The sequence below is a fragment of the Ammospiza nelsoni genome, chromosome 9 (genome assembly GCF_027579445.1).
Source record: "Ammospiza nelsoni isolate bAmmNel1 chromosome 9, bAmmNel1.pri, whole genome shotgun sequence".
Taxonomy (NCBI): domain Eukaryota; kingdom Metazoa; phylum Chordata; class Aves; order Passeriformes; family Passerellidae; genus Ammospiza; species Ammospiza nelsoni.
The window spans coordinates 6,733,143-6,799,671 of NC_080641.1; the positions used below are offsets into that span (position 1 = coordinate 6,733,143).

General features: G+C 45.5%; 2 protein-coding genes across 3 annotated transcripts; both read right to left on the reverse strand.

Annotated features, from left to right (window-relative positions):
• Window positions 1-10,969: 10,969 nt before the first annotated feature.
• Window positions 10,970-14,290, reverse strand: FASLG (Fas ligand). Its single transcript, XM_059478714.1, has 4 exons — window positions 13,952-14,290; window positions 13,630-13,678; window positions 12,705-12,743; window positions 10,970-11,367 (listed from the first exon to the last, which is right to left on the reverse strand). The coding sequence occupies exons 1-4, from the start codon at window positions 14,288-14,290 to the stop codon at window positions 10,970-10,972; spliced, it is 825 nt and encodes a 274-aa protein (XP_059334697.1).
• Window positions 14,291-21,086: 6,796 nt separating this feature from the next.
• Window positions 21,087-60,247, reverse strand: SUCO (SUN domain containing ossification factor). 2 transcript variants are annotated; one of them, XM_059478064.1, is made up of 24 exons: window positions 60,034-60,247; window positions 49,031-49,139; window positions 46,377-46,472; window positions 44,907-45,052; window positions 41,210-41,350; window positions 40,887-41,037; window positions 39,804-39,924; window positions 39,456-39,580; window positions 38,931-38,998; window positions 38,184-38,291; window positions 37,712-37,817; window positions 35,785-35,805; window positions 35,497-35,552; window positions 34,478-34,569; window positions 33,952-34,017; window positions 31,682-31,756; window positions 31,069-31,165; window positions 28,989-30,143; window positions 27,376-27,463; window positions 26,091-26,195; window positions 25,066-25,220; window positions 24,638-24,729; window positions 23,482-23,537; window positions 21,087-22,949 (listed from the first exon to the last, which is right to left on the reverse strand). In XM_059478064.1, exons 1-24 carry the CDS (start codon window positions 60,096-60,098, stop codon window positions 22,503-22,505), a joined length of 3,741 nt encoding a protein of 1,246 aa, XP_059334047.1. In that variant the 5' UTR covers window positions 60,099-60,247; the 3' UTR covers window positions 21,087-22,502. The 2 variants fall into 2 exon arrangements, with proteins under 2 accessions (XP_059334047.1, XP_059334048.1); XM_059478065.1 differs by lacking the exons at window positions 33,952-34,017; window positions 34,478-34,569; window positions 35,497-35,552; ... (10 more) ...; window positions 49,031-49,139; window positions 60,034-60,247 and adding an exon at window positions 32,213-32,548.
• Between the last annotated feature and the right edge of the window lie 6,282 nt (window positions 60,248-66,529).

A 66,529-nucleotide genomic window follows, 5' to 3' on the forward strand; every position in this document is an offset into this window, starting at 1 on the left:
TTCTTTTTCTACTAAATTGCCCAGGCAGAACTTTTTGGCTTTTGTGTAATTAACTATCATTAAGTTTGAGGAGGAGGAGAGAAACTTCTGAGCTTCTTCCCTTTTTGAGGGGACAAAAGACAGTTTTGTCACTCTGTTAAGAGAGGGCCACATTCCCACACCCAGTGCCTGCAATCCCAGAGCTCCCAGGCAGGCAACTGAGACCAAAGTGCTGCTGCCAAGTGCCATTTTTAGTGTTTGGGGGTTTTTCAAAGAGTTCAGTGGTTGTATGGCTGCTGGCAGCTCTGCGTTCAGCCCCAGTGCCCCTACCAGCACTCTTGAGCATGGCAGCCTTGGTGGCTGCCACCATGCCCCCAGGTTCTCTTTGTCCCCTCTGTGCATCCTCCCGCTTCCTTCAAGCACCAGGGTAGTGAAAAGAGTCTAGAGACTTGTAGTGCAGAGAGCACACAGGCCTGGCTGATGGAGAAAGGGCACTGTGAAAAATGCCAATCACTTGTTTTTAAGATTTTAAAAGTTTAATAGTAATAAAATGGTTAGAAAAATAGCAATACAATTAGAGTAATAATATTTGGACAATTTGAATTAGGACAATATGAGACAATAGAAAAAAAGTGTTATGGATGTCCGGGTACCTTTTACTGGGCAGCACAAGCCCAAAAAAGGATCCACGTTAACAGAGGATCAACCCTTAAAAACAACAGCCTGTTGCATATTCATACACCTCATCCATGATGCATAAATTCCATTCAAACACAGGATTCTGTCTGGTCAGTGTCAGCTTCTTCCTCCAAATCCTAATAGCACCTTTGAGATGGGAAGAAGTTCATTTCTCCTGATAATGGAGCAATAAATTCTCTTTCTCTGAAAGATTCAGGTGTCCTGTGGCTGCTATCTCGCTGCGAGTCCTTTCTTTAAAAAAAAAAGTATCCTACATAGCATCGTTTCTATTTTAACAATTTTTATAACCTAAAACTATATTTAACACAGTACTTAAGAGAATTAATACAGCATTACTTCCTAACACAACGCATATAATGTTAAATAGAATATTTGCGAAAAACCTATCATAAAATACACGCATTTTTCACAGCACATCTGTAAGGAGTGCATCACCAGGCCTGAGGGCGGCAGACACTCCTTGAGATGCCCTTGGCCAGGCCATAAAGAGAAGTTGGTCAGTCACACAAAGCCTCCATGCCCGCAAGGCAGAACCATTGCAGAAGCAAGCAGGAGCATGAACACTGGCTGGCACCAATCATAGCATCAGTAAAACTGCATGAACAGATATTTATAACCAATACAATGTAAACTAAAGCTGCGTGGACAGCTAACAATAGTATAAAAGAACCTATCAAGCAGTAACAAATCAAACAAGATGCACACCTCATATTGAGTCGCTTCTTGATTCCAGATCCCTTCTAGATCCCTTATCTCTACATCTGGCGCCCGAACAGGGACCTAGCATTGTGCCCAGTTTTAGAAAGCCTCTGATTCTTGGTTGGACGGCCAAGAGGGAAGCTGTGACAGGAAGAAGGGTAACAGGTGAGTGGCATCTGCTCTGTGGGTAGCTGGACCAGCTACCTTCAAACACCAGGGTAAAGCGAGTCTAGAGACTTGTAATGCAGAGAGCATACAGGCTTGGCTGATGGAGAAAGGGCACGGTTATCTGCAAGGAGTGCATCACCAGGCCTGAAGGCAGCAGACACTCCTTGAAATGCCCTTGGCCAGGCCATAAAGAGAAGTTGGTCAGTCACACAAAGCCTCCATGCCCGCTAGCAGACTGTCAGCAAACCACAAGGCAGAACCATTGCAGAAGCAAGCAGGAGCATGAACACTGGCTGGCACCAATCATAGCATCAGTAAAACTGCATGAACAGATATTTGTAACCAATATGAACAGATATTTGTAACCAATAACATGTAAGCTAAAGCTGCGTAGACAGCTAACAATAGTATAAAATAACCTATCAAGCAGTAATAAATCGAACAAGATCCACACCTGATATTGAGTTGCTTCTTGATTCCACACCACTTCTAGATCCCTTATCTCTACACCACGGCCGGGGTTTTGCTGACTTTTGTCTGCAGGGAGATAAAGGATCACAGTGAGTGGAACAATTTTGGCTGAAATGCTGGTCAGGACTTTCAGGGAGTGTCCTGCAGGAGAGAGGAATCAGCACTTGGATGCATGTTGGAGTCCTGGCTGCTGAGAATTTGAGACTTTCTGTGCTGACAGGCACTGACCCCCAAGAGAACACTGCATTGACCTGAGGCTGTGGAGAAGGCTTCCAAAATGGAATGACAGAACTGGGATTGTGGCTGTGGAGTTTGAGTAGAAGTGTTCAATTATCACAGGTGGAAAACTTAAGAGTTTAAGGTTTCAGAATACAGTAATATATGTAAAGCAAGATGGAGGTTTTAGGGCAGAGGCTGGTCCTTCTTCTTCACCTTCTTCTCCTTCTTCTTCACCTTCTTCTCCCTGGATTTGGGTGGTTTTGTGTAATTGGATAAAAAAGTCCCCATTGCAGGCCATGGGTGGTTGGTTATTGGGTTAAAAGTAAAAATAATCCATGTGTCATTTCTTAATTGGACAGTTTGTCCTTAAAAGGCCTTGTAGAGAGAGAGAGAGATGGGGCTCCATTTTTAGTGTGTTAGAGTGAAGCGCTGTAGAGCTCAGGGTTTGTGAGACTGTAACAGAGATAAGAACTAATAAACACCTGAGTCCCAACAAGAAATACCATCTACATGCATTTAATTCCTACCCTGGCAAAAAAGAAGCAAAAAACTCAACAGAGGCAGAAGCTCCCAGTGCCAGTCATGGCCACCAGCAGCCCACAGCAAAGACCCTGATGGCAGCAGTGACCTGTGCAGGTGCTGCTCTGCTCCTTGCAGGGATCCTGTGCACAGCCCTGGCACTTGTCCTGTGCCACTGCAACCCCACAGCTCTGGAACGTTGTTGGATTTTCTGTGACCCCTGTCCTTGGAAGGAAATGATGAATCTGACTCCATGTTCTTAGAGGGCTGATTATATTATATTATATTATATTATATTATATTATATTATATTATATTATATTATATTATATTATATTATATTATATTATATTATATTATATTATATTATATTATATTATATTATATTATATTATATTATATTATATTATATTATATTATGTTTATTATATATTATGCAGAAAGGATACTTATAGAAGGCTAGAAGATACTAAAGAAAAACTCATGACTCTCTCCTCCAGAATCTGGCACAGCTTGGCCCCTGATTGGCCAATAAGTCCAAACAATTCACATGAAACCAATCAAACAACCACCTGTTGGATAAACAATGTCCAAACCACATTCCAAAGCAGCAAAACACAGGAGAAGCAAATGAGATAATATTGTTTTTCCTTTTTCTCTGAGGCTTCTCAGATTCTCAGGAGAAGAATCCTGGGCAAAGGGATTTTTCAGGAAATGTGATGGTGACAGAATGTGTTTAATCTCTGCCTTGGAGTGCTCTGGAGATATGGATGCTTCAGCTGGCAGATGGATCTCAGCCTGTCCCGTCACTAACATCCCCCTGTGCAGAATAAAATGCATGTGGTGACAAAATAAACCCTTCAAGGAGACAGGACCTCATGATGGTTCAGACTGGAATTGGAAATTATCATCCTATTCTTTCCATCTGAGCCTTACCTGAGTCACCTCCCCAGCACAGCATCAGGGTCTGCACAGGATGTGAGAGGGGATTTCAAACAAAATGATAATTTATTTCTGTTGCTTAAGGAAACAGAACAGTCAGCCAAGGCACCCTGGTTCAAACCAAGTGCAGCAATGGGATTTAACTGCTGAATGTGCTGGAATCCTCCTGGTTCAGGATTTCCTCCTGAAATCCTCCTGCTCCTTCACTGCTGGTATCAAGCAGGCAACCTGAGAAAATGGCATTCTCCTTTGTGCATTCTTGGTCTTCTGTGGTTTGGATTTTGCAGCCATGATATTTTATGAAAAATCCTTTTGCTAGGATTATTTCTCCTGAGAAGCCTCAGAGGAAAAGAAACACAATAATTATCTGCTGCTGTGGAATGCAACAGGTGCATCTTTGATTGGTCTCATGTGGTTGTTTTTAATTAATGGCCGATCACAGTCTGGCTGTCTCAGACTCTCTGGTCAGTCACAAGATTTTATTATCATTCCATTCCTTTCCTTTCTAGCTTTCTGATGAAATCCTTTCTTCTTTTAGTATAGTTTTAGTATATAATTTTCTTTTAATATAATATGTATCATAAAATAATAAATCAGCCTTCTGAAACATGGAGTCAGATTCTCATCTCTTCCCTCGTCCTGGGACCCCTGCGAACACCACCACAGGATTTCTCCTTCAGGACTGTAATGAAAGTTAAATCTCAGATACCTGTTCTTCATGCAGGAATCCCATCAGGAGGCACAGGTGCTCCCCTCTGCTGCCTTTTCCTCTGACATATTTTGCCTCTGTGTTGACATAAACCTCACAGGAGTGAGGAGAGAGAAGCACCAGGGGAAATGGATGTGCCCAGCCCAGAGCTGAGGAGAACATGCAGCCCAGTCCTGGGAGCCATTCAGGTGGCCCAAAAGCCCAGCAGCTGCCCAAGGTGAATTATATAAATAAATTCTATACATATTATTATTATATAAATAAATTATATAAATATAAATAAATTCCCCAGGGAATTAGGTGACCAGCTTTCAGCTCCCTGGAATGACCTGACCAAGGGGAACCAGAGGAATCCCCAACAACAAAGGAAATCTGGACAGGGAGAGTTTTTCAGCTGTTGTTGAAGGAAGCTGGTTGTGGAATGTGGGGAGAAGAGAGAGGGAGAGTTAAAATAAAATATATGTGGTGGTTTGTAAGGGGGTAGAGAAGGTGATTCTCTCACAGCCCATGGGGAATGGGGAGGCAGCTGAGGGAGAGGAAAGCATGTTGTGATTTGGAGTTCCACCTGCAGCTTTGAGTCTCTTTGCTGCCCAGAGGAATGAGCAGCTCATTTCCAATCAAACCTGGGAGTTCCCAGAGCAGAAAGCCTTTGTGCTGTTCCCCAGCTGCTGGGACAGGCCATGTGCAGGAAGAGAGCACCAGGCTCTTCTCATCACCCCCAGAGATCAATCAGCAGCAAGCTGTCAAGTTTTCTTCTTCCTCATTTCCTTTTTTTTTCCCAGTCATTATAATCAACCAGAAATTCACATGCAACGTGTCTCACCTAGCAGCAGAATTACTCTGTCTTTACTCATCTCCTCCTCTCTGCTGTGCTGAACCTCAGCCACTTAGTCATGCCTAAAATTCCACTTCTGTAACCATGATGTAATAAATGTGTCAGAGCACTGGGAGAATGAAAGCAATATCTGAATGTGCCCCTCTTTCCGTTCCCCTGTCTCTAACCACCAGACAAACTCCTTCCCAACCTGGTAAAAATGTGCCAAAGTCTGTGCAGCTCCTGGCGCTGGAAGTGACCCCACACAGGACATTGTGACAGAAACTCAGAGAGCCCAGGGCTGGCTTCAGGGGGAAAAAAAGGAGGTAAAAAGAGATTAAAAAATAAATCTGTGATGTAACCCCTTGGTTACAACCCATCCCAAGCCTACACAAGGTTTGCAAGGCAACGGGACCTGGTCTCAGATAAATGGGATACAGCATCTAATGCACATCAGACCCAAGAGAGGCCAAATCCCTGCCAAGCAGCTCCCTGTGCTGAGCAAACAATAAATATTTGCCATAAATATTTGCCATAAATATTTGCAGAGTCCCAGTTTGGGCAGCCAAATTTTCCTCTCTGCTCCCCCTCCTCCTTTACACTATTCCCCTGTTTCTATTTCTTTATCCAGCTCCCTCAAGAAATTCAGGTTTATTATTTATGTTCAGCCTCTGCTAAAGAAGCTGTGATCAGAGCACTGAGCATCCAGTTCAAATGAGCTCCCCTTCCCCTAAAGGGCAAAATTTATTGCTAGAGGAGTTGATGACAACCCTTTCCCAATAATTTTGTTTGTTTTTTTTTTTTTTATTCAGCATCAGAACAAATTTTAAAATAAGTTTTCTAATTAATAAAATTCTCAAGGGGGAACAAATTTAAACTTTTCAGAGCTAGGAAAAACTGTCAAGAGGAGTGAAAATTTCTTTCTGACTTGGCCACTTTTGAAAAGGATATCCTCACTTTATGACATTAGCATGGAATGCAAAAGAAAAGCAACAGTTTGGGATTTCAAACCACAGTTTTTAAATTGTTCCACCCAAACAGCTGCCCACGGGAGCTCTCAGTATGCCAGGCAGAGGGGAGCAGACCAGAGAACTCTGATCAGGAGATGTTCTGGGCTCCTCACCTCCTGTCAGCCTATTTCTCTCCAGAGGGGGATGGAGCCTATTTACAGCCTATTTCTCTGCAGAGAGGGGTCTCTGGAGCCTGTAAATCTGTGTAAACATCTGGTGCTGGAACCCCTGAGGCACCTCCACACCCGAGCCAGGCTGCTCCATCAGGGGAGAGGATGTCAGCTCAGAGCACTGCAAGCAGGGCAAAGAGAACCCAAACATCCCAAACATCCCAATGCTCACCCTGCTGGTGCACCTGGGATTGCCTTTCTCATGCACACACCCTTCCCTTGCTGGGGAGAGAACAGAATGCTTGGAAAGTTCCAATTAAATTTCAATAATTTATTTCTATTTTAAAAATTTTAAGTAAAACCCAAGAGCTATTAAAATCACAGAGTGGTTTGGACTAAAGTTGGCTCCAACACCCCCAGTTTATGGCAGGGACTCCTCCTGCTTGTTCAAAGTCCCATCACACCAGGGCACTTCCAGGGATGGGGCACCCACAGCTTCTCTGGGCACTGCCAGGGCCTCACCACCCTCAGAGGGAGGAATTTCTTCCCAATGCCCCATCTAAACCTGCTCCCTTTCAGTTTAAAGCCCTTCCCCTTTTCCTGTCACTCCATGCTCTTGTCAGGAGTCCCTTCCCAGCTCTCTGGCACTGGAAGGGGCTCTGAGGCCTCTCTGGAAAATTCTCCAGGCTGAATAACCCCAACTCCCTCAGCTTGAGAGAGCCCAATGTCAGCATTAAACACTCATTGAGTATTGAATGGTAACAATTAGCAAAAATGTCTTTCAATGAGCAGCTAATTTGCTAGATTGGGGGTTGACTTTATCAAAGTCGGTGTGGCACAAGCAGCCTGTGAATTGAGAAGGTCCAATCCTGCCCTGAGCTCACTCCCAGGCTGCAGGCAGAGCCCAGGAGCTCAGCATGGCTTTGCTCTGGCCATGCAGGGATGTTTGAGGGAGGGATCACAGAGCAGAGCCAGTCCCACATCCCACTGGGTGCTGTGCCCCTGGCCAGGAGCAAACCTGGGAGCCCCAGCCTGGCCCTGCAGCAGCTCTGCCCTCCTCAGGAGGCCCAGAACTGTTCGTAACAGCACTGACCACCCCCCTGTGCCCCTGGCTCTGATAGTGGCAGCTCTGGGGTGCCCTTGGCACTTCAGGTAAGGACAGATCTCGTCCCCTCCCAAGGGCTCCCCTCGTTGTCACAGACATCTTTTATGAAAAATCCTTTCCTTAGGATTTTTCCTCCTGAGAAGCTGACAGGCCTCAGGAACAAAATGTAAACATTGATTATCTGCTGCTGTGGAATGCAACAGGTGCATCTGTGATTGGTCTCATGTGGTTGTTTCTAATTAATGGCCAATCACAGTCAGCTGGCTCAGACTCTCTGTCTGACACACAAGCTTTTGTTATTAATTCTTTGCTATTCTATTCTTAGCTAGCCTTCTGATGAAACCATTTCTTCTATTCTTTTAGTATAGTTTTAATTTAATATATATCATAAAATAATAAATCAGCCTTGTGAAACATGGAGTCAGATCCTCATCTCTTCCCTCATCCAAGAGCCCCTGTGAACACCATCACGCCCTCATCCTGCCCCGGAGCTGGCTGCAGCCACAGCCTGCATGGGCACTGTGGGGTGACCCAGAGAGCCCTTTGGGATCCTCCCAGCCCTTCCAGCCCCGTGCCAGCAGGCAGAGGAGCCTCAGGGCAGGTTCCCTGTCGTCCCCAGATGCCCTGCCTCTTTCCAGGCTGCTCCCAGTAACAAGGGAAGCCCCTGGTGTGCTCAGCTGGTTTGGCTGCAGCTGCACAAAGAGCTTCCTGTGGGAGCTCAGCACATCCCTTTGAATGTCCAGAGTTGCTGAGAACCTTGTCGGGGGGCTTAGGGACCCTGGCATGCTGCCCAGAGCACCTGGGGATGTGATTTTGACCCTTGGAGCAAGTTGCCAGCTTTGTATGAGGACCTGAAAGTCACACAGGTTTGAATAGTGTAATAACAAAATGATCACAGGGTGAAAATGTAGATTTTAGGGTTTTTGGTATGGGGGTTATGGGGACAAGATGGAGGAATCTGAGCGTGTCTTGTCCTTCTTTCTTGTTCTTGTTCTCCATTTTCTGCTGTGATGTTGGCACTTTGGGATTGGTTTAGAGTAGAAGCTCACTGTCTAACATGGGTGATAGGTATTGGGAATTAAGTGTAAATATGTTATATGCAGTTTGTAGTATAAAAAGACAAGACTGCCTTGGGGGCCGTCAGAGTGCCTGTGGCTGCCCTGCTGAGCAGATCTCGGCTGGGCAGAAAGAAAATTTTATAGATAAGAATTAATAAACAACCTCAAGACCGAACAGTGAAGAGCCCAGACTCGTTCTTCAGTTGCTTGGGCTGAAGCAGAGACATCCTGCACATCTCAGGGCAGCAAATATCAACAGCCAACCCAAGAGCTTCCCACTCCCCACGGGGATGTCCCATCACCAGGAGAGCAGCACAGCCCAAAGAGCAAGCAGAGGAGGACAGCAATTCCCAGCCTTTCCTGGAAAGCTCTGGATGCAGCAGCTCCATCCCTGTGCTGTGCAGTTTCACCCTCTGATACGTGCAGAGAGAAAGTCAAGCCAGAAGACCCCTGAACTTCGTCCTTTTGAGATACTTTCCACCCTGAGAAATGCAGTGGAAACATCAGCAATGTCAGCAGGGCTGCAGTTTTCCCCTCCCACTGGCCACAGCAGTAGCCAGACCACTGAGAGGTTTCAAAGAAATAAACTTCCCTGAAGCAGATAACACAAACCACAGCGAGCTGAGAGCAGCACAGGGCAAAGGAAACAAATGCTGGGGCTGCTGAGGAGCCCCAGGCACTGAGAGCAGCAGCAGAGCTGCAGAGGGACCAGGGCAACCTCTGTGTCCTGCCTGTGACAGTGACAGTGACAGCCCCAGGGTCAGAACCCCGTGGAGCTGACACCAGGGTGAGCAAATGGGGTTTGGGGTTAATTTACACCACTTTGTTTCTTTGCCCTTCTGACCACTCTGTGAAAGTGCTTCTGGGGCCAGAGCTCACTCAGGTGGAGCCTTTGGGGACAGACAGCAGCAATTCTGCTCAGCCACCAGTGCCCAGCTCCAAACTGTGCATTGAGATCAGCCCCTTCCTGTTGGGCTGGGGCTGCCTGCTCTGTGCTGCCCACCCCACACCTCCCCAGGCCCCAGATCCTGATGTTTCCTGAGCTCCAAAACCTCATTGAGAGGGCCCTGTGCAGTGCCAAGCAGGCAGCAAAGAGGGATGATGGCACTGTAATATTTTCTGGAAAATCCCTTTGCCAGGATTTCTTCTCCTGGGAAGTCGAGAAGCCTCAGAGAAAAATGAAAACAATAATTATCTGTTTGCTTCTCCTGTGTTTGCTGCTCTGGAGATTATCCAACATGTGAACTGTTTTTAATTAATGACCAATCACCAACAGCTATGTTGGGCTCTGAGGAGTCAGTCAGAGCTTTCATTGTCATATTCTTGTTAAACCTTCTGTCTGTATCCCTCTCTTTCTTCAGTATAGTTCTAGTATAGCATTCTATAATATCATATCATATCATATCATATTATATCATATCATAAAATAACTAAGCCTCCTGAGAACATGGAGTCAGATTCTCATCTCTCACCTCATCCTGGGGACCCCACAAACACCACAGGAAGAGGCTCCCAGGTTTCTGCCATGCTGGAGAAGGAATGGGGCCCTGAGCCCTGATCACAGAGGCCTTCCCATAGCCCAGCACCAAATGAGGAGAGGACAGCACCACTCACTAGAAAAATATATATTTACCATCTGTGTTTTTCTCAGGTAGGAACATCCCACGGCAAAGCCATGCACTGACAGTGCCAGTGTCACCAGGACTGGGGTGGCAGAGCAGCCCCATGGGGAGCCCTCATGTGCTGAAGGGGCAGGAGAGAGCTTGAGGTGCTGCTCCCAGTGCCCTGCAGAGCCCATGGGCACCCCAGCACCCCCACACCATGGTTGCTCACACTGCCACGTCTAGGACACCCCCCAGGGCACTGCTGCTCCTGGCACCTTCCTTGCAAGGCACTTGGGATGAGTTAAATAAAGAGGTTGAGGAGCATTTCCTGGGCTGGGAACGGTCCATAGCTTACAGAGGATGAGCAGAGCCCCTGTCCCAGCCCAGCTGGCAGGAGGGACAGCAGTGCCAGTGCTGGGCAGTGCCAGTGCTGGGCAGTGCCAGCCATGTCTCAGGAGGAGCAGTCATTCACACTGCTCATCCCACACCACTGTGGTGTCATGGCATCACCCAGGCACCTCCTGAACACCCCCAGCTGTCCCCAGCAGTCTGTGCCACACAGGGAGCGGCAGGTCCCACCATCTTCTCAGGCAGCAGGTAGTGAGTTCCAGCAGGGTCTGCAGCACGCCACATCCTGAGTTTGTTGGGTTTTTGCAAGGAGAACACATGCAATTCTGTTCAGGCTGATGCAACACAGCCCTGGTGCTTTCCCATTGCTTGGATCCCCTCGTGCTGAAGCCCAAACATGGTTTCTGGTGGGTGTGGTGGTGCCCAGGCCGCTCCCAGCCCTCACACATCCATGTGGGGGTGTGTGTGTGTGTGTGTGTGTGTGTGTGTGAAGGGCCTGCCAGCCACACTCCACTTCAAAGCTTAAACAAACCAAAGAAAGTCTTGGACTCCTCAAAGTTGACCAGGGCGATTTTGGAGACGTTGACGTGCAGGCTGTCCATCCTCCTGAGCCTGAAGAGAGCGCCCAGGTAGCTGCTGCGGGCCCACATCCTCTGGCCCGAGCAGAAGTTGGCGGCCTTGTCCTCCATGAGCACCAGACTGCCCGGGGAGGCCGGGTTCCTCTTGTACACCACGTGTGCCAGCAGCAGCGGGCTGTCGCAGGTCGTGCCCCGGAACAGCACCCGCGAGTACACGAAGTACAGCCCCGGCTCGCTGACCCGCAGCCCCCGCGCCTCGTACTGCACCCCGCTGGTGTAGGCATGGCCAGAGCTGGGCTCCCACTCCAGCGGCAGCCCCTGCTGCGCTGGGTTGCCTGGAAGATGAAACAAGGCCAAAGAAAAGGTTGGGAAGTGGGTTTGGTTGGGTGGGCTTGGTCGGGTCACGCCCCACAGCACAAGGCAGGGTTCTCCTGTTGCGGTGTGATGGAATAGCCTGTCTCAGCTATCCCAGTTCCTTCCCCAGGTGTGCCAACAACCTCTCCCTTCCCCTTCCCTTGTCCCTGCTGAGTGCTGTCCTTCAATCTTGGCATTCCAGAAGGGCCTCGAGAGATTGGCAGAGTTCAAAAGATGCCTTACACCCCTTGAGGGACCGTCCAGATGTCATTTTTCCTCTGAGACTTCCCCACCCTTTCCTGGTTGATGGCTCCCTACCCCTTCCCTGCCCCTCTCCCTGGGGTTAAAAGACACATTTCAAGAAGTTCTGTTAGAGCTGGTGCTGGATTCAGAGGCCTGTGGGCTAGAATAAAGATCTGGATCCAAACCCTCCATCAGAACCAACTCCTTTCCTTCACCATCGGCTTAAAGCTATTCCACCAGAGCTAAACCTGAGCTCCTGCATGCCTGCACTTGTCCCATGTGCCAGCTGCAACATCCAGCCAGCTAAAGGTGTCCGTGAGGTGAAACCCCACACATCCAGCCAGATAAAGGTGTCTCTGAGGTGAAACCCCACACACGCAGCGAGCCAAAGGTGTCTCTGAGGTGAAATCACCACACACCCAGCCAGCCAAAGGTGTCTCTGAGGTAAAACCCCACACATCCATCCAGCCAAAGGTGTCTCTGAGGTGAAATCACCACACATCCATCCAGCCAAAGGTGTCTCTGAGGTGAAACCCCACACACCCAGCCAGCCAAAGGTGTCTCTGAGGTGAAATCACCACACACCCAGCCAGCCAAAGGTGTCTCTGAGGTGAAACCACCACAGCTGCCGCCTTTGGTCAAGCAGCAAGGCCAGACCAGTCCAGGCACATCCCATCCAGCTATATTGGGATTTAATTCCAATATTCTCCAAGCTTTGTCTGCAGTATGCAAAGTCCTCCTGGGCCTCACCCCTCAGCAGTGCCAGCCCCAGTGCCACTCGTGCCCTGCACACCACAAAAACCAAGCCAAACCCAGCCTCACTGAGAGGCACAAGTGAGGGGGACGTTTTGTCTGTGGAGCAGATTTCCACTGTCAGAGCAGATGTGTCACCTGAGGAGAGCAGCAGAGCCTGCGTGGGATGGGCTCCTCAGAACTCCAGCCGTGGCGTCCCCTGACCCCACCCCAGCTGCCATGGCACCCTCTGCCCCCCTCTCAGGTGTCATCTGGCCCCATCCCAGGTTCCATGGTACCCTCTGCCCCCACCCCAGGTGCCAGCCCTGCCCCCAGCACGTACCTGTGACATGGGCTGCCCTCCTGACCTCCTTCCTGTGCCCTGCACAAAGAGAGGGAACATTGGCCATGAGCTCCATGGAGGTGCCAGCCCAGAGGGCAGGGGACACCTGAGACACCATGCCCCTGTCCAGGCAGGAGCTGGAGCTGCCCTTAGGGTGGGACAGCACAGCTGGGGAAGCTCTGCCTGCCCTCAGTTTTCTCTGGGAAGAAGGGGCCATTCCAGTGACCCGGTGTTTGGAGCCCATCCACTCCATCCCTTCATTTTCCCCAACATCTACTTCATCATCTCTAATTTCAGAATCATCCTTTTCTTTTCTTTTCTCAAGCCTATTAAATTTTCCTCTCTGCTCCCCCTCCTCCTTTACACTATTCCCCTGTTTCTATTTCTTTATCCAGCTCCCTCAAGAAATTAATGTTTATTATTTATGTTCAGCCTCTGCTAAAGAAGCTGTGATCAGAGCACTGAGCATCCAGTTCAAATGAGCTCCCCTTCCCCTAAAGGGCAAAATTTATTGCTAGAGGAGTTGATAAGAACCAGGACTTCCCTTTCCCAATAATTTTGTTATTTTTTTTAATTCAATATCAGAACAAATTTGAAAATAAATTTTCTAATTAATAAAATTCTCAAGGGGGAACAAATTTAAACTTTTCAGAGCTAGAAAAAAACCATCTAGAGGAGTGAAAATTTCTTTCTGACTTGGCCACTTTTGAAAAGGATATCCTCACTTATAAGATTAACATGGAAGGCAAAAGAAAAGCAACAGTTTGGGATTTCAAACCACAGTTTTTAAATTGTTCCACCCAAATTGAAACTTTTTTGGGGGGGTAAATCAAAACCATCTAAATGAAATCTAGGAAAACCGGCAGGTTCTTGTGGTGTGGAAAGTTTCAATGTTGCTGGGTTCCTCCTGCAGCCGCGGACTCACCTGTGAGTTTCTGAGAGGATGCAGGAGGGATGAGCTCAGCGCTGGCAGACTGGCAAGAGAGAAGAGGAACATTGGTTTAGAGTTGTGAGCAACCTTTGGCAGTGCTTAAATCAGGGATTATCTCCATGGGGAGCTGCAAAGTGCTGGGAAATACACAGAGAGAGAGCTGGAAGGAGCACAGATATCCTGACAGGGGAACAAGCACCCTGTTCCTCTGTGCCAGCAGCCACTGAAATGCCACCTTGGTGCCCCCCGGGAGCATCCCAGCCCATTCCAAGCGTTCCTTTCCCCCTTTCCCTGCGCCCAGCCAGGCAAACCTCACCTCCCTGAGTTCATCCACCTCCTTCTCCAGGTGAAAAATCTTAAATATGCTCAGCCCCACTCCGGTGAAGGCCACCAGGATCAGCAGGAACATCACGAGGAAGCCGGCGCTGCTCCTTTCCCCGCGTTCCCTTCCTTCATTCCGCGGTTTTCTGCTCCGGTCGGGCACGGGCGGTGGGAAGGGAGCCGAGGGGACAGCGGGGGCACAGGGAGCCGCTGTCTCGGCACATCCATCCACCCAGAAGATGTGCGGGTAATAACGGAGGTTCTGCTGCACGGGGGGCAGCTCGTCCCCGCCGCGGCAGCCGAGCCCCGCGGCTCTGCCCCGCTGCGGCTGCATCCGTGCGCTGCGAGGGCAGGATGCTGTGCGAGGATGCTGCGGCTTCGAGAGGCTCCGAGCATCAGCAGCAGAGCCCTTTCCGGCCCCGCAGGACCCACCCTCCTCCCACAGCCCCGCTCCGGGGGCTCCCGCAGCCGCTGCCCACAAGCTGCTGCCCCCGCAGGGCTGGGGAGCTGCAGGGAGGACAAACCGCCCGGCATCCTGCACTCAGGGGACAGACGGAGCCCAGGGAGGACAAACCCCCCGGCATCCTGCACTCAAGGCTCAGACAGAGCCCTCCCCGGCAGGGGATGTGGTACGGAGCCCGTGGGATGAGGAATTAGGGATGAGGGATCGCTCCGTCCCCGCTCCCCGAGCATCCCTCCCTGCCTGTGAAAAATGCGTGTGTTTTATGATTGGCTTTTCGCAAATATTAAAATGAATGCTATGTGTGTTGTGTTAGGAAGTGATGCTGTATTAATTCTCTTAAGTACCGTGGTAAATATAGTTTTGGGTTATAAAAAGTGTTAAAATAGAAACGATGCTGTGTAGGATACTTTTTTTAAAGAAAGGACTTGCAATGAGAGAGCAGCCACAGGACACCTGAATCTGTCAGAGAAAGAGAATTTATTGCTCCATTATCAGGAGAAATGAACTTTTTCCCGCCTCAAAGGCACTGTTAAGATTCAGAGGAAGAAGCTGACACTGCCCAGACAGAATCCTGTGTTTGAATGGAATTTATGCACCATGTATGAGGTGTATGAATATGCAACAGGCTGTTGCTTTTAAGGGTTAATCCTCTGTTAACGTGGGTCCTTTTTCGGGCTTTCGCTGCCCAGAAAAAGGTACCCAGACTGTCTGTAACTCTTTGTATTTGTTGTCTCTTATTGTCCTAATTCAAACTGTACAAATTATTATTACTCTAATTGTATAACTATTTTATAGCCATTTTATTGCTATTTAACTTTTACAATTTTAAAAACAAGTGATTGGCGTTTTTCATACTGCCTTTCCCCACTCTGCAGGGCACAGCCTGGGCACAGCCTGGGCACAGCCAGCTCCAGGACTGCCCTCCTACCTTCCAAGGAAAAACACAGAGTCCAGACCATGCTGCACTGTTAAGAGCCCATTACAATATCCTAATGAGGAGAGACAGGGATATTTCCATTTTTCAATTTCCATTCCTCATGTACTGCAGATTTCTAAGTGGGGACAGTGAGATTTCCCCACAGATTTCTACACGTAAAAGTATTAGGAAAATAAGAATTAATAAAAAAAAAAAATTAAGAAAATGTATTAGGAATACTTTTTTTTTCACTTCACAGACACGTGTTGAAATGTGTATTTCTATGGGGTAGTGTTAAGAAAAGGAAATGCTTGACACAAGAGCAAACCAGAGATTAGTCTCCTGTGGTTGCAGGAAGCAATCACAATACACAGGCTTTGATCTTGAACATCAAAACTGGGATCTGAAAAGGGCACATTTGAACCTTTGTGCACTTGTTTCTCCGAAGCAAGGGCTCAGCTTTGCCTGCAACCACACCAATAAATCAGACATGCTGACAAAGCCTGGCACCACCAGACTCTTTGAAGACACTCACCAGCCCTTTGCTTGAGCAGCAATCCACAGCACAGGTTTCAACAACCCCACCTGGCTCTCCCTCACACTGCAGGGTTTAAGAGACACAAAAGCAACAAAAATCCAACTCTGACAAGGTCAAGCTTGGTCAATCCTGGCCTGGCTCAGTCCCCCTGTCTGTCCCAGAGCAGCCACCCCAGGACAGGTCCCCATCCCCTCCCACAGCCACTACAGAGAGGGTAACACGGTGGCTTTGCCTGGAGAGGATCCACTTCCACATTTTTGACACTGTGTTAATGCCAACAGCTTGCTGAGGTGGGACTGAGGAGAGAGTAGCAGCTTCCCTTAAATGTCACAAGTGTTCTTACTCCACACCCACTGCTTCCCGCTTTCACAAAGATGCTTTTTAAAGGGTGGCAGAGAGGGAGAGACAAGGGAACCAACTGAAGCCATCTCAGCTGCGCCTGCTTTTTTGGATGCCCTGCTAATACTCCATGGGGAGGCAAACCAAAGGTTGGGGCTATTTTACCATCAAAAAAGCTCAGTGCATAGCATGCTTCCAGAGACCTCTCCCTCTGCTCTCCTGCTGTCACCCTCTGCTTTCCTGCCACCCCCTTCAGACACCACAAGATGCCAGGCACTGACTGGGAGATGGTGCCAGGCAGGGCTGTGTCTGCACAGCACACCAGGATCACAGAGCCTGGGGCTGCAAGGGAACCCTGGAGATCCTCCAGTCCAAACAAAAGCAGGTAGTGGTGCCTGCAGGCCCTGTGTTCTACTGGCTCCCTGTGCTCAAATGACACAGGATAGGAACAGGACTGCTGAAATCATGGCAGGACAATTTGCTGCAGGTGGGCACTGCAGCCAGGTGGATTTTGCCACAAGGCCTAGAACCACAATTTACACAAGGCTGAGGCCTCCTAACAAGGACAGCTGGGCAGGAAAGCAGGGCATGAGAAGGACAGAAGGGGTGTCAGATTTGCCTCCACCACCCTATCTCCCTTTTGAACAGTCTGCACACCCTGTTTCCAGCAGCCCTGTTATGTCATTTGATCAGGAAGGAATATTTTCCAATGGAAACACCTTCCACAGCCCTCAGCAGAGAATTGTTCCCCTTTACCAAACAAAAAAAACTTTACACAGGCTGTAAAAGAGGATTTGCTCAGAAGAACACTCTCCTTCCCCAGTTCACTCACAGAGAGGTGAGAGCTCTTATTAACAAGACAGATAATTATGTTAAAATTGATGGCAGAGAATCAGCCAAGAGTTTGTATCAGCAGGACTTAGGGACCTGTCTGAAACAACCCAAAGCAAGCAGGACTTGAACAATGATCCAGATCTAATACTTGACAGAAAACAAACCCTGAAACTCAAAACAAAAACTGAAGTGTGAACCTCTCTGTAGGAGAGGCTCTCACCGTGTTTTGGACAGAGTCTCTCTGGAAGCAATTAACAAATATTTCCTATTACACTAATGACTAGTGGAAATGTTAAAAAGCAGCTCTTGAAAGCCAACAGGGCTGCAGGAATTACACCCAAGAGCAACTGAGAAAGCTGAGAATCATTCACATTCAAGAACACAATAAGGATTCAACATCATGAGCACAGGGAATTGAATCAGAATAAAACAAGGCAAGAAACAGAGGCTGCAGATCAAGCTCTTTGGGTAGAAAACAATGTGCTAGAAAGAAAACAAGTCTGAAGCTGAGAGGCTCCTCAGCTGGACATGAGCTTGCAGCAGGGAAAGCCCACAGGCTGCACACACAGCTCACACACAGCTCTGGGCATGGATCCTACCCTAGAGATCCCCTGGAACCTATGGGGCAGACAGGATCCATGGGGCACAGGGGATCTATAGGGCAAACACTCCTGGAACTTTCCACAAGGCTTTGCTCAATTCCAGAGAGGCTCTGGAAGAAGTTGGACAGACAGGAGGTTCAAATCTGTCTGTTCAAGAGCAGATTGGCAGGGAGGGATGGACAGTGTGTGGAAAACCTGTGAAGAAAGGGATGATTTCCAGCAGCAGAGAGCTCTTAAATCTCACAGAATAAAAAGCCTCCCAAGGAGCCACTCGTTGTGAGCCAAATCTGAAGGAGTTTGAACAAAAAAATGGATTTTTGAGTGAAGACTGCTATGGATGCTTGTGAGAGCTGCCTCCAAAGGCAGTGGGGCTCCACCTGCTGAAGCCTCAGAGGGGTGTGGAAGGCACCAGAACCCACCCAGCCTTTGCAGCTAGCACCAACATCTTCATGTTGTTTTCTCTATTACGTGTTTATTAACAGTTTGGTTTCTCACATTTCCTCCACAACTGCTCTTCTTGCTGGGAGCATTTGTTGCACATGTAAGCCATGGCAAGGACATTCAGATGTTCACACACAAAAACAGATTTTAAAGCCCACTTTTAACAGCCCTGGCCTGGCATTACAGTGCTTAACACATCTCTCTTCCATGGAGCAAGGTGCTCTGTCCTCTCCTTCCCCCTGATTCCAACAAAAAGCCAGCAGCCCTGGATTCAGCAGAAGAGGGCTCTGAGCTGAGAGAGAACCCAAGGAGCCAAAGCAGATGAGAAAAAGAGTAACTAAAACATTACTCTGCTGCTTTCATTTCTTTTGTGCCTGTGGTAAGGGCAGGGAAATGAGGTGGGGTGGCTGTGAGGTGAAGGGATCTATTCTGAGAACAGAGCAGCAGGGTCATTCCATGGTGCCACAGGACAAAACAGAACGAGGTGCTGGGGCCAGCTGACCAAGAGAACATGCAGGTGTTGGGTTCCTGTCCCCTCAGGTGAAGGGAGAACAGGATATTCCCAAGGGTCTCATTTCCAAGCCCTTCTGCAGGGTCTGTGCCCTGCCCCAGCCTCTGGGCACAAAGGCAGGCCCAGCCCTGGCTCTGCTGGCCAGGGATGCCTGCTCAGTGCTTGACAGTTTAATTTCTTCTTGGGAGCAGCCAGTCTCAGCCCACTCAAGGCAAACAAACTGTAACTGTGTCATCACAACTCACAGAAGCTTCAGTAGCTGCTGCTTTCAGTTATTTTTCTGGGAAAAGAGAAACAGCAGCCAGGGACTGCTGTTTGCTGCGAGCTCACCGAGGGCACCACAGCTGGACGAGGCTCCAACCACATCTGACAGGGCAGAAAAACAGGGCAGAAAAACAGGCCCCGAGGTGGCAAACGCCTCCTTTGCATCTCTAGGTCCACCAGGGGCAGAGCTCAGCTCCTCTGCATTGCCTCCCAAGAGCTGCCCTGAGCCGGGGAGCTCCTGGTGACTCAATGGAAAGCAGCACAGCCAGGGCCAGCTGTGGCAGGGTCAGACAGCAGCGAGGCAGCAGCAGCTCCTTGGAAGCTTCTTCCAAATCCATCCTGCTTAAATCAGAGAAGGGCAAAGGGAGTTTCAGCACTTTGACCTGTGGGGCTGTCACAAAGGCCAGCAGCAGCTGCAGAGGGACACTCAGGGTTTCCAGGAGATGAGACAGCCCGCAGCACTCCATGGGCAGGGGCTTCTCTGTTCCAAAAGAAGTGGAACATGTTTGTACCTCATCAGGCAAAACCTGCTAAGCTGTTCCACCTCCTGCTCTCACTGGGCAAAAGCAGAAGCCACACACCACCTTAGAGCTGAGTTTTCTGCTTACATCACCACACAGCTGGTAGAGTGTGCAGCTTTAAAAAAGCCTGATTTCCACTGATAGTTAATGTATAGAACCTCAACACCTTGGCAAACACAGCATGCACTTACACAAGGTGTGCTTGCACCCATCCACCCTCACATGGAAACCTTCACATTAAAGATTTTTTTGACCCTGGGCTCAGGACCTGTCCAGAGACTGAGGGACACCATCCTTACACCAACAGCTGTCCTACCTGAGCTTGCAATACCATGAGACTGTCACACAGGAATTTGAGATGTAAAAATTCTCATTAGAAACCATTATCATAAAGTCTATAACCAATTTAAGAGACTTGATTCCAAAGAGCCAAATTTTGAAAGCTACATTGCATGACGTTAATAAAATTGAAAGTAAAAAATTACTCAAGAGCCCACATGAAAGGAAAACATTAGGCAATAATAACCTGATGGTAAGAGAATTATTTTTTTTAGCAGTGGTTACAGATAACTAAAAGCAGGGTGTCAGTAGCAGGTGGAGGCTGTGGTTCAGTCTCCAGTCTCTTAGCAGAACGCACTCTGAAGTCTGCAAAACCATAACTGGCCCTGTAGGTTCCTTCAGATGCTTTATTCCCATGGCACACTTCCCATGTGCTCATTACAGGACAGGCTTTAGCACTGATATTTTTCCACAAATGCATCAACTCCTCAGACCTAAGTCAGGCCCAGTATTAGGGGAGCAGATTAGAACACATTTGGTCTTACATCTGCAATTGTTAACTTGGAAATCTGAATGTGTGCTTGGGATTTCAACATGCAGCCTCATTTATCAGCACAGGACAGAGCTGGGAGTCATTTGGTTCATAGCCAGTGTCTGTTTTCAGAATTCAGTCACATCCAGCTTCAGGTGATTCTTCTGGAAAACCCAGTGGCTGCCTGGGCAATAAAGGTACACGTGCTTCTAACAAGTGACATAAAGAGGAAGGAGTAAATAAAAGGAACCCACACTTCCCCCCACAAACCACCCAGCACTCTCCTCTCTCAGCAAGTTCCACACTCAGTTTTATTTTTAAATCATAGTTCTGTGATGAAGCAGAGTCCTGAGACACACACTGCAGTGGAAACTCAGTGCTGGGGAGGTCTCTGTGAACTTGGCATTTGGCTGCCCAAGTCCTGCTGGGCTTGGCAGAAATAAGTCAGAGGGGGAGCAACCACTAAGGGGCAAACTTCAAGCTGAAAACTCTGGTTTGAGATAATAACTCTAACTTTCCTTTCAGGGCCTTTTGTACCATCCTTCACAAGCCTTAGCTCTGAGCAGCAAGAGGTCATTTCATGCAGTTCTTCTCACAGAAAGCCACCACAGGCAGGGATCCCCCAGGGCAAGGTGTGAAACCTCTCCAGCAGGTTCACAGGGCCACAATTCCTGACCCTTCAGACAAAGCACTACTCAGCCCTCAGAATCCTCCCCCCTACACTTTTCTTTATTGAAACAGAAAAACACATCTAGGCTGACAAGTTTATGAACTCCTTACTACAGCCCAAAGGATCCCATGTTGTAGCCCTGGACTGGAATTTTAAGACCAGTCCTTCTCTAAGAATGTAAGCCACAAGTCTCATTCTCAAAGGAAAAAATGCCAGCAAATGAAAGACAAAGTGTTCAGATTTATTTGGAAATTCACAGTTTCTAATGGCACTACAGCTCTGTAGTTACATACTCTTGCTCCACAACATTGGATGCTGCACTCTGGTGGTATGAATTTTCTTCATCCAGGTTTGACATCCTTCTGAATTCATGTTCAACACATCTGGTTCATGTGCTCTGACTGGCTAATTGTGCAGATCACTCTGAAAGTACATCACTTTAAAGTACTCATAAACTAACAAGAAAGCAGCAAAAAAACAAAGGCTTTAAATAAGTCACATTACATACAATACCTCGGAAAGGCATCAGATCTGTTAAAAAGGGTACCACTAAAAGTGCTCAATAAATTAACTTATTTTGTACAATGTGAACCTGTAACACCTGTCAAAAGAAAAACCTTTTGTTCCACTCACTCAGAACCACACTCAACAGCTCAGCAAGCACACATCCTATAGTATCCAAGTACACAGTCACAGTCAAAATAAAAAACACTTGAGTATGAAACACCAGCCATACCAACACTGCACATTTGTTAGCCAATACAAAAGCAAACGTTATGAAACACCTGCTGTGAGCCAGCCCCAAGGCTCAGACTGCAGACAGAATGCACCCTCACATTCCTCAGCACAACAGCAGTGAGCATTCCTCATCCACCTCCTCCAGAGAGCTGCAGCAGGCCATTCAGGTGACAAATGCATTCCTCAGCCTCCATCACCAGCAGGAAATCCTCAAGAGCCACCGTCACTGATTCTGCACATCAGAGTAAGCTCCGATTGTGACTGAAGGTGCAAGTAAACACAACTGCCATCCCTGGTGAGAGATTTTCCTCAACAGAGTTTGCAAAACAAGAATCTAGTCAGGCAAGTCCATCTCTTGGTATTTTTACAGTATCCAGTCCACATTACTGAGTCCAGCTGAAGGCCAACATGTCCCTTTACAGCACTGTAGTGTTGCATCTTCAAAAAAAGCTAGAGAAATTACAAAATAAATCAAATGACAAACAATTGTATCTCCCCTCTTCCAGTGGCATTATAAATAGACAAAAGGCACATAAATATGGGAAGGTGCAAGAAATAGGAACAAAGCTAAAGGAAGAGGATTAGGCTTTTATCCCTATTCCACCCAACAAACTGGGTTTCAAAAAATTTCTGCCCCAGGAACTGTGAAAAAAAACCTTTATAAAATGAACCCTGCCCTCCCTCCCCCCACGCTGTTCTCATAGGAAATTATCAGCCTTGTAAAGCTGCAGCTTATAGCCAAGATTGACACAATCCCATCTATTTAAAAAGGCAGAAACCAAATTTCTGAATCCTTTCCAATGAGTCGAGCTCTTCGTCTCCCACTATCCTCCCCCAGGATACCACGGACTGTTCTCAAACGAACAAACACTCTCCTGTTTGAGAAGCTCAGCTAGGTCTAGATGTGTCCAGAGACTGTCGTGACACCGAGTGTTCCCACTGTTATATCTTTGTTTCCTTTGATTATGTCATGCAGGCTTGGCATCGACCCCGACTTAGTCTGTATCAGAGTTTTTATGAGCTTCCCTTGGTCTGAAACTTTCGACCGCCTCCTCTTGACAGCTCTCTTCTCAGTCTTTGTCTTTTGGGTCTGCCCGTTGCACAGGCTGGTGCAGGCTGAGATGCCACAGAAATAGGACTCGTCCGACTGCGACGACGTCTCGGAGCTCCCTTCCGAGGGAGGGCCCTTGTAGGAAGAGTGATAAACCTCCCCAATGTTAGAGAAGTCCCTCTGGTTCGTGAAGGGCTTCCTTCCTTTGATGTCCCCGTTGGCTATGGGCTGCAGGGGCTCTGTTGTTGGCTTAATAGTCTCTGGTTTTTCGCTTTTGTACTTGCAACGCTTTTTCTGAAACCGCAAGCGGAAAAGAAATTAATGGTGAGGTTCTGGGAGGCAAGCAGAGCATGCAAGGCAAGCCTAGGAACCAGCAGGGAGAGCAGCTGAGACAGGCAGCACCTGCCAGCACAAACACCTCAGCCCCAGTGTCACTGTGATGTTTTATGAAAATCCTTACGTTAGGATTTTCTGCTGAAATGTCTCAGTTATTGTTCACATTTATTTTCTATCTGATGGCTGTGGAATGTGGTCTGGAGATGGTTTACCAACAAGTGCATCTATGACTGGTCTCATGTGAATTGTTTTTACTTAATGACCAAAGACAGCCAGCTGTGTCAAGGCTGTGAGCAGTCACAAGCTTTTGTTATCATTCTATTCTATTCTTGTCCAGCCTTCTGTCTGTATCATCTCTCTATTCTGTAGTGCACCATTTTTAATATATCATAAAATAATAAATCAGCCTTCTGAAACATGGAGTCAAGATTCTCATGTCTTCCCTAATTCCACACCCCAGCAGCTCCCTCCCCACAGGGTGAGACTGTACCTTCTTCTCTGGGGAAAACTTCAGGGGCTCCACAATGTACAGATCCTCTGGATCCACTGCAGGAGAGAACAGACACTCAGCACTGCTGACTCTGCCAGCTCTAGAGCAACACAGTCCCAGCTAAACACAGCATGACAAAATATTCCCCTGAGCAGGCACATTCCCTTTGTAAGTTGAGGGGCCACAACACAAGCACTGTAAGTAAAGTCAGCACACAGAGAAATTCCCCTGTGCTGTCATGGCAGCTCTCAGTGACACACACCTGAGAAGCCCTGGCCTTCTCACAGTTTTGGCCATGGGAGAGGTGCAAAGAACATCCTTTGGGGGAAAGGAGGAGTCAGAGAGTGTTGCAATCTAGGCAAGCAAACTGCTCCCAGTGTAAGAGTGTGCCATGTGCAGCCTGACACACTCAGAACACCAACAAGGCAGATGTTCACACTGACCTGAGAGCAGCAGGGAGAATTTGGGACAAGTGTTGTTTTGAAAAAAAAAAAACCAGTCTAGACCTTAGTTAGTGTTCGTGGCATCACACTGCCAGCTCCAGAGTTTCACTGGAGTTTTATTCACAGAACAAACCTGTGAGGCCAGTTTGCTGCACCCAGAAGAGCTGTGTCAGCAGCACACTTGCTAGTTACTATCATGTGCAACACTTGCTTTTGCATGACACTCATGGCCTAAGAAATCAAAAGTCAGCTGTCCCAAATCTACCATGAATACTGCAAAGATTCAGATCATTCCTCATACCCAAGCCAAGATAAATGGTCTAAGTTTTCTTCCTGAAGTTGCTAAATTTGAATCTTAAATACCTGCCAAGTTTCAAACATAGGCTATCAGGACTTCAGGAAAGTAGGACACTCAGACTTCCCACGTCTGGCATTTCCAAGGGAAAAGAAAAGCTACTTTCTGCAAGCTTCACAGCTTTGCAGACCTGAGTGCCTGCACTGATTGCTCCTAACCCTAAAAAACCATCTGCAGGGCAAAATAGATCTGTAGCAAAAACTGCATGTAAGGTTTTAGCATAATTCAGCAGAGTTCTGTGAGTATCTGGTACCTTGTTCACAAACCACCTTATGTGACAGAACACATACATGAACACACACACACTGTGCAGCACTCAGAGCAACAGCACAGACCAGATGTATGATATCAATAATACCTTCTTTACCAGCTAGCTGAAAAGACTGGGATCTGACCAGTGGAAGGGAAGTTCTTCTTTTCAAATTCATATCATCATAGGAGGAGAAACACCTAGGAAATTCCAGAAAGCTTTTTTAACACATTTTTCTCAGTACATTTCTTCATTAAAATAATTCTTGGCAGAAAGAACTGTCTGCTGAAGTGCCCAACAAAGCCTGGCTATCAGACACACTGCTGTGTTTGCTACAAGTTATCAAGGCATGTTTTTCAAGTACAGGAGCCCCAAAATGCTCCTAGGAGAGTGTTATCATAGAGAGCCCTTTGCTATCAATTCTGAGTGTGCAGGAAGAAAACTCAGAATTAAAGCAGATGTGCCAGTACCAGCAGACTTAGAAAACATTAAAAAAAGCTGCAAGAACAATTAAGTTTCAAATATAAATACATTACCTTTTGGGGCTAGGGTAGTGATTGCTTTTGGGAATTTTTGAGAGGTAATCTTGACAGAACTGAGAAGGGCTCCTGCAGCGCTGCACAAAAAGCACCAAGCCCAGGATGAGGCAGAGAACCAGAGAAATCACCAGGTAAGTCTGGCGGTCAGAAACCTGCAGGGATTGGACACAACAGCTCCATGACATTGCCATTCTTATGGTCTAAAAGACAAAAGCTATGTTCTCAACTCACTTTTCTTTAGTTTCACTAAACACCTGTTCACGTTTCAGTAATTTTTCACAGGTTTGATGCAGTCTGTTGGCTGTGCAGCATTCAGGAGTGAAGGCTGATTACAGGACAAGATTCCCCTGCCTCCAATATCAGCACAACTACAGAAGCTGCCATCCCCTGCAAAGAGCATCCCAACCTCCCTGAAAGCAATACACTTCCCATAAGAAACAGGGCTCAAAAGTAACTTTTCTGGTTCACAGCTGACATGGATGCAACACTATGGCAAATCTAAACTGTACTTTTTATCAGCTGACACTGCAGTACTTCACAAAATACCAAGATAATCACTTGATTCAATGTGATTTCACTGACTACAGCACTCAAACAGGAGCTCAGCCAGCCAGGCATTAAAGGAGAGGCCTCACCAAGTGTTAGCTCAAAGAAGGTTTTGGCAATACCCACAAAATATAAAAGATCATGTTTATGGCACTGCTTGAAATGTCAGGCAGGCAGAACATAAACACTGAAGAGAAAATGTTCCTAACATTGTTGCCAAGATTTCCCTAATCTCTAAAGATGACAACAGCCAGTAGGGATGGAAGAAGGGTGCCTTGGCTCAGACTACAGTCATGGGGCATGGGGGGCTGCAGTAACTATGACCAAGACACCTCATGTTACTCTAATTTGCAGCTAGAAGTTTCAGAGAGAGTAGGCTGAAATCAACACAGCAAACAATTTCAAACTCCATTTGAAGACTGGTCTCTCCAAACAGAGATGTGCTGATGCATCCATTTCCTCTGGACTGTGATTACCTCACGTTTCAGCTCTGCCACGGCGGCTGACAGATTGGAGGCCAGCTGGGTCATGTTGGTGAGCTGTGCTTGCAGCAGCTGGATTGCCTCTGTCTGACGCTGGTCCTGTGGAGAACAGAGTCATGGGCATGCTGTCAGTGGCCAGGTTCCACTGTCACCTGCCCTCATGGCCACAGCATTAGTGTTCAGTCTGTCTGACACAGCAAGGCACTCAGCACAGCCTACCCAGCACTGCTCCCACCACAGTGCTCACATAACATCTGTCTGTCAACACTTCCTAACACCATGCCAAGAGCATCCCATCAGACACACTTGTGCTGTCCTCACCACGGGCACAGAGAGCAGGCAGCTCCACACAGTCACTGCCAGGAGGCCACAGGACACACACACAGCTGCCAGGCACAGCTCCAGCCCAAGGCTGGTGCACAGCACAGGAGCCCACACCAGCCACAAATGGCTCCTTCCCAGCTAACAGCTGCTGCCTGCAAGAGCCCTAACAGGACTCAACCCTATGAGAAATTAAGGAAGAGACTAACCTCAGACTGACCAGCACTGATACCCTTCCAAAAAACCCCAAACCCAACCCAGAAAAGGCAACACATGCAAGCTGCCATTTCCATCACTGCTCATGGATGAATAAACTCCAGGCTGGGGCTGCACTTCAGAAGCTTTCAGACAGTTTGGGATCAAGTCTGCCATGCCAGGTGCTTTGGTGAATGTTAGCACAGCAGTTTCTGCTCTATTTCACAGCTGCTCAGGAAAGCCAAGATGGCAGAGCAGGGAAAATCCACATTTTAAAGAATGAAGTAAAGTTTTTGATACGGATTAGATTTAGCCTAAGCCATTACTGTACCCCTCTGTCTTTCCATAGGCTCAGTCTCTTCAGCAGCAGGGAAATTGTCTATCAATACTTTAAATCAGATATGAAAAATGAACCAAATTTAAAAAAATTGTTTTGAGTGCAGTTACAACCAAGAAACAAGGGTTGGAACTGACCTGGGTAACTTTTTCATTGACAAAGACACTGAAGAGTTGTAGCCATTACCAGCTGACAACTGATCTTTTCTTCAGGTACAAAATCAGAAAACAGAGCTGAAAATGGCTTTATTCTGAAACAACTGAGAACATGTCTAAAAATCTTATAAAGGAGAAAAACAGGGAAGCATGGAATGGATGCTCTTAAAAGGCTCAGGTGAAAGAAGATTTCTGTACCTCTGTGCAACTCTTCATTAAAAGCAAGCCCTTCTAACAAGGAAAACACCTCAGTACTCTAAACAAATCATACCTGCTCTTCTGCTATTCTTGAGGTGTTCTGAAGTTTTATTATTGTTTTATTGAAAGCCTTCTGCATTTCTTCCATTTGTTTTCGGTACCTAAAACAAAAGGTGTTTAAGGCCGAAATATTAGTGCACAAAACTCCTCAGCTTGGACTTGTCTTTAAGTCTAAAACATGATTATGCCAGTAAAAACCTTCTCTTTGCCTAAAGAGCTTTATTTAAACATCAAGTGGTACCTGCTTTTAAGTTTCACAAATAAAACAGATGTCCCTTTTGTTTTGGTTTTTTCCCCCAAGTTTATGGTCCAATCTATTTCAATACCTTCAAGCTTAGTGCCAATTTACAGAATTCCCTCTGCACAATAATTATAAATGTGAGCCCCTTCCTTGGAACCAATTCTGAAATGGGTACATCTCCCCACTCTCCAGTAGCTAAGGAACACCACAGATAAACACCAATACACAGAGACATCCTTCACAGGAAACTCCTGGTTCCCTCTCCACAGCCACTTATTCAACCAGGGTTACTACAGATAACAGGGCAGTTTAAGTGGAAATAATTTAATAAAAAAAGCATTGTAGGTGTGTGACATTTAGTTCAACAGTAACAGAAGGATGTGCCCTTTTGTGGACAGAATTATGGACAGGATTAGTGCCTCCATCCTAACAACACTTCAATCTTCTAAAAAACCCACAGCAATCCTCCTCAAAATAAAACAAACAGGATTTTATCTGAAGCACAAAGAGGGAAGAAGCCCTGATTCACACAGGGTAACTCCAACAGCCACCTAGGCTCAAGTCCTCTCCTCAGCTTTCCATAAAGCTTTAAGCTGTGATTTACTGCTGTATTGCACTAGGTGATTTCTTTAGTTATTGTTTTACATTGGGTGTTATTTGGCACTGAACAGTTCACACATTTTGTTCCACACACACCCTCTCCCCTAAGCCCCTGTGGAGGTGGTCTTGTCCTGGGTCAGTCCCTCCCATCACCTCTATCCCATTATTGGTTGTGGCCCCTCTCCTCTGTCCCTAAAATCTCCTGGAAGGAGACCCTCGGGTCTCTTTGGTCTCTTTCCCCCTAGGGACAGAGGCTCCTATCCAGGACTAAAGTGGGGCTCTGGTCCTGAGAGGAAAGCGCTCCTTGAGTCTTTTACTTTTGTCCTTGTAAGGCTGTGAGGGGCTGAGGGTCCAAAGCTGGCTGGATCAGACTCGAAGAGCCCTGAGAGCTCAGCCCTTACAATGTACCCTGTGCCCAAGGTGCCCTGGTACCTCACAGCCTGGATCCTCCCAGCCCTCACAATGTACCCTGTGCCCAAACTGCCCTGTACCTCACAGCCTGGATCCTCCCAGCCCTCACAATGTACCCTGTGCCCAAACTGCCCTGGTACCTCACAGCCTGGATCCTCCCAGCCCTTACAATGCACCCTGTACCTCACAGCCTGGATCCTCCCAGCCCTCACAATGTACCCTGTGCCCAAACTGCCCTGTGCCTCACAGCCTGGATCCTCCCAGCCCTCACAATGCACCCTGTACCTCACAGCCTGGATCCTCCCAGACCTTACAATGTACCCCCTGCCCTGTGCCCCCTGTCCCTCACAGCCTGGGCTCCTCCCAGCCCTCACCTCTGACTGAGCTCCTCCAGGTAGCGGCTGCTGAGGGACATGTTGACCTCCAGGGCCTTGATGCGGTTGTTGAGGCGCATGAAGACGGATTCTTTCTGGTTGGATCCATGAACCAGGTTGCCGTTGGTGTAGCCCAGCTCTGTGGAGTTCTGCAGCTCAGCATAGAAATCTGTGGCTGTTCTCTGGGGCCCCCCTGAGACCGGGAGTGCCAGCAGAGCCTCCTCAGCCGCCTGCTCGTCCTCCTTTGTCTCAGCAGGCACGGGAGGCTCAGCAGGAGGCACAGCAGGTTTCTGCACTTCTGGGGTGCTCTCCTTCCCTTCCACAGCATCACTGGCTACCACATCCACTGTGCTTTCAGGCTGCACAAGAGTCTCTGTAGGCTTTGGAATCACAGGGGTAGCAACAGGCTCTCTTGTGCTCATGTCCTTTACCTCAATGGCCACAGTGGGTTTGGGGCTTTCTTCCACAGCTGAGCTCTCAGCCTTTTCCATTTCAGTGCTGAGCTCTGGGACATCCACCTGGGGAGTCACCCTTGGTGCCACCTGGCCTGAGTCTTCTTTAGGAGGCTCCAGCACCATGTCTGTTGTGGGGGATGGCTTCACTTCAGAAGTAACTTCCAGCAGGAGGGACTGGGAGACAGTTTGAGGATGGCTTGGCTCCAGCTCAATGGTCTCTGTGGTCTCATTGCTGATCTCCTCGTGGACTGCACTGAAGTCAACTCCAACAGCAGACCCAGGGGGTTTCTCAGCTTTGCTGTCCACTTGCTCAGGCAGAGGCTGCTGTGCTGCTGTGTGGGCAGACTCAGGCAGAGCTGGCTGTGGCTGCTGCACACCCACAGGGTCAGGAGGCCTGTCCTCCCCTCCAGGCTCACTGTGCTGCCGCTGCATGGCTGCTGCCACCGAGCAGCACCTCAGCAGGTACTCGGAGAGGGTGGAGATGCAGCACACTGCTGCCATGTCACTGCAGTACCTCTCTGTCTCCAGCTCAAACCACGCTGCTGCCTCCTCCTCCTGCTCATCACTGGACAGCAAAGTTACTGTGGACTGGCTTGTATCTTCCTCATACTCCTGCACTAGCTGAACAATTGGGCTTTCTTTAGTCAAATCCACCATTATTTGCTCTTTCTCTAGCTGTGGAATATCTGTAGTAACAAGTCTGCAACAGAGTTAAAAAGACAAGGTGTTAATTCAACAGTTTTACATCTCTGCTCTAGAAGAATGTGAAAATAAGTCTTTTAGAAAACTAGCAAGGCTTAGTCCAGTGACCAAAGGCCAGTTTTGGAACAGAAATTCTGCAAGGTAATATTTTCTCTAGTGATTTTCAGTCCCAATAGGCAAACAAATTATTTCAAATCCTGCCTCTTAAACAGCAAGCCTTCTCAATTAGATATTGTCTCTTCCCTCACCCCTGAAAAAAGTCACCAGTTCAAATCCTCTTTTTTCCACAGCAAGCCTCTTACTCTGCTGACGCAATCCTCAAATGCAAGAATCACAACATGCCCCCTGACCTTCCTGAGTCTTCACAGCAAGTGATAGAAAACTGCAAAGCCACTAAGAACAGCAGCACAAGTCATGTCTTAATATTTAAGAGGCAAGGTCTTGGCCTTAAGCAGCTTTATTATCAGCAGTGTAATTACTGAAAAACAACAGACTCTATACAGAACTTCTCAAGCTCACTCTGAACAATTGCTTACAGGTTTCATTAAGGGAAGTCTACCCAAGTACAAGCTTCTAAACCAGAAGTTTGTCACTACAATTTAACTGAATTGTATGCAAATACAATTTACATTCCTCATCAGTCTCCCTTGCAGGAGACCACAAAGCCTGCACCAATATAAAACCAGCTTCTGTGTCAAAACAAAACACACCCTAATGGAAATAGCTATAATAGACAGCAACAAAAGCACTAAATGTCTCTGGTTAGTGCCATTATCACAGTACAGATTTTACCAAATACTTATTTTGTCCCTTGTTTAAGTCTGCATGCCATACCTGAGCATCCTACCACCAAGCATTGCAGACTGGCCCATGTTTGTCTCTGCTGGGAGCACATTACAAACACCCCAAGAGCAATCACTTACTCTGGTGAGGGAACAGGTGTTGGCTCAGGCAGTCTTGGTGCAGCTGTTGAAGTTGCAGGGGTGGCAGTGACATTTTCAGACACACTTTTGTTCCCAGCTGCAGGAAGGAGGAAAATGTCAGTGTGGAAACTCAAGAACCATCTTTGTTTTCAACAAATTCTGAGGTCTGGGTTTATTATTGGTGGGTTTTTTTATGATTAACTGTGCTACCAAATTAACTGCAGATGTCACCCAAAGTTATCTGAATGAAATGCTACTGACAGTTTTTGAGTATGGTGTTGTGGACAGTCCCAAAATACTTCAGAGAAAGAAGCAGCAAGTTAGGACTCTACAACTCCAGCTGAGTAACACAGAAAGTAAAGATCTCCAATAAAGCTGGAAAAGCACATGTGTCATCTTTGTATGGGTTTTCTTCTCAGCAAATTCAACATCTTCATTCCACTTTTCACAGCCACTAGGTTCTATGACACTAATCAGATGTGTCACAAAAGGTGAAAAAAGTCATTTAAATCATCACAGAACATCCAACTCCTCACAAAAAAAAAAAAAAAAAAAAACTTAATAAAGAAATGCAAAGTTTCCACAATGCTTTTCATCTGAAAAACTACAGTACCTTCAGTTTCAGATGACTCCTCAGTTTTGGCTCCAAGCATATTGGCAGCAATGTTCACCATACTCAGGATAGCATCTAAAAGAGACAACAACTCCTCAACAAGGGCACTCTCAGCAGCACAAGAAATTTGCTATTTTACAATACTTGCTTAAAATGAATCACAGTGTAAGGACATAATATCTGGTCATTCCATTACACTGGAGGCAGCTGTTTCTTTTAAAGGTAAATGTATAAGTTAGAAACCTGTATTTGAAAACCTGCACCATAACACCCACAGATCTGGCTTACACGTATATTTATTTTAAGGAGCTGTTAAGTAGGACAGTTCCTCTCCCCTCTGAATTCACAGAAGTAAATTCCAAGAGGTGCTGCTCTACATCAGCACAGGAATTAAATACAACTCCTCTTTGGCTTGATATTGACAACAAACATAATGGCCAGGATTATTTAGAAGCTGAGGAACAGGTAAAGAGCACTATATTGTAAAATCACATAAGCTGGGTGGATTTTGCCCATTTCTCCCCCACCCACCAACATATGGCAGCGTGTGTCACATGGCCAAGGTCCTCATGTTAGAGAGGCATTTTAGCAGCAATGACAAATCCCTTGGGCTCCAGGAAGTTCTGTTCAAAACTTTGGTTCTGCCTTTCCTCCAGGAAAGGAAGCTGCAGAAGCTGCTGCCAGAAGCTCCATTCCTGATTTATGTTAATTTATCTGGGTTTGTATAATGAGAAAAGTCACAACAGTCAAAAGATGCTGAACTTCAGCTGTGGATGGTTTCTAACAAAAATAAGAAAACGAAGGAGAATACAGAGTTGGTATAGAAGCTTTAAAATGTGAGAAAATGGCAGGAGAGAGAGCAAGACTGCAGAATGCTTCTTGTGAGATTAAATGTCTGAGAACCCTCCACCTCCTCCTCAGAGGTCCCTCTTTTCTCACTCTACATTTAAGATGCACATTTGTCTACATGCATATAAAAAAATCCCACCAAAAAACAATACCCACAAACTCTACTCCTTCCAAAAGAGGAGCACTGACCACCCTGACAGAGAGGAAGCTCTCAGTATCAAAACCCCCCAGCCAGAACTAAATACAGGTCACTGCAACATTTCAGTGCACTAGAGAGACAGCTGAGCACCATCAGCAACAGGTGCTTCAAATCTTTTCATCTTAGCTTCAGCAGACTAAAAAATTAAATGGAAAGTCACTGCCTTTTCCAGACAGTGAATATAAACTTGTAATACTGCCCTTGCAGACAGATCATGTGAATGAATATGCATCACCAAGACAGCAAGTTTAGAAGTCACAAAGAAGAGATAAGCAGTGTCAGGGAAGAATTTACTGCTTTATCTCATCTGTGAGAGGCACACATGTAGAAATAAACTGCCTTTTCCACTATCTATTTGCCTTTTGAAAACTCTTCTAAGCTGTGAATATTCCTAGCCATGACCTTATTCTCAGGAGAAAATAATGTTCTAGGAAAAAACATGAAAGATTTCTGTGGCTCTGATCCACTAGAGGATGACAGCAAAGGCTGACCCCAAACAGCATTAACTGAGTGCAGATCTACACTGGAATAACAAATCCTCATTAGCTGGGACAGAAGGAAGAGTGCAAGAGCTCCTTAGGAAATGGTGTGTGGAGGTGAAACCATCCTGAATAATTCAGCAGTGAAGACTACCATTAAAATTGAATATTCCAGGATTCTCATGAAAACTAACCCTACACATGGAGGTTTTCCAATGGGAAAAGTGAGAGGAGTCAAGAACCTTTAGTTCTCTCAAAAAAATACACAGCCCTTATGAAGAACATGAATTACAGTATTTACATAAAGCCTTCTCAGAAATTGTAGTATTCTCCATCCTTCTCTGCCCCTAAAGTTGTGCAAAGTAAATATTTATATTGCCTCCTGTAGGTTAATTAAACACAGATTTTCAACTTCCAAATAATTACAGTTCTACAGCACTTTAGTACTGGCCATTTACAGCCCTGTGCAACATTTACATGATCTTCAGTATTCAGAATCCCTAAGTACAAAAAAGTTTCCACAAAATAGATATCTTTACAAACTGAAAAATTCATTTTTAGAACACTAAGAACAATCCCCCAACTCCAAATTTAATTATTCCTATGAAACTAAAGAAGAATTACAAATTGCTTCAGCAGAATATAGAAGTTGTAGATGTTGCACAACAAATTGTCATTCCACTTTCAATTAGCACATCTTGTTTTAAGCACAGGAATAACTTTTTCTAATAAATCATACTCACTTGTAGCAGAACCAAGAAGATTTTTTGAAGATTTTTCTTCCCCTGTGTTATAATCCAACAGATAATCTATGTATAAAGAAGAACAATCTGTGACTATTAGAATTTCATCTGTCATGGGCAAAGAATATGAACCTCAAGATTTAACATGACATTTAATGATGTCAACTTGACAGTGTGGAAATAAAACTACAGCAAGCTTAAGGTCAGATATTATGAACTAAAATGGACACTAAGAATAGAACTTTCCATGTGAGCTGCTTTATTTTAGTAATCCTTTTCCTACTGTCAAGCACATGAAGAAATTGTCTATTCTGCCAAGTGAAACAGAGACTATACTATAATTTTAAAGCTACATTTAAACACATTGTTTAAAGCTTCAAAGGATTGTTGGAAAAGCCCAAAAATGCTGAAACACTGTCAACAGGTAAATTTACAGTCAAATCTTTCATCATATGCAGGAAGTGATGAGCCACCAACAGCACAAGAGCTGTCTGAATGGCTGAAAATGCACAAAATATTTGCTTACCATAATCTTCATCAAACAGTTCTTGTCTTTCAGACTGATACTGAGAATCAGCTATTTCTTCATACTCTTCAACCATGCTAGTACCAAATACTCTATGATCAAAGTTTTAAAATAAAAAGCTAATATTAGGAATCATGTGACATAATTGATAAGCAGTATTACCTTTATGTAACAAGTAAATGAGATACAGTAGTTCCAGTCATTTAAGCAAGATCAAGCAGCAGAGATGTTTATTTTCTCTAAGTTGTGTCTACAAGGAATCCGAACAAGATCCTGCTTCTCATTCTAATTCCAAAGTCTTTTTTTCCTTTTAAACTCACACCTAGACTTCTTTGGCTGTCCATGAGCTCTTACACCTCCACTTGTGTTTCTCCTTTGACTTGCTTTAGGAATATCTGTTCAGAACTACCTCCCTTTGCATGCCACATTCTCTTTGACCTCTTTTGCCAAAATTAAATCAATCCAATGTAAAGCAGCCTTGTGGACTAAAAATATGGTTTGACTTCTAACACAAGAGACCTCCCAGGTTCAAAACCTGTTTTTTTAGGAGCAGTACAGAGGCTGATGGTTCTCTGAATTAAAAATTCACAGGTGTTTCTACTCAGCTATTGCAAACATTTCTGACTGCAGGCACTGTGGTGCCAACCAACCCAGAAGCTTCCAAAAAGCACTCACCACACCTGCTCTTTTTAGCTCACCACTTGTTCCCTGTTTTGCTTGGTCAGCCTTGAAACGCTCATGTCCTGCTCTAAAGCTGCTCAAGGCTCCTGTTTCCTCCTCCCCTCCCCCTGCAAATATAAACTATTCCTGACATACTGGAGAAGCAAATAAAGAGATTCAAAACTTCTTTACACAGACATGAAAGACACTACATAGCAGGCAGGTCAGGTAACTTCTTCAATCCATAATACCTACAAGTAACTGCAACTGAAAATTGAAATTGTTGCCCAACTATTCTAAAAGCAGACTAGTCCTCACTGCAAGGAGGTAGAAAGACTAAGCAAAACACAAAATATTACCTTATAAGACTTAAAGGACAAAAATGTTCTGATCCAAAGTGTGATATCAACTCCACCTAAAGAATAAAAGGTACTTAAAATAAAACTCCAAAGATCCACAGAGCCAAAAACTCAGTTAAACATAAACACTCAATCTTGAAATTGCAAGTTTTGTTCACTCCAGTGAGTTGCAGATTGCCCAGAGCAGAAAAGGCCAGATTTATTCTTGCCATGCAATAAAGAGCTGAGCCGTGGCAGAGAACACCCCCAGCCCCATGCATCCATCACTCCACAAGAAGGGTTGCTAACCTTTATGTACTTGATGAACATCTGAAGCGAGAGAGAGGAAAGGAGAAAAAACAAAAAACAAAAAGTAGATGTCAGTACAAAGGCTGAACACATGCCACAGGCAACTACAGAGTCCTGCTGGGTTTAATTCAGTACTAAAAATGCCTAACAGGACAAGCTGGGAAGGATTAAGGTGTAACACAACTCCATCTGCATTGGGTAGCAAGATTTCATGTAGCCCTTGTACCTTGCAGATTGAAGGTAACATGCAGCAAGTGTTTTATTAGGCAATTGAAGTTATTCCATTTTTCAGGGCAGCATGACTGCAGCTAGAATACTGAAGTGTGTTAAATGTACTGAGTTATTTTTTTTTACCCTTAAAGAACACAGACTACAGAAAGGGACTCAAAAGGAAAAACAAACCCATGTAGCATGCACTCTCTATGTACTGCTGCTGCTTCAACTCACTATAAAACACTTCCATTTACAGAAGCACAACTGCAACAAACAGAGCAGCTGATGACAGACCTGGGAGCTTCAGACATCTGTGTATTTCTTGACTACACCCTGGTATTTATTTAACCTGAATTAATTTGCAAGCATTTATTAAACCACTATGTAGACACTATCACTGAAGGACTGGAATAATCTGCAAGTGAGACCAAGACAATCCCACAAAAATCCCATTGTTTTTGATACAAGCTCAGTAAGCCACTTAAACAATTTTAACATTTAAAAATATTTTGGAGTCATTCTGTAGACCAGACATACTTAGAACTTGCTTACTTTTTGCACTATGAAGTAAAAAAACCTCTGGAAATGTTACCATGCTGTACTATTCAAGGCAGAGCACTGGATCCACCAAGGGATTAAGTGCTGCAGCATCTACAGGAATTCTGCCACTTCAGTGACAATGGCAGCTACCTTAAGGCATTAATTAATTCAGCCAGAAAACAGAATTAAAAATAAATGAAATCTCTGTTCTGTGACTCATGCAGAATTTGTAGGTAAAGAAGTTAGACAATTATCATTCACAGCTACTTTTTCATAAAAGCACAAAGCATAATTAAGGAGCACAAACTAGTATTTATTTTTTATTTGGCCATATAATAATTGGAAGATAACACATCACTGAAGAGGACCTAAAAGGTCTGTATTTTACTTGATTTTAAACCTTCACTACAACCCAATATTTTCACAGAAGCTTTTATCCAAGTTCAAGTAGCACATTAATTATTTATGGAGTTTTATTCCCTTTGAGTCTCCTGAGTAAAGATAGCTCAATGCAAACCATTTTGAAGGTGGAGGTATCATGGCAATGCTCCAGTAGCAGTGAGCATAAATAATTTGCCTGAGTCAGAGTTATGGTTGAATAACTGGAAAACTGCACTTGGAGTCTCTTAATGAGAACCAAGATGCAACCCTGCACACTTTCAGATTCACTAAACTGTACAGCCCAACATGGCACAAAAATATCAAGAAATAGGCATATTGTGATCTGTGCTCTAGGGACTGAGTGGGCAGGGTGTGCATATACACAAATAAATCTAAATGGGTATAGATCTATGTGTGTGTATGTAAAGCAGGTACAGCCAAGAAACAAAATAGGTCAGGATTCTTCTGCTCTTACATTCAGGGGATAGTTGGATAAGTCAGAACAGAACTTTGTCTACATTTTTCTTAATTCAGGTATCAGTTAAGTATGTACTTGGACCCAAGGGGCTTCCCAAGATCTTCCCAATTACCAAAGTGAGCAAGGTAATAAGGTCATAACTGTGACAAGGATTTAGCACCCAGACAAGCCCAGCTGGGGCCACTAATTAACCAAGGGCAATTAATGGTAGGGCAGGCTTTGATAACACATTTCTTGGCATGCTGTTATACAGAGGAAACCCAGCAAACCCTTCCTTCCCTGAGGAGCATGGATGTTTCTGCAGTATTGAGTTACCTTCACATATTTTGCATACATCTGTTCATCCAGAGGAAAGCTCTGGACATTCCTCTCATCTCTGGCATGGAAAGTACCTAATTTAATCCATTTGTTTGTTGGATACCTACAAAGGAAACAATGGAGTCAGGTAATGAAATGCAGGAACTTTCTGTTTACAGGTATTTACAGAAGTTTCTCCAGAGCAGAAATACATTTTGTTCTCTCCAGCTGCCAGGCAGCAGCAAAGTTCCCAACCCAGAACCTCAGCAGAACCCTCACACAATGACAGCATTGTCATTTTTCCTTTTAATTTTTGAGGTGGCAAAGGAAAAAACCTTCTAGCAACTGACAAAATACACGAAGAAAAACCATGTGACTTCACATTACATTGCACTTTGCATAATAAACACACAGAGATCATGCTTCATAAAGCCTTGCATCTAATAATTATTTCATTTTTCATTCAGAAGGATGAGTTTAGGTAACATACCTGTCACTAATTGACACCAGAAAGTCTTTAGGAGTGGAAGAGAATAATTCATGATTTGCAATGTCAAACTGCTTTACTTGCACTGGTTCACAGAGCTCAACAACAAACCTTAAAGACAAAAAGTAAATATTTTTTTAAGAAAAGACTTTTCCTTTTGCAGTTACAATCTTCAGCCCTTCCCCTCATCATCACACCCTTCACTGGGTGTAAGGAGGACACTATAAAAACGCTGGTGGTATTTCTCTGAACATCTACTTTAATAATTCCAGGCAGCATCTGCAGCTACAAAAGCTTCATCCATCTATCTATCTATCTATCTATCTATCTATCTATCTATCTATCTATCTATCATCAATCACAGAATTAAAAACTAAGGACAGCAAACAATTTAAATCACACCTGAAGTGCCAATTAATCTATGGTAAATTCTGTTCACCTGTCCTACAATTATTTGACAGTCAGGGAAAGAAACCAAGAGTCTTTATTTGAATTCTCAAGTGCTTTATCCGCCATAAGATAATTATGCAAAACTTACACGTATTAAGATAAATAAAAATATCACCTTAATATTACTTGTCAATACCAGAGCTAGATTTCTTTGGAAGACATCATAAATTATCTTGTGCTAATTCTGCCAGAGTTCCTCACACACCCATTCCAAGGAGCAACACATCAAGGTCAAGTCAGTCCCACAGCAATGGAAAACTGTAATCACTCCTGAAACAATTATGAATCTTAGGAACCTACCAGATTTTAGTACTGCAAGGATTGAGCATATAAAGGTCCATGTTTTCCATCAAAATAGCTGAAGTGCTCTGTAGAAAGAAAAGAATTTGTATTTTAAATTGCATGGTAGATAGCAACAGCATCAAGGATTTTCCCCCTCTTTCCAGCAATGAATTGGAAATTAGGTTTGTAGACAAGTATCAACAACACTCTGAGCAAGACAATTATCCAGGACACAGTATGCCATACTTTGGGGCAATCATGGATTATTTACTGTGGTGAGCTCTTTAATATAACTCTGTTCAGTTTCTGTAGGAAGTAGACTCTGCTCCCATTTTCTGAATTCACTTAAAAAGATATCAAGTTCTATAACAATCCCTCTTAAAAAAAGCACTGATCACTGTTTACATCCTAATTTTATTAATCAAAATCCCAATAAATCCAGACACAGAACAACAACTTCACAAACCAGTGCTCAGTTTTAAGTGTACTTTGTTGCATAACACTACACTAAAAACTGAACACTAATAGTTAATAAATGCTTACCTTTGCCTCTGGATTTGCTGCCAGAATTTTGGCACCACACTCTACAGAGGCATAGTTATTCCTGTTTTTCTGGACCTTTTTAGTGGAATGCTGCCCACCAACAGCAGAAGGGTGCATTGACTGACCTAGGAACAAGAAAATATTGCTACTATAACAAACCACACAAACAAGCAGTATTTGCACTGTCAGGGAACTTCTGCTCACTGCTTTTCTATAATGAAGGCTATTAATTAGGTAGTTCTAGCAGAAAAATGAAGTTCCAGGCTGCATTCCAAATGGAGACAGTCCTGCTATTCAGGAGATGACAGTGTTCTCTATTTAGACCAACCTAATGAATCCTGAACTTACTCTTTTCTTTCTCCACCTCCATGACTTTCTTCTTCCATTCATCAAATGTTGGAATGTCTCCAGGGTCCTTTGGAGTTATTACTGATGTAGGGTCAATTTCTCCTGTCTTCTTAAAGTCTTTCTGCAAAAGAAAGAAGCACTGATTGTGAATATTTTTCAGGACCAACAATGAAAACAAAGATGAACTTGAAAAAACAAAGCATGCTCTGATCAAGTCAAGGGCAGACACATCATTTGCACCCATGTTAACAACTTAGAGCCAATGTAAGCAAGATTAGCAGCCAGAAAAAACAAGTGATGATTTTCTCTCAGAATTACAGATTATTTCACTGAAATACTGACAATTTTTGTGGCTAAGCTAATAAATTTTAAATAAAATGTAACCCTTCTTCTCCAACACCTGCATTTTCTTCCCAATTTTTGCTTTTTCTCTTCCTAATGAAGAAAGCTTTCCCTGTAGCAAAAATCTTTAAACATCAGTGCTTGTCATGACAGAATTCCAGAGGTTCTCTGGGATTTCTGAACATCTCAGAAACAGCAGAATGATTAAACATTAAAGGAACCATTTTAATTATCTCAGAAATAATGTTTTGGACTTGCCTGACAAAGCAAAAACCCTGACAATTAAACTGTACATTACTCCATTTCAAGTTTTCATTTCTCCTTTGTACAAACATATTCAGCACACCACCACATGAGTGAACATTTTTTGGTAGACATTTCAAGTGTAGAGGTTATTTTGTGGAAAATATTTTAGAGGGAGTTGCCAAGTGACAGTTTAAACATGATCCTAAAGCAGCAAAAAATGGTATTGCCATGGCCTTAGTCATTCTGATTTTAAAAAGAGTCTTATTAAAAAAACACAAGCTTTAGGAAGTACTTCACAACCAGAGCATGAAAAAAGTCACAGTTAAGCACAGAAGGCCCGGCCAGCTACATATCCCACTGTAACAAGGGCCAAGTGATACTTCTGGGACAGAATAAAAGCACACCACATTTTTTACCACTGGTAATAAAACCAGAGGGTGATAAAAACAAAAAATTACTCCTGTGTGTACTGAGGAGAGAGAGATACCAACTTACCTCCCTTTTTAGGTTCTCTGAAGCATTAAGAGCAGATTTCTGCTCATCTGCCCCCTTTTCAGCTGCTGAAACTTTGGACTCAAACTCAGATTTTGTCTTCTTTCCCTTGCCATGTGAAGATGATATGTTCTCTATGTGCTGGCCTGCAAGGCTGGAAGTTTAAAGGGCATCAGGATGTGTAACATGGTCACCAGAGGCAGTACCACACTCACACAATACACAGATAAGCAAGCACATGCAAATGTTTGTTGCAAAGCCAGCACAGAAGAGAACAACTCCCTTTGAAGTGTTCAGAGGCACACGCAACCTGCTTGGATACTCACCTCTCTGGTTGACTGACAAAAGAGGAAGGCTCACTCTGAGGGTCAGCCTCAAGTGTCCCACCAATATCACAGTCAGGTTCTGACTGCTCAGCTTCACTAGAGCTGACTACAGGGGTATCAGCACGGGAATTCTCTATTGCACTGAAGGGAAACAAACAACAGCCTTTTTTAGCCTTCTGATCATACAAGGAACCCTGACAATCAGCCACAAAGATAACTGAAAGGTTTCATAAAGCAACAGTCTCACAGAAATAATTAAGAAAAGAAGAATGAAGCATGCTGTACTTGTGGAAGTGCATTCTCAGCTGTACCCATGAAAGAACAGAATTTCCTTTTCCAGAAAGGAACTCAAAACAGGCTTCTCATCTCCCAGAACTCACATCCAACATCCAACCAAACACTGCAATGCATAATTCTCCCAGCATCACTAACAACATCTTCACAGTTACCTGGCTGCCAGCACTTTTCCTTTTCAACAAAGGAAACAAACAAGAGACTGAGTTCCCTCACTAAAAGCTCCTCATGTTCCCAAGTCAAGAGGCAGCAGTGAGAACAGAACCTGGCTAAAACTAGAGGAGAACTAGGGGGAGAAAAGCAGAGCCAGCCTTTCTACTAATGTATTTCTTTTTTTTGCTGGTGTAACAAAAATCAGGTAGCCCAGCAGACCATGATCCCAGCTGTACCAACAGCCCAAACCAGCTCATCTGTCACTGCTTCACCTCCTGGCTCCCAGAAAGGCTGAGCACACCTCAGACAAATGCTGAGACACAAACCCAACAGCAAACCTCTCCTCTGCCCTTCAGGAATGATGCAGTGGGTGGGGATGGGCAAAGAGTGACTTTCAGGTGACAACTTCTGACTGTCCTCTCCCCTCCAGCACAGGGATGACTCCCATGCTGATCAGATGCAGCCAGGTCTAAGGAAAGGCTTTACTCTGCCTTCTAAATTTCCACATAAGCTTTCTTTAATGGAAGCAGCAAACTAGGTTAATCCAGTATCATGACAGAGCTGCCAAAACACAAACAGCACGTCAGCAACTTAAAAGGGAATCTTTTTGGTTCCCTGACTGCTACAATTATCAACAGAAGCAGCTGCAACCAACCCAGGGAGACAATTTTAGTTCCTTTCATATGATAAATTTCCTGTGGTATAAAACAAAAAACTCCTAGGTATTCCAAGACTTTTTGCTATGTAGAAAAATCTAACAAACATCATGAATACAAGAATTTATTAGCTATAAAGAAAAAGTATTTACCCTGTAAGCCCCAAAATGCCTCCATCTGAGATGCACAGTGTTTGGTTCTGCATGCAACTCTTTACTGACTAAATAATGCTGACCACTACACAAAACTGAAAAGCTGCACATATTCTCCATTTCAGTGGGTAGGTGACACTATGAATAATTATCAACTGAATAAAATATGGGACAAGAATGAACTTAAAAATTCCTTGCTCTCAGGGTGTACCTGACTGCCCTCAAGTAACTAATTTTGGCAGAAAGTGAGTCTAAAAGCTGTAGTGCTCCCTCTCCTTTGAGTATCTTCTTTTTCGTTCATTTTTAAAATGAATTATCAAGCTCATTTTGCACAGTATGTTCCTTACTTCCAGACAAAAAGAGCTCAGATTATTTTTCAGTAATTTTTCCTCAGATTAGACTTAGGAAGAAAAGTTACACTCAGTGCAGTTCTAAAAAAAGATTCACTACAAAGTAAAACTTGTTTGGGATAAAGTACCTTTCAAAATATTTTGACTAAGAGGTTCTGCTGAAATATTAGACCAGTAACACCTGAGAGAGATGGACTTGGTTACACTGTCAGGAATCACATTTAAACCAGCAAAAAGGTAAAAACTGTCTGAAGATAACAAATACAACTGTGTCTTTTTAAAGACTTTAAGTGTAGAGCTGCACCACAGCTGGTTTGGATATTCATCTGTTCAGCAAGAGACCACCTGTGAGTACTGAGAGCTGAAGTGCAGTCTGAAATAACAGATAAACATTATTTTTTAGCTTCTCTGCTACACCAGGTCTGCCCTTTCTTCCTGTAAATGGCACTGGTGTCACAACTCCACTGCCCAGCATGAACTCATCCATCAGGTGCTCCAAAGCAAGTTTCTATTTTCATTTGTTTCAAAACTCAAGTCTTTGGAGTGCAGCACTCCAGTATTCCCCAGCTGTGACAGGCAGACAATTTCCAACAATTACCAGACACCAAGCTGAATGTTTCAAAGAAAATAACATCCTGTCTCCTTCTAGGACCTGACAACAGCAGAGCTTACAACACATTACACAAATCAGTGGAGTAGTCAAAAAAAAGCTATAAAAAGAACAGGCTGAAGCTACATTCCAGTTTTGCCTTATAAAAACTGCACATTTTGGAAGGCTTCCAATTAAAGACACTGATGAAATACCAAAATGTGTTTAGGTGTTAGCTCTGACAAACTAGGCAAGATCAGCCAGCAAACAAAATTTCCATACCTTTTCTATGCTAAAGAAACAAAATTTGGTAAAGCAGAAAAACTGAAATCTTAAAAAGCCTAAACCACCAAAGACAAGTCTACTTCATTTTCACTGTGTTCAATTTTTATCCAGCAAAATACTTCATCTTCATCAGCAGTCAGAACAAGATTACTTCCCTTAGCACACACCCAAAAGCCCAACAGGACTTTGTGAAAATCCTTGGATGATCACACATGAATTTCCATACTACAATTCACATCTGACAGCACAACATCCCACAAGAAAAGGGAAACAAAACAAAGAACATGAACTCCAGAAAGGTGCCTGCAGCACAGGCAGCTCTGCAATACACCACTGAGCACTGGAACTAAACTGCATTTATAGGAGAACTTGCTATTTTGTCAAGTCTCTTTATTATCAGAACTTGAGACTCTCTGTTTTTAAGTCCCAAGATAAAATTCTGCAGAGTTCCTCCCTAACTGAAGGCAGAGGCCATTGCTGAAGCAGCCTCAGTGCTTGTTGACACAGATGTGAAAGCACATTTGTGAAGGGCAGAAATCCTAATGGTAAAGCCCTGAGGGCTTTTATAGCACAGATTATCTAAGCATGTTGGCTTTTTTTCAGAGCAGAGGCTTAGAAACTGCTCATGGCAATAGTATTCACCTCATGCAAGTGCACAGCTCTTCATCCACACACTGAGGAACTGCTGGCACACTCCATCAGCACTGACATGTCCCTGACATATTTTATGAAAAATCCCATTGCCAGGATCTTTTCTCCTGAGAAGCTGGGAAGCTTCAGCTTCTCCAGGTTTTGCTGCTTTGGAATGTCATTTGGAGAATTGTTTACCCAACATGTGAATTGTTTTTAATTAATGGTCAATCATAGCCAGCTGTGTCAGACTGAGTCTGTCACAAGATTTTATTATCATTCTTTTCTAGCTTTCTGATGTATCCCTCCTTTCTCTTTCTTTAGTTTTAGTATATCTTTTTTTTTTAATATAATATAATAAAATAATAAATCAGCCTTCTGAAACATGGAGTCAAGATTCTCATCTCTTCCCTCATCCTGGGGACCCACAAACACCACCACACTGACCCCATAAACCAGCAAACAATTGTGGGGAGCAATCCCACCTTATCCCTACTGCACATCCTAACAAGGGCAGAGTAAGTGAGATTCTCTCAAAGACCAAAAGAACAAAATTTAAGAGAGATTCTCTCAAAGAACAAAGCTTACTCAGGCTGTGAGACTGGAGGTATCTCTGAGGTAGGTGAACTGGAAGTGTTTTCAGTGCTTGGGACTATGCTGGAGGAAGCTTCATGTACATCTACTGAAGGTGGACTCACAACTTCAGGCTGGCTTGTTTCACTTATTTCTGTTGTCTGTAAAAACATTCCAGGTGAATTTACATTTTTCAACACCTGAGTAAGAAAAGCATTCACACAGTAACATCTAACATGGAGTTCTAACAGTGTGGATTTCTGTCAGAAATTAATTTTCTTTCTTCCTAGACCTAGGGGGCATTCTGTGCTACTCTGGGATAGCTGCAATAATCATGTAAAAATATCAACTGAAGCAGGCCTGAGCAACAGCTTCCTCAATGATGCATTTCTACAGAGCCTGCCATGAGAAAAGCAGTTTGAATAGTGCAGCAAACAAAAAGAACAGTTCTATTTGCATGCTCCACTACAATAAAATTTACTGGTTTGATCCTAAATTTTAGAGAAGGCTTTTAATTTCATCACTCCAATGGAGTTCCAAAATTATTTAAAGCTTCTTCCAGGCTCTAAGTGAAGAAAGAGATAAATCACTTTTCACTTTTGAGTGTTTAGTAGTCTTGACTCTTACTTATTCTACGTCTTCAGTTGTCATAAGCACACTCAAAATAAGGTTTTGTAACTCTGAAAGAGCATGCAACCACTGAAACAGCTCAGATTAACTCCAGCAGCAAAAGGAAATATTATTGTACAAAAATCTCTTGTCAATACCTACATTACTCTGTCATCTCACTAAACATGAAGGGGTCAGGAAGTTTTAACACATTTAAACACCCAAACAATGAAATAAATATTCTGAAGTATGTCCTGTGTATGATATCTTGTAAACTACATACACAGGACATAGTTCAGAATATTTGTAAACTAATAGTTTAGATATCTTGTTCATAGTTCAGATATTTTGTAAACTAAACAAAATTATGTAATCAAATAAACAATCTTTACCAGTTGGTTTGTAACATTTAACATCAAGCACTGACTTTACAGTATCAATGGCACAGAGCTGAAATACAACCCTTTTCCCATTTTAACAAAGGAAATGAAAATGACAGAAGCCACGAAGGATCAAAGCTAAAATGGACTGCTATAATCACCAAGCCTGATCTACATAAAAGACTTCAGAGAAAAGACTTTATGTTTTATTTATAGACATCCATACCTACAACATCCAATTTTAATTTATCTTGGAAAGTTTTTAGTCAGTACCTCCAAACACTAAATTACTCATTATTTATGCACATGGGAAATGCAAGGTCTGTTAGCTCACACATTTTCTCTTTTACTGGAAACATGAGTCTGACAGCAATCCACTGTACAGGTGAAATGTGAGAGATGGTTCCTATGAACTTTAGATAACCAAAATGAAAGACTGAAATCCAAGAAGCATTTGAAGACTGTATGAAGACAGTGAATGAAACAAAAGCCTTGCCTGGTCAGATTTTGTCAAGTCATTGAGCAGCTCTTCCATGGAGTAACTGCGAGTGCTGGAGTCCTCAGGCTCCAGGCTGGGAGCAGCCTCTTCCCCCTGGGAGAGTGAAGGTGAAACATCAGTGATTCTGCAGGCACAGCAGCTTCCTCTGGGACACTCAACAGCTGCACTTCTTTCAGCAGCAAAACATCCAAAACTAGGCTGCATTAATCTTCAGAACCACTGCCCACCCGTGTTTCAGATCTCACCTGCACAAAGACTACAGCAAGTTAAAATGATTCAATTAAATCTTCCCTGAAAAGACCATTTTAGCACTGTCTTAATTCAGTTTGTCTGCTAAGGAGAGTTCCTCATTCTTCTATGACTTCCTGTCACAGACACATTTTATAAAAACTCCTTTCCTCAGGATTTTTCCTCCTGAGAAGCTGACAGGCCTCAGGAACAAAACGTAAACAATGGTTATCTGCTGCTGTGGAATGCAACAGATGCATCTGTGATTGGTCTCATGTGGTTGTTTGTAATTAATGGCCAATCACAGTCAGCTGGCTTTTGTTATCATTCCTATTCTATTCTTAGCTAGCCTTCTGATAAAATCCTTTCTTCTACTCTTTTAGTATAGTTTCAATATAATATATATCATAAAATAATAAATCAGCCTTCTGAAGCATGGAGGCAGATCCTCATTTCTCCCCTCGTCCTTGGACTCCTGCAAACACCATCACAATTTCCCATGTTGACAAACCCTCCCCTATCTCCCTGCTGCCCAAAAGAGAAGAAAAAGAAAACTCTAAGCTGACTTGCATCAGACAGCCACCAGAAAATAACACGTGGCACATTTCAGTTGTAGCAGCCTTATCAGCAGAGCTACAGTAATTACACAAATCTGCCAGAAACTTGTAAAGCAACCTTTTCTCCTACAGCTAAAAATTCACCATCAAGAGCAGTGAATTCACAAAATAAAAAGTATCAGCACTTGAGGGGAAAGAAGTTTTAAACCCACCAGACTAAAACTAGCAACAATTTATACTTGCCTTCAAACTTTAAGTTATGACTACAAAATATGCAAGCTGGTTTTGAGCAATACTTTAAAATACAGCAAGAAATGTGGTAGAATTTACACCCATTTTGTTTTCTAGGGCTATCTAAGACCCTGTGGCCAAATACTGCAGGTGCCAGTGTTCAGACCCAAAATGGGCTGCTGCGCTGTACAACACTACATGATACTCATTTGAGAGAATTAAGCATCCACTGAAGTGCAGGAGCTACAAATCTGAGCTGACAAACCTCAGAGACAACTGAGCAGTATTTTCCCCTAAATAACTATTAACTCCCATCCCAGTCCCTAAGATGAAACAGCATCAATGGCTGAAGAGACAGCTGATCTAAGGCAAGCTGATCAAGGCTGCAGAGCTGCTCCTCTGGAGCAGGACAGCTCCAGCAGCCTAACTAGGAGAAACAGACACTTGTTTAACATTTCTCATCCACCCAAGACATCTTTAATGAGTCTAACAGTCTAACATTAGTTTTCACATCCTTGGGTTCAAGTTCAGAAATCTGCTTACCTATGCATCCACATTAACAGAATGAAAGGAAGAATGTTGCAGAGTAGGAAATCATTTACCAGTGGTTTCCCAGTCTCAAAGCTTACTTAATCTTTCCAGTATTATTGCATCAGACATTAAATTCAAGCAGAACTACTTTTTAGGCAACCTGAGGAACAGGAATGCTATTTGTCTGCACAGGCTGGCAAAAAAAAATAGAGCTCCCCTAGTTGGTGCAATGCTTAAGAAACCTACAATATTTAAAGGGATTTTTTTATGGTCAGGGAGCTCTCCACTTGAGCCAGCTAGACTGCTCCACACACATTTTCTGAGTTTACTGTGGCAAAGAAAAGCTTTTTTGGAATGAGGACTGTGATTAACACTACTACAGATTGCTGGAGGAAATAGGAAACCCAACATATCAATACTACCCATGTTTAGAATAGGACTGATTCTGTAAATAAATAAATAAATGAATTAAATTATCATGATTTTCTGACTCAACAGCTTGGGAATTCACTATGCAATGCAAGATGCAGAAACTTGCCATGAGTTAATCAGGGTGGGACAATTACACTCAATTAACCTGAAGTGCTGAGTAAAGTAAAAATGAAAGAGACCACAACTTATTTATTATACCTTTCAGAAACACATTTTAGCCTTCTTAAGTTTTAATGCAAAGTTATAACTACTGACTTGAACCAATTAATCTTAAATCTTCTCTTTAGGATAACTATCATCTGTACACTGGTTTTAATACAACACAGATGGAAATGGGCTGGACTTACCCAGTCCATCCATGCCTATTGTGGTTCTATAGAGCCCCACACTTTCCCAGTGCCCACTTCTAATATCTGGCCACCAAATTAGAAAAAAAAATTAGTTTTTTTCAGTAGGTTTACTATTCATTCCTTCTCTTGCCCCGAACTATCCACCTGAATTGTTGCATGACTGCAAGAAATGAAGTAAAGGAGAATAAAAACATGGGAAGATATCATTGCTCAAACAACTGAGTACATTAAACATTCTGGCCTTGAAGATCCTATGAAGAATGTTATTTTACAATGTAATATTTATTCAGAGTGAGTAATTAGCATGATGTACCCAGCATACCTTTTCCTGGACAGTTTCATCCTCGCTGGCCAGGGCACAAGCATCACCTGAAGCATACTGCACTGCTGATGAGAGAGTGTCTTTACAAAAGACATTCCAAACAGGAAGCCTAAAAAAATGTGGAAAAGCTTTATTTAAAATGAAATTTTAAAATTCCCTCAGCATTGTCTTCCTCAATCTTCTTCAGCTGTTCCCATGAGGCATCTACAAAACAGATGTACAGTTCATGGATACTCATTCATAAAATGCATTTGAGGATTCACTAGAGGTAGTTAGCAACAGAAAACACCACAAATTTACTACTTCCAAAAGAAAAAAGTATCACAAACCAGATCCTGGAGTGTCACCACATCACAAAATGAAAGGTGGCACAAATTAGCTAAGTTACAGCAAGTTAGGAACAACTTGAATCAACATCCTTTGTCACAAAGCTATGAGGTATTTTTAGCAGTCATTATTACTAAGCAAAAACTTCAGTCACAGACTAAAAACCAAAATCTCCTTAATCAGAGTCTGCCTGAGAAGGTTTCATACAGTCAGCATCACCAAGCACATTGAAGAAAATAAGTACACTAAAAAAAAGTCCCAGGCAAAATCTCTCATGAGGTTTGTTTGGTACTTTTTCCCAACGGCTTTAGTTGTCAGCAGAAATGGATTTATTTCTGCAGAAAAGCAGCCATCCCCCCTACAAACACTTGTACTAGAAGGCATCTTTTCTTTCTCATCACACATGGTCCCTTCACACCCTAGGGAGCACCTGCACAGTGAACCAGCAGGCCTGGAGGCCCAAAGGTTTCCATGCTGATTCCAACCAAGGGCAGCAGAACATGGAGCAAACTGAGCTTTCATGGAGTCTTCAACAATGCTGGAACACCAGCCAGCCACCACTTGAAACACAAACATTTCCATCCAGGAAATGCTGTTTACATAACAATCAGGTGATTGGAATGACCTCCTGTGAACAAACACAAACATCACCCTGCACCCTGAAAACAAGAGCCACCTTCTCCTCACAGAAGAGACAGGGCTATGGCACAGAAAAATCTGAATGCAGCAACTCTGTGACAATGGTTTTGAGACATGAAACAGCCTTAACATTAATCACAACAGTAAGATTATTAGTAGGTCATTATTCACTTACACAACTGGGATCACTACTGCTTGGAATTTCAATTACCAGCTTTCTTCAAACTTGAATTTCAACTTTATTGGGAGGTCTGTGCAGTGTAGTCTCCTCCACTAAGAAGGAACCCATGAAACAACAGACTACAGACAAGTATTAAAATTTTAAGTTTCATGCATATACATACATATATATATATATAAATATATATATATATATAAAATTTTTCTCTCTCCATAGAAGAGACAGTGAACAAGGAACTTGTGGGATCTGACATATCATGGAGATGAGCAATAAAAATGCTCCACCTCTGTCTCAGCCCCAAAGCACCTCAGTAAATTTCTCTTCTTTTTGAGGTAGCATCTTTCCTCTATACTAAATGAGACCCTTCAAGTCAGGCAGAAGCAGCTGCAGTTAGTGGAAAATAAAGAACTGAATGGAAGGTATGAAAATAATAATAACCACATATTGTAGCAGGTACAAAGTCTCACATCTCAGTTGAGAATTAGGCATAAGCTTCTCACTCAAATTCCCATCCCATCATGTTAGTATTGAGTTTTCCATCAAACCTCTGTCCTACCCTATGCACAGGAGGCTCATTTCAGAGCATGAATGAAATGTTACCAGATTTCTATGGCTTTATTACCTAGCTCTCACTTGAAAAAATTAGTTATGCACATACTTTGAGTCATTTGTATTCCTGAAAAGGGCTTTCAATCATTTCATGGTGAAATTCCCAAGCTCTTAACTCCAGTACATCTCTTTAGAGATACAAGGACTCCCTGGTACTTCACAAAAATACACCAAAACATGAAATATTACAGAGCATCATCCCACTCCTTCATTACTCAGGCACAGGCATTTGCTTCCCATTTCACTTCCACTCTGGGGGGCACCTTGGGGGAGCTGCACAGAACAGCAGGGGCAGAAAAGGAAACATTTCAATGGCTGTGAATTGGCATTTTAAAACACAAGGCCTACCCTCACGAATGCACAAAAAGCACAGAAGGTATGTATTGCTTACCTTCATCTATTGAGAGATTTCATGCAAGAAATCAGGCTTTATCAGGTCCCAAACTCAGATTTTAGAAGAATGCAGGCCGGCAGCTCAGATTTAAGTCACTCTGACATGATCTGTGTCCAATGTCTGTCTGACTTTTCCAAAATTCTTCTTGGTCTACTCCCCAACTCCAACAAGATGCCTCAAGTCTCCCAAAAGCCCTCCAAGCTAGGGAGGGGACTGAGAGCTCATTTTGTGTGTGTGTGCAAGCACCCACAGGAAAACCTGATCCCTCCTGCAGCACAGCATGCAGCTCACAGGATGCATCACTCATCAGACAGAGCACTCAGAACACAGAATCATGAGACACCAGCCACACTGGGAGAAGCCAAGTTAACAACCTTACCAACACCACCAGTAGTAGGTTTTTCCCTCTGACTTCTAACATTCTGCATATTAATTCAACAGGCTTCTTTAGCTGAAAGGATAGAGCCCACAATAAAAATAACCATGAAAAAAAAAAACCAACAAGGAAACCAAGTGGTAATTTACAGAGAGCAAAATTCCCCTTGAGTTGAAGTGACTTGCAGTGGAAGTACAGCAGTTTGTGCACACAATAATCTGTCTGTCCCTGTCTTGGGACCCAGGAGTGGGATTTGAGTGCTGACTCAGAACTGAGCAGACCTAATGCCCCAGTGAGATCAGATCAGTCCCCAGAGACACTGCCTCAGGTACAAGGTAGATCTTCAGATGAAGAGATTGTTCCAAACACTTAACCCACAGCTGCTGACTTACGTGGATACTGAAGTTTCCAATAGTTCCATTTTTGTAAGCATGACTCAAAACACCACCTGCTATTAAACCTCATCAAGAACAAAGGAGCTTAAGCATGACTCTTTGTCCTATCATTAATGCAGTTTAAAAGCTACTTTCTCTAATAGCACCACCAACTTTCCAGCTTAATGTGCACAAAGCCCCAAGAAAGGCTGCAAGCTCAGACAAAGCAGCAGGGGTGGGTGGGGGAATCTTTACTCTGCTCAGGGCAGGCTCACACTGTGGTTGCCCACTGAAGCAGAAATGCTGCTCAGCCCTCTATGGATGGTTCACTACACTCACTGCTGCACAAATTGCCCATGCCCTGCTGGTGAACGTTCTGCCTTTGAAAAGGAACACACTGAAATTCAAAAGTGCAGGTGGTTTTGAAATTGCAGTGTAGTTTCATGTGAAAGACCATGCACTTCTGATTTGGCTGAAACTCTTCAAGTAATTGTGCAGAAAACTACCAGAGATGGTGAAGCTACGGATAACTGTTCTGACAGGCATAAAAATCAAGTAGAAAATAACTAACTGGTAAGAAAAATTAATCATACAACTCACAGCTAAAAAAATTTCAAAATATGAAGGTAAGAGGAGTTTTTCCACAGCTTGATCAGAGAGAAAGAGCTTAAGCTTTCCTTTCCAAAGACTTCATACAACACTGACACACAGCTTCAGTTCAAACACATCTGTCCCCAAAATTATTAATTTCGTAGATTCTCCCAAAACAAGACCTATTTCTGGACACTGCAGAGTGAAGCAGTTCAGAACAGTTTACATGTGGCACCTGCAAGACAGAGGAATCTGAAGCAAAGGGAAAAGAAAAGGAATTTATCACCAGTGCAGCAATTCCAAGCCCTCCCTGTGACAGATGCCACAGTGCAGCTGTGCCAGGGCCCAGCAGCTCAGAGGGGAAAGAAGATGTCACTGTCCCTGCCAGGGGACAATTCCCTACTCAAAACACTCACAGATCATTTCAGAGAGGTCTGTGCAAGAGGAGGGGTTGGAGCCAGCAGAGCAGGCTGTGTTTGCTGAACATCACCTTCATTACAGAGTGAGTGAGTTCAGATTAACAAACCTGAAATGATAAAAGCTGTGAAAGGAAAGGAAAGCAGCAAAACCAAACACCTTTAGCTGTGAGCAAGTCCTGCAGCTCTGGGACTGCTTGCACCAGCCAAGTGACAGAGGGAAAAGGCTCTGCAGGAATGAGGAGCTCAGCACATCCACAAGCAAGCTCTGCAGTCAGCAGCAACCTGCCTGGCAGCACAGGGAAAACAGGGATCCCTCCTCTCTCCCCAGCAACTTCATGGGATCAATCTTTCCCTCCCAACACTTCAGCCAGGAGCACTTGGATTTGAGAGCCTGCAGAACAAAGGAAATGTCATGGAAAATGAAGAGCAGGACATTATTTCAAGCAGCCACAGGAGAAAAGCCACTTGCAAGGCACTGAACCTCCCCAGACACAACACTCATTTCTGCAGGTGAAGTGGAAATACAGCTTGATAAATGCAAAGAAGAACCATTAATCTTCTTCAATGCAAGTAAGAAAACCCCAACAAAGAAAACAACACCATTCATTTAGAAGCCATTTATTACCACAGAAGAGCAGCATGTGTTACTAAGATAATTTTGAAAGTTAGGATGGACCTTTAAGGGAGGAAAAAGCTGAAAACTAAAAGTACAGATCTAGACTAAGCATCACTGGTATCACCTCATTTCCTACCACTAACTAGATTCACATGCTCAAAAAAAAAAAAAAAAAAAAAAAAAAAAAAAAAAAAAAAAAAAAAACCCAAGCCCAAAATAGCTGAAATTGGAGCTTTTTTTGCAAATCCTTTACCAATCTGTGGTATTTTGCAATTAAGTTTTTAATAGCTTGCCCACACTTTGCAAAGAATGTGCTCTCCATACAGTTATTTCACTTATTCAGAGGAGCTGAGCACAAAGATTCTTCTGACCATACTGAATTTCATAGCTGCACACAATGAGATTCCAACCTTTGGTTTCAAATAGGGCTTTCAGCATTTTAAATACTGAAAGCATTTAAATCATCAGCATGCACAGCTTGCAAAAGGAGGTTCCAGGAGCAGCAGATCCTTTATCAGACTGAACTGATTTACTGCATCCCCCCTTGAGCCACACAGGAATTGCACCCTCTGCTCTGCTCTGGAGATTATGGAGACATTCCAGTAAGTCCTGAGGGGGGAAGAAAGTCAGCTCTGAGCCAAGGAATGCTCAGATAGCCAACCCAAGAAGACACAGTGCAACACAGTATTTGCTCTTGACTGTCCACCGTTCTCCCAGGTTAAACAACAGAAGCCAACTTCATTCCTTGCTCCCAGGGTTACTCCCATTCTCTCCTGGAAGAGATAACAGCACCTTCACAGGACTCTGCTCCAATGTAACACTGACACAAAGCTCCTCTTCCTCAAAAGGAGTATCCAGGTGCCCTACTTGAGGCACTGAAAGCAGGGCAGATGTCACAACCCCCTCTGGAAGCACCCAAAGGAACAGGCAGTTCCTGGTGTTTCTCTGGAACACACTTCTGCAATACTGAAGGAGGATTACAGAAGCTGCCTGCATTCTCAAACCTCTAGTTATTTTCTGTGATGCAAGAGTTTAAGGAAGAGCACCCACTCCAGAAAAACAAAACAAAAAAACCAAACTACACAAAAAAAAACCCTGTTGGAACCACAAAGGCTACAGGGAAACAGCACAGCCATGCACTGTCAGTAAACTTTGAGGCTTTTGGAGGCTGCAGAAATGTATCACACACACACTGCTCAAGACCTCCCTCATTGCTTAAATTCATAGCAACAGCAGTGTCAGAGGCAGCTGCTCTGCTCCAGCTCTGCTAAACCCACCCTCAGCGCAGCCCAGCTCAGCAGTGCCAAGGAGAGGGGTGGTATGAAGAGTAGAAATGGGAATTCCAGCCCAGAGCAGTGTAAAGCTGTTATCACCTGACTCCCAGACATGTATGATGTATTTTTAATGGGCTTCTTATCTGTAAGGGATTTCAGTATTATCTTGATTGCCATTTCAACACCCAGCCAAGCCAAGTCATTGCCACTCCTTTGTGCACCTGAGCTGATTTCTAACTGTCAGAACCTTTTGCTAATATCCCAATCCAGTTTGTCATTCACATCAATGTTTCACTCACCCAAGCCGTGGGACCAGTCTGTTACACCAGTTATTTCCAGCAAGAATTAAGAAGTTTTCAGATTTACAGTCCTAGGTTAACCTGGTTTTGGCTAAAATTTTCATGTACATCCTCTCCAGAGTGAACTTTAAAAGACACTGCATGTCCTCCCTCTGAAAGAGGCACAGAACTCCCCAAAAGCTGGATCACTAATGAAAACTAAAGACAAGAAAAAAGTCTCTGTACAAGACACAGCAAGAACATCAAAGTGAAAAAGAGCTAATAGCAGCTTAGAGAAAGACACTGCAGAAAGAGCTCAAATGAAGTGCTCAAGGCAGACATTTCACTGCAACAGGCAAGGTCTCCTACCCCAACACAGACACCTCGTGATGGTAGAGGCCACTTCAGTACACCATTTGCATAACAAACAAACTAACTTGAAGTTTCTAGGACAAATCTTTTAGAAGATACTGCATGAAAGCAGTTCACTGATTTCCAAATCATTCTAGAAGGCAAAATATTCAATAATTGATTGAGCCAAGCACTTGGGTCCCTGCTGGCATGTACAAACTTCACTGGGCACATTTGATTTTCATTTGTAGGAGTCCAAGAGCTCCAGGGCAGTTTTTGTCCCAACCTTTACCACAGAGCAAAGACCCTTCCAAACAGGATACTCCATACCTAGGAACACACTTTCCACTCTGAAATCAGATGCCAGGAACAACAGTTCTGATTGTATCAGTGCTTAAATAATTTCATTTCTTCCTGCTATAAAATGCACACACTCAGTGTTTATTTTAGCATCAGCCTTTTGAGAAGATTTAAGTACTCAAGAGGAGAATCAGCAGATAAAATTCTGAACTTCTGCAGAAGTTACTTGTGCAGAAGTTACCAGATCATGAGGGCAGTCATGAAAAAAAGAGGATTTCAGTGGTAAGGGGCACATGAATGAGGCACACTGGAACACAAACCTCTCACTCACAGCTTGGTGCAGTTAACAGAGGAGAGCTCTAGGTGTGAGCCACAAGTCAGGAATGAGGCAAATAAAGGTTCAGTCGGCAAAAGCCCCACTGTGAGACCCCTGGTGTGGTTTGCACAGCTCTCACCTGAGCAGCAGCAGCACACACTGAACCTGGTGGTGCTGCCACAGCCCAGTCCAGCACTGGGGTTCTCAGACCAGACAGGACTGAAAATGCAAAGCCAAACTAGAAATATCTGCCATTAAAACCCACACATAATTAACAGGTGTGAATAAAAACCAGGATCCCTGTACTTGGTAACCCAGGCTTCACTCCTGGCTTCACTCCAATCCAACCTTTGCAGTTTTCAGGGTACACTCTCATGGTGGATTTCACTCAGAGCTCCTAGGCCAGGCTTTGCCATCAAAACCAGCACATCTTGCTGCTAAATCACTTTGGCACAAGGCATTTCCTGGTGCAGGATACTCACAGAGTAACAGCTGAAGGATCCTGACCCCCATCCTCCTTTTACTCACAGCTGTAAACCCAAGCAGCAGAGTTAATAAAAGCTAAGTAGGTCAAGATATGGCAATGAACTTTCTGGGATAGAAAGAGAAATTACTGGATGCATGATTTCTTTATTAAACTCCCAATTAAACTTTGGAAGTGCAGCTTATGGCAGGAAAAGCTGATGTCAGAATAATTTCTACAGGTCACTCTTCCAACAGCCACCACAGCTGCTCTCACCTCACAGAGTCCTGGTATCCTACAAGCTTCTAAACCCCCTCCACTCACCTAGCTCTGGATAGAGGCACAAAGCTCCAAAGCCCTGTAAGTCTGAAATGTATTTTTTACATTATGATCGTGCACACAAAGGGATTAAGTGGAGCATTAAGGAATTCAGGACCACAGCAGACATTTGTCAGGCACAGAGGAGGCCCCAAACTGCACAGATGCCCATTATTTTTGGAGCACTACATTGCTCTAGCAGGAGGATTTCCCCAAAGCCATCCTGCTCCTTGGACACTTGGAACAACAGCTCCTGTTGGCTCAGGGCTGCCAGAGCTTCAGAAAGCCTCAAATGCTGATAACTGACCCAGAGAGCATCACATCCCCTTCACTGAAAAGGCACAATTTGGCAAACAACCCCCTACTCACTCCTCTGCTTCTCTGTGCATCTCCTAAAACACTGCCACACTTCCAATGCCCAGGATGACATCTTCCAGTTCAAATCAGTTTTTTTCCCTCCACCTGATCTTTACTAATCAGTATTTCCCCACTGAACCAACTCTCTTAGGTGAGCTTGAAAATGCATCAGGAGAGATTTTGAAAATTCCTATTTTAAGCTTAGTTTCAAGGGAAGAAGCAACAGCTACTCAGAAAGAAAATAAAGCCCAGATTAAAAAAAAAAGAAAAAGGCAAGAAGCCCAAACAGCCCCAAGTGTTCTTTAAGCAGCTGTTTTGTCTCATGGGTTTTTCCCTGGTTTTGGGGTTCATCTGTTGACACCTATAAGGAAAAAAAAATTCTTTCTTACTAGCACAAAGTCCTTTGAAAATTATGTCTCAAAACAACTACATTTAAAAAGCCAACATTTATAACAAAATCCTTCCATTTGATATTGGAAATTTCTTAATTGCTGAAAGGTGCTGATTTTCTTTACAGTAAAACATTAAATAAATCACAGCTTATCAACTTCTGTACTCCACCAACAATGCATGAACCAACAGACTTAAACATTTTCTAGTCACAACTCCGACATGGCTGCTGAAATTAAAGCAGTCCCAAAGCCAACTCCCAAACTCTCCAATGTGAATCCATGCTTGAACAGCAGACTAGAACACTGGAGCTGCACCCCTCAACATTTAAATGAATCCAGGGGCTCCTAACCCAAGGCAGCCAGTGAGCAGGCTGCTTTTCTCAAATCTCAAAGAGAGTTTTGCATTGGGGCACTCCACTGCAAGCTCTGAGATCAGCTCAGGCACTGCCTGAAAGAGCAATCCCTTTGAAGGGCAGCAAAAAGAGCAGCTCCATCCTCCTCCTAACCACAGCAAAGGAGAACACAGAGGTTGTCAGAGATTTCCAGAATATTACTCCAAGATAGCTGAACATGGCATTCCTTCTTTAATACAGAATTATCCTGAAAAAAGGCTCAGTTTTTCACTAAATCAAGTCCTGGTGAAACAGCAGACTAAGAACACAGCAACAAAAAAATCAACCTGCCCACCTATTGATCATTAGGCTAAAATCCCCTTCCACTTATAAATTACAGCCCTCAAGGTACTCCAAACTGCTTTCCTAATAGGAATCCTAGCTGTACAACTACAATCTCCTGCCAGAACTTCACTGCCCAAGGAGCAAAAGCAAAGCAAAGCTGCCTGGAGACAGTTCCTGAGGTTCACATCTCACCTGATCAAACCCACATGGCCAGGAATTGGGTTTTTTTTGTTTTAAATTTTGCTAAGTGTAAACACAGCAACCAAGTTTTCAAGATGAGCTTTTGTCTCCAAAGCCCAGAATGTGCTGACATGAACCAAAGCTGCTTCAGGACTGTCCAAACACAGAAACACAAGCAGCAGCAGCAGCAGATTGTGTAAAACAGAGGTGCCTGGGCTCCCACTCTTCACCCAGCTCTGAGACAGGCCAGACCCTCAGGATGATTTCTTTATTTAAGCAGAGTATCTGAACAATCTGCTGTAGCAATACACCAGAGTGTGGCTGCTCCATTTGCAATACTTGCAGTTTGCTGTTCAAGCTGGCTATCAGTTCTCAAACAGTGACTCACCAAGTTCAAAGAGGGCCAAAGTTTAAGAAGGTTGGAACTTACCATACAGAAATACATTCTGCTAATATTTGTGTTCTGTTGGATGTCATCTCTTAAAGAAAGTTTGAAAAGAAAGCAAACAGGGGATGCTGGGACAAAGTACAGTTCAGGTAATCACTGTAAAAACGCTGTCAAAGGCATAATCAATGCAAAAATAAGAAAGTTCATTTGGTTTAACTTAACAGACTCAGAGAAAGGGTTTCAAGAATAAAGCACCATGATATTCCACACCAGAGTGCAAAAGCTCAGCCTAAAACTGGAAATGCAAGGATGCCTCTGGTGAAAGCACAGAGACAACAACACACACCTGACTCTGACCCTCGGGGTGCGGGGTCAGCCCTCCCCTGCCACTGCCGCTCCTGGCAGCGGGAATGGCCCTCCCGAGGGCTGGCACCTTCGGGAATGGCCCTCCCGAGGGCTGGCACCATCCCCAGGGTGTCACTGCCCCAGAACCCATCCCGGCACCGCTCACCTTCCCAGGGTGTCACTGCACAGGAACCCATCCCGGCACCGCTCACCATCCCCAGGGTGTCACTGCACAGGAACCCATCCCGGCACCGCTCACCTTCCCAGGGTGTCACTGCACAGGAACCCATCCCGGCACCGCTCACCATCCCCAGGGTGTCACTGCACAGGAACCCATCCCGGCACCGCTCACCTTCCCAGGGTGTCACTGCACAGGAACCCATCCCGGCACCGCTCACCTTCCCAGGGTGTCACTGCCAGAGAACCCATCCCGGCACCGCTCACCTTCCCAGGGTGTCACTGCACAGGAACCCATCCCGGCACCGCTCACCTTCCCAGGGTGTCACTGCCAGGGAACCCATCCCAGCACCGCTCACCTTCCCAGGGTGTCACTGCCAGAGAACCCATCCCGGTACCGCTCACCTTCCCAGGGTGTCACTGCCCCAGAACCCATCCCGGGCAGGCCGCGGGGTTCCTCCCGCTGGAACAGGAGGACTCGGAGGTTCCTCTTAGAACGCAGCCGGGCGCGCTCCCGTGCCACCCGCCCCAGGTGTGTCCCTGCCCGGGGACTGGGGCTGCACCGGAGCCTCTCCACAGTTCCCCTCCGACTGCCGCACTCCCGGTTGCCCGCAGCCCGCCCAGGGAGCGCTCCCAGCGCGGCGGAGAGGCCGGCACTCACCAGAGCAGGGCGCAGAGCAGGAGGCAGGAGCCCAGCGCCAGGGGCCGGCGGGGCGGCTCCCTCATGGTCTGGCCGGTGTGGCTGGAGCGGCCGGGCCGAGGCGGCGCATCCTCCTCCCGCGGGCAGCGGCGGCGGCGGCGCTGAGGGGGATCGGCCGTTGTTGCGCACGGCTCCTCCCCGCGCGCGCGGCCGTTACTGCCCGCCGGGCCGGGCCCCCCGCCCCGCCCCTTCCACCGCCTCACGCGCTGAGCTGGAAGGATGCGCGTCACCGCTGCGCACCGCCAGCCAATGGGATGAGCGCTCCGCCGGCTGGCCCCGCCTCCCCGCCACGCCGATTGGCCAGTGGGCTCGTCTCTCCCCGCCCCTCCAAGGACCCCGCTCTGGGAGGTGGCTGCGGCAAACAAGCCGTTAAAGGGAAATCGCCATAGTGATAAACGACGGCTGGCGGCCAAACCACCGCCCGCGAGGCGCCTGATGCCCGCCGCTGCCTCCGTTTCCAGGGGCATTTCAAGCACCGGCGCGCCCACGTGACATCACTTAATTATTTGGATTTTATTTTGATCAGGCTTCCCTGTAGGCTGCCGAGCGCTGAGGCCCGCAGCGGGATAGCCGCACGGGGGCTGCCGGGAGTTGTAGTTCCGGGCTGGATAGGGCTGACGCGCCGGTCTACGGCCGCCATTTTCCGTCGCTCTGAGGGGCCCCTGAGGGGCAGCGGGGCCCGGCTACAGCCCGGGCTCGTGGGCGCGCCTGAGATGTGTCAGCACACATTTATATCCATCGTGGGAGGTGCTCAGGGAGAACAGGCCGGGTGGGATGTGGGATAGTAGCGAGGAGCCTCCTCGGCATCGCGCCGGTAGCAGAACAGCCCAGCCCGGCTGTTGTGTGGGTAACCCGGCCCAAAGCCGCCCCTCCACATGAGGCAGGAAAACCTTCCCTGCGGCTCACTCCGGCCGAAACCACCCTCAGTACTGGGGCTCTCCGTGAGACGAGCGGGGGGAGCAGCATAGCACAGCCCGGGAGCCGTGCGGGGAGCGGGGGGTGAGGCAGCAGCGAGCCGCGCTGGAAACGCGCACATGGCCGGACTCTGACCGGGGAGAGCCAGCTCAGCCCGCAGCGAGGGGTGAATCACGGCAGCAACAGCAGCAGCAGCTGCCATGAGGCAGCTCCAGCCTCATGGTCTGGCCCCGGACATGTCCCATGCAGGACATTCCCGCAGGCCGGGTCACCTGAGCGCTCTGTGCACGGAGCCTGCTCAGGGTTCATTAACGCGCTTGGGGATGCCGTGAATGGAGTCAGCCAGAAGTGGAAACCTTTGTAAAGTCTTTGTGTCTGTTCTTGCCCTGATTTTTCACCCTGTAACTTGGTGCCTTCGTTAACGCCTGTGAAGTTCCCGCTGCTGTTCTGTTGGAGCCGGGTCCGGGAGCGCCTCTCCCCGCCGGGCTGGGGGTGCCTCGGGGCCTTTGCCCATCCCCACACACAGCCCTGGCCACAAAGTACCTGTTGGGCACGGCCAGGAGCAGAGCATCCATCCATGAAGCGCTGGAAATTCAAACACCTGCCGATGCGGCTGCTGGAAGAGCTGGTAAACATTCATTAACCCATTGCTGAGCACGGCCAGCTCTTGGCCTCAGTGTTGCCACGGGGTGAGGCTGGGCCTGTCTCCATTCCAGGGACGGGAATTCCTGCAGCCTCCCCGACCTGGAGAAGGCTCTGAAGGCACACTGGCTCAGCCCATGGGGCTGCTCCCTCCTGGCACAGCTCCCAGTGCTGTGATCCCGTTAGGAGTGAGCACAGCTTAGACCAAGCACAGCCTAAGAGCTGACACATCATTTCAGGGGAAGCTTTGCAGAGCTGGGATCCTGGAGGAAAAGCCCCTTTGAAGCAGTCCCCAAGAAGAGCCTGGATCAGCCAGGCAGGATCCTGATGTCCCCACCTCTGCAGGGACAAAGCCTTCTCTGCCATTCATCCCTATCGGCTCTTTACAAAGGCTGCTTGTTTTCCCAAGTGTTGCCTTTTTTTTTTCTCTCTTTTTTTTTTTTTTCACGTGTGATTTAATTCACACAAACTCCTTCCTCTTCTGACTATTGATCTTGGCTCCGTACTGGTTAAAATAAACGAAATCTTTCATAAGCAGGTTCTGACAACGCAACTTTTGTTCCTTCCAGACACAATTTCCTGTTTAATTTCCTGACTATTTCTTACTTGGTCAAGGAAAAGCTGTAAATTGCAACATTGCTCCAGAGACCTTCCTCTGACTTCACATGAACTGTTAACCACTTGCAGGACAGAATCCAGCAAAACAGCACAAAACTTTTTAAAAAAACCTCAATTTCTTTTATATCTTCAGCAGTGTGAAAAATGCGTGTGTTTTATGATTGGCTTTTGGCAAATATTCAAATGAATATTATGTGTGTTGGGTTAGAAAGTTATGTTGTATTAATTCTCTTAAGTACTGTCTTAAATATTGTTTTAGGTTATAAAAAATGTTAAAATAGAAACGATGCTGTGTAGGATACTTTTTTTAAAGAAAGGACTCACAGTGAGATAGCAGCCACAGGACACCTGAATCTTTCAGAGAAAGAGAATTTATTGCTCCATTATCAGGAGAAACGAACTTCTTCCTGCCTCAAAGGCGCTGTCAGGATTCAGAGGAAGAAGCTGACACTGCCCAGACAGAATCCTGTGTTTGAATGGAATTTGTGCATCATGGATGAGGTGTATGAATATGCGACAGGCTGTTGCTTTTAAGGGTTAATCCTCTGTTAACGTGGGTCCTTTTTCGTGGGTCCTTTTTCGGGCTCGTGCTGCCCAGAAAAAGGCACCTGGACCGTCTGTAACTCTTTGTATTTGTTGTCTCATATTGTCCTAATTCAAATTGTCCAAATTATTATTACTCTAATTGTATTACTATTTTTATAACCATTTTATTACTATTCAACTTTCACAATTTTCAAAACAAGTGATTGGCGTTTTTCACAGGCAATTTGCGCCGAAAGGGAGGCTGTGCAAAAAACTAAAGGTTGGGATAATTTTCTTTGGAAAATCCAACAGGAGCAAGTCCCACTCCAGCTGAACAGGTGATTGCTCTTTCATCACTCAGCAAACTCCTGTGACACATGGGCTGTGCCTCTGGGCTCCCAGAAGGGGACATGGCTTCGATTCCAGTCCCACACTGGCTGAAATCCCGGGAGGTGTTCCAGGCACAACCTGAGCAGCACCTTGGCAATGCTGTGACACCGATTCAGAGCCCTGGAGCTGGAGAGCACAAACAAGCTCAGCCACTGGGGAGCTCCTCTTGCCATCTGGGGGGGTTGGTGGAATGGGGAAGCTCCAAAGGCTGCTGACAGCTGGGACACAGAGAATCCAAAAGAATTCTTGCTCTCGTGATGGAAATGTGGTGTGGGGGCTTGCAGTGGGGTGAACCCACCATGGTGGGTGTCAGCACCTGCTGTCTGAGCCCCCTGGGAAAAGAAAAATCAAATTTCACTGCTGAAACCGAGAAACAGCCAAACTTCACAATGAAAGTGTGAAGCTCTTTTAGCCTTCATGTCTGGGAGGACAGCGTGGGATGAAGCTTCCCCTTCCCTCTCCTCACTGTGCCCTGGGGTGGGAGGAAGGGCTGGGAAAGCACCCGGGGCAGCCCAGGGCTGGGTTCCTCTAGGGGGGATGTCCAGCACCTGCTCCAGCAGGGCAGGGCAGGGCTTCCGTGGCTTCCTCAGCACAACCCCAGACCTGAGACACACATCCTGGGCTGGAGGGGGCTCAGAGCCCTGGGCAGCAGTGCCAGGAGCACGGCAGGGTGGCACAGCCCACCCAGGAGCACCAGCACCTCTGCTGGGGATCCTCATCCCAAAGGGCTCACCAGGCACACACAGGGAGCCCCACAGGCTCAGCTGCTTCCCTTCCCCTTTCTGCCCACTGCTGAAATGAACTGAATTCCCACCTGGCTCCATCCCCTCCCTGCCAGGTATTTAAAAACAGGCAGAGGGGTAGGGGCTGGTGGCAGCAGGAGTGTCACTGCTCAGGGATCCAGGCACCCCTCCCTGTGGCTTGGGGCAGGGAGAAGCACTGCAGGGGTGAAACACTCCTTAGCCCTTACTCAGCACATGGCTCCTGCCTGGAGCTCCAGGGAAAAGGGCAGGGAGGGCTCCTGGTGAGGAGATCTCCTGGGAAATCTCTGTGTTTCCAGGCTGAGGCCATGCTGTGCTTGAACAAAAGCTTCTTTACTTCTTTACTAGGCAAATGGGAAGGGGAGCATAGGGGAGGATCCTCTCGCAGCACACCAGGCTGGAACAGGGAGTTGCAACCTCTTTTTGACCTGTGCACACCAAGTTTTTCCCCACTTCCTAGAAAAACCAGCAGTGTTTGCATACATGGTTTCATCCAATATCCCCCTCCCCATTTATAGAACAAAAATATCTCCGTGTCAGACACTACAAACCTTGTTAGAAACTCCGTGTCCCTTCAACTTGTGTGTCCCAGAGCTGCAAGGGGAGGGAGGTGGCTGCTGCAGGAGGCTCAGGGTGGGCAGAGCTGGTGCTGGGGAGCTGCTCTGGGGGAGCCACCACTCCTGAGAGGACATTGCTCTTTCCCTCTGGGCAGGTGGGTTTTGCAGTGTTCTGCCACCTGCAGCTCGTGATGCAGCTGTGGAAGAGCTGGCTCAGCAGTTCACATCCATCCCTACACTGCACATTCAGGGCTAAACAAGGGGGAACTGAGTGAGAAACCACTGGGCAAAGCTTTGTTTCGGAGCCCCAGCCCTGCTGTGCCAGGTCTTGGAGACACCCACGTGCACCATAGGACCCTCCTTGTTCCCAAATCTCAGTTTTCACCTTCCAGCTTCCATGACAACCCATGCTCAGGTCCCACAGGCAGTTTTATTATTTTATCTCCACGGTCTGTTTTGCTCCCTGCATCTCTGTGTTGGAGATGTGCCACATACAGCTGAAAGTTGAGCTGAGCTTACCTGAGCAGCTGAAGTTTGGACTCATCCCACCCTGGAGCACCCTGCAACTGCCAGAGCTCATTGCTGGTGTCATTTTTGGCTGTTGTTTCCTAGGGGTTTTCTTTTTCTCAATCAGATTTAAAATCAAAAACATCTTTACTAGGCGGCAGCTGATGGAGTTTCCCTGCAAAACAGGCCCTGCTGCCCCACTGCCCTGGAGCTGGCAGGCCCTGGGCTGGGCTGGGCTGGCTTGTCCCTTTTGCAGAGCCCTCAGTGGGTGCTGGGGAGGCTGTTTTGCCAGAGGGATCTGTGCTGACCGGCAGGGAATGCCAGGAGTGAGGCAGCTCAGTTTCACAGCCCCCCACGTGCTGTGCTGTGTGTTCCAGAGGTCACATCCCTGCAGGCACATGGCTTTCCACAGCTCATCTCTGCTGCCCCACATCCTCAGCCTTCCCATCCTTCTCCCCCTGCAACAGGCTCAGCAAATCCCAAACCTTGCCCTGGTATCTATCAGTCCATTGTGGGCTTCTCAGACCCAATCCCATTTTCCTGGACTGCTGTGCCAGCCCTGAGCAGGTTTCTCCAGCAGCCTTGGTAGCTCCTCAGCTCAGCTCAGGAAATGTGACCTGCACCCAGGAAAGGGAGCAGCACCATGGGCAGGCAATCCCAGCCCTGTCTGCCCCAGTATCCCCCCAGGGCTCAGCCCAGTCCCTGAATCCAAACAAGCCTTACATAGGGGACTGCAGGAGAGCAGGCACAGCCTGTGCCATGGGCCCTTGTAAGGCAGGAGACATCTCTGGGCATGGAAAAATGCAGCAGCTGGAGCTGTGCCAACCTCCCTCCTCCCTGAGCAACATTCCTGTGCAGGGAGGGTTTGGCTCCAGGGCCAGAGGGAAGGCTGGGGGATGGCTTGGCAGAGAAACCAGGCCCAGGGATCCATAGCTGTGCCCTGTCACTCCTGGGGGTGACACAGGGGAAGAGCCCTGTCTGGGGCACAGGGAGCGGCACAGGACCCATCCTCACCTGTGCAGGCTCAGCCCCTCAGCAGAGTGTGCTGCCCAGTTATTTGGGAGCCTCTTTCTGTAGCACAGGTGATGGTCCCGTCCCCAGGGGAACACACACCCTGAGGCAGCCCTGAGCAGTGCCTGCCATACTTTGATATTTAAACATCTCCAGTGGAGGTTCACATCAATCCCAGCTATTTCAGTCCCAGCCTGTCACCTTTCCCACCTTCCCTCCAGACAACCTCAGCAGTGAATCCCAACACTCAGAGGAGCAGACTCTGAATAAATCTGCAGTGGGGTCCCTTTGCCAAGCCCCAGCACACTCAGAGTTTGTAGGGCCATGGCACCCAGCTCCTCATCCCTGCACCTGAGCAGAGGGGCTCAGAGCCACCCCACAGCCTCTCCAGTGGCACTTGGGGACACTGAACTGTGAGGGGAGGGAGGTCCTGTGGCACAGAACCCACAGTGAGAAATTCGATGCCCACAAAGGACTTTTGTATTCTTGACCTTAGCTACTGCTTATCCTGCCAGGAGAGCTCCCAGGAGG

Excerpts from the sequence above, each read along its gene's own strand:
- FASLG (XM_059478714.1), bottom strand. The coding sequence starts at position 14,290 with ATGCAGCCGCAGCGGGGCAGAGCCGCGGGGCTCGGCTGCCGCGGCGGG. Across the intron at positions 12,744-13,629 it reads ATCCTCTCAGAAACTCACAG|GGCACAGGAAGGAGGTCAGG; the intron begins GTGAGTCCGCGG and ends CTCTTTGTGCAG. Across the intron at positions 11,368-12,704 it reads GAGGGCAGCCCATGTCACAG|GCAACCCAGCGCAGCAGGGG; the intron begins GTACGTGCTGGG and ends TTCATCTTCCAG.
- SUCO (XM_059478064.1), bottom strand. The coding sequence starts at position 60,098 with ATGAGGGAGCCGCCCCGCCGGCCCCTGGCGCTGGGCTCCTGCCTCCTG. Across the intron at positions 41,351-44,906 it reads CCTCCAGTCTCACAGCCTGA|TGCAATAGAGAATTCCCGTG; the intron begins GTAAGCTTTGTT and ends GTTTCCCTTCAG. Across the intron at positions 31,757-33,951 it reads TCTTCTTGGTTCTGCTACAA|ATGCTATCCTGAGTATGGTG; the intron begins GTGAGTATGATT and ends TGTCTCTTTTAG.